Raw genomic sequence first — 71621 nt, 5'->3', positions numbered from 1 at the left:
GAGTGAGAGAGAGAGTGAGTGAGAGAGGGAGTGTGTGAGAGAGAGTGTGTGTGAGAGAGGGAGAGTGAGTGAGAGAGGGAGTGTGTGAGAGAGAGTGTGTGTGAGAGAGGGAGAGTGAGTGAGAGAGGGAGTGTGTGAGAGAGAGTGTGTGAGAGAGAGTGTGTGTGAGAGAGAGTTTGTGAGAGAGGGAGAGTGTGTGAGAGTCTGTGTGTGAGAGAGAGTGTGAGAGAGACAGAGAGAGTGTCTGAGAGAGGGAGAGTGTCTGAGAGAGGGAGAGTGTGTGAGAGAGAGTGTGAGAGAGAGAGTGTGAGAGAGAGTGTGTGTGAGAGAGAGTTTGTGAGAGAGGGAGAGTGTGTGAGAGTCTGTGTGTGAGAGAGAGAGTGTGAGAGGGACAAAGAGAGCGTGAGAGAGGGAGAGTGTGTGAGAGAGGGAGAGTGTGTGAGAGAGAGTGTGAGTGTGTGAGAGTGTCTGAGAGAGAGGGAGTGTGTGAGAGAATGTGTGAGAGAGGGAGAGTGTGTGAGAGAGGGAGAGAGCGTGTGTGTGAGAGAGTGTGAGAGAGAGGGAGAGTGTGTGAGAGAGGGAGTGTGAGAGAGGGAGAGTGTGAGAGAGAGTGTGAGAGAGGAACAGTGTGTGAGAGAGAGAGGGTGTGAGAGAGAGAGGGTGTGAGAGAGAGAGCATGAGAGAGAGCGTGAGAGTGTGTGAGAGTGTGTGTGAGAGTCTGTGTGTGAGAGAGTGTGTGTGTGAGAGTGTGTGTGTGAGAGTGTGTGTGTGAGAGTCTGTGTGTGAGAGAAAGTGTGAGAGAGACAAAGAGACTGTGAGAGAGAGAGACTGTGAGAGAGAGACTGTGAGAGAGAGAGAGTGTGAGAGAGGGAGAGTGTGAGAGAGGGAGAGAGTGTGTGAGAGTGTGTGAGAGAGAGTGTGAGAGAGAGAGTGTGAGTGTGTGAGAGTGTGAGTGTGTGAGAGTGTGAGTGTGTGAGAGAGAGAGTGTGTGAGAGAGGGAGAGTGTGTGTGAGAGTGTGAGTGTGTGAGTGTGTGAGAGAGAGAGTGTCTGAGAGAGAGGGAGTGTGTGAGAGAGGTAGTGTGAGAGAGTGTGTGTGAGAGTTTGTGAGAAAGGGAGAGTGTGTGAGAGTCTGTGTGTGAGAGAGAGTGTGAGAGAGACAGAGAGTGTGTGAGAGAGGGAGAGTGTGTGAGAGAGGGAGAGTGTGAGAGAGAGTGTGTGAGAGAGAGTGTGTGTGAGAGAGAGTTTGTGAGAGAGGGAGAGTATGTGAGAGTCTGTGTGTGAGAGAGAGAGTGTGAGAGGGACAGAGAGAGTGTGAGAGAGGGAGAGTGTGTTAGAGAGGAAGAGTGTGTGAGAGAGGGAGAGTGTGTGAGAGAGGGAGAGAGCGTGTGTGTGAGAGAGTGTGAGAGAGAGGGAGAGTGTGTTAGAGAGGGAAAGTGTGTGAGAGAGGGAGCGTGAGAGAGGGAGAGTGTGAGAGAGAGTGTGAGAGAGGAACAGTGTGTGTGAGAGAGGGTGTGAGAGAGGGTGTGAGAGAGGGTGTGAGTGTGTGAGAGAGGGAGAGTGTGTGAGAGAGAGTGTGAGAGAGGGAGAGTGTGTGAGAGAGGGAGAGTGTGTGAGAGAGGAAGAGTGTGAGAGAGTGAGAGAGGAAGAGTGTGTGAGAGAGGGTGTGAGAGAGGGTGTGAGAGAGGGTGTGCGAGAGGGTGTGAGAGAGGGTGTGAGAGAGTGTGTGTGTGAGAGAGAGGGAGAGTGTGTGAGAGAGGGAGAGTGTGTGAGAGAGGGAGAGTGTGTTAGAGAGGGAGAGTGTGTGAGAAAGGGAGTGTGAGAGAGGGAGTGTGTGTGAGAGAGGAAGAGTGTGTGAGAGGTAAAGTGTGTGACAGGGAGTGCGAGAGAAAGAGAGAATGTGTTTGAGGGAGAGGGAGATAGAGAGAAAGTGTGAGAGTGGGTGAGGGAGAGTGTGAGAGTGTGTGAACAAGAGAGTGTGCGCGAGGGAGGGGGGAGTGTATGAGATAGAGGGAGAGTGTGAGGGAGAGGGAAAGTGTGAGTGTGTGGGAGAGAGTGAGAGAGTGAGTGAGAGAGGGAGAGGGTGGGAGAGAGTGTAATAGAGAGGGAGAGAGAGGGAGAATTTGAGAGAGGGAGAGAGAGAGTGTGTGAGAGGGAGTGTGTGTGAGAGAGGGAGAATGTGTGAGAGAGGGAGTGTGAGAGAGAGGGAGAGTTTGAGAGAGGGAGAGATAGGATATGTGTGAGTGTTTGAGAGAGGGAGAGTGTGAGAGAAAGAGTGTGATAGAGTGTGTGTGTGTGTGTGTGAGAGAGAGAGGGAGAGTGTGATAGAAAGAGAGGGAGAGTGTGATAGAAAGAGAGGGAGAGGGAGAGAAAGTGAGTGTGTGAGGGAGAGAGTGAGAGAGAGAGAGAGTGAAAGTGTGTTGTGTATGCAATAACTGTTAGACTGAGTACTATTTAACTCCAAGAAGTATGACCTTGGCTCTGCTTTATTAGGGCCCAAAGTGACTAATACACAAAATGGCTGGCCTTTTATACTTTGGCTGCACACACGTGCGTACAGCCCAATGGTCTCCAACAGTGACGCCATCTAGTGGCTAGTGATCCCATACATGACAATATCCCCCTCTGAGATATTAACACAGTCTTTTACAAATTGAGACGGTCCGATGTTTTACGCTCCCAGGTTGACTGTCTCAGTTCAACTCTAGCCTTGGGTGAGTGTTCAGAGTCTGTTGGGACTGGTGGCTGACCTGGTGGGAGTGGCAGTGGCCATGTCAGGGATTGAAAGTCCATTTTCATTGAATGTCAGTGATTGGAAGTCCCGATTCACTGATGACCACTGAGTCCTCTGATGACTGGGGGGTAGGAGGGTTGGTCGTCGATTGTCTCTTTATCCGACTGTTTCGGTTTGTCTGTGTACCGTAGCTTTGTCTGATCCATATGTTTCCTGCATGTTTGCCCATTTCTGAGCTCGACAATAGATACTCTGTTGCCCGCCTTGGCCATGACAGTACCAGAGATCCACTTGGGACCCTGACCATAATTCAGAACATATACAGGATCACTTACAGAAATATCGCGTGACACAGCTGCGCGATCGTGATACCCTTGCTGACTTTGTCTTCTATATTCAACATGATTGTTCAAAGTCAAGGTGTACAAGAGATAGCTTGGTCTTAAGACCTCTCTTCATCATTAGTTCAGCAGGCGAGACCCAGGTAAGCGCGTGTGGTCTTGTCCTGTAACTAAGCAGTATGCATGACAGGCGGGTCTGCAGTGACCCTTGGGTTACTCGCTTCATACTCTGCTTTATGACTTGGACAGCACGTTCTGCTTGCTCATTGGATGCAGGTTTGAACGGTGCTGACCTTACATCTTTGATACCATTGAGTTTCATGAACCCTTGAAACTCCTGACTGGTGAAGCACGGTCCGTTGTCGCTAACAACGATGTCAGGCAGACCATGCGTCGTGAACATGACACTGAGATTCTCAATGGTAGCTGTAGATGTACTGGATGACATGATTATACACTTGGAATATGCATCCACCATGACTAGAAACATCTTCCCCAGGAAGGGACCTGCAAAGTCCATGTGGATCCTGGACCATGGTTTGGACGGCCACGACCACAGACTCAGCGGCGATTCCGCTGGTGCTTTGCTGAGCTGCATGCAAGTGTTGCACTGATGCTCGCATGCTTCCAACTCAGAGTCAATTCCCGGCCACCATACATGAGAGCTGGCGATGGCTTTCATTATTACAATGCCGGGATGTCTGCGATGTAGCTCACGCACAAATTTCTCTCTCCCTTTCTTGGGCATAACAACACGATTGCCCCACAGTATACAATCGGACTGAAAAGACTGAAAAGGTTTGGTCTCCTCGCACATTTTCTTGGATGTGGCAGACCAATCACCTTTGAGGATGCAACTCTTCACCACCGACAAAATCGGGTCCTGGCTGGTCCAGGTCTTAACTTGTTGAGCCGTGACAGGGGTTCCTTCACTCTCAAAAGCATCAATAACTAACACCAGGTCCGCCGGTTGTGGCGTTTCCACCTCCGGTGTGGGCAACCGCAGACGGCTCAAAGCATCGGCACAATTCTCGGTGCCAGGTCTGTGGCGGACGACATAATCATAAGCGGATAATGTCAGCGCCCACCTCTGGATGCGGGATGATACATTGGTGTTGATATCAGAGAACAGTGAAATGAGCGGCTTGTGATCTGTCTCCAGTTCAAACCGAAGACCAAACAGGTACTGATGCATCTTTTTAACCCCATACACACAGGCTAGTGCCTCTTTCTCTACCATGCTGTAGGCTCCTTCCGCTTTCGACAAACTTTTTGAAGCATATGTGACTGGTTGAAGTTTCCCCGACTCATTAGCTTGTGGAGTGCACAACCAATTCCATATGACGATGCGTCACAGGCCAAAACTAAATGTTTACATGGGTCATAATGTAGCAGCAGCTTGTTCGAGCAAAGCAGATTAGTAGTTTTCTCAAAAGCTCACTTTTGAGATGCGCCCCACACCCAGTTGTCACCTTTTCTTATCAGCATGTGCAGTGGTTCTAATAAGGTGCTCAATTTAGGTAGGAAGTTATCGAAGTAGTTGAGTAGACCCAGGAACGAACGCAGCTCCATCACATTCTGAGGCTTGGGTGCATTCTTGATGGCCTTGGTTTTTGTGTCCGTGGGCCTGATGCCGTCAGCAGCAATTTCCCTCCCCAGGATTTCGACCTCTGGTGCCATGAAGACGCACTTCGAGCGTTTCAGTCTGAGTCCCACTTTGTCCAGACGATGTAGAACCTCTTCCAGGTTGTTCAGATGTTCTTCGGAGTCACGACCTGTGGTCAGGATGTCATCTTGGAACACGACGGTTCTGGGAACGGACTTCAGTCGACTCTCCGTGTTCCTCTGGAATATTGCTGCAGCCGAGCGAATTCCAAAAGGGCACCTGTGATAAATAAACAGTCCTTTATGTGTGTTAATGCACGCAAGTCTCTTCGACGTCTCGACCAGCTCCCGTGTCATGTAGGCCGACGTCAAGTCCAGTTTGGTGAACGACTTCCCTCGGGCTAGCGTTGCAAACAAGTCATCAGCCTTTGGTAATGGGTACTGATCCTGTTTCGAAACCCTGTTGATCGTAGCCTTGTAGTCTCCACAGATTCTGTCTGTGCCATCACTTTTTAGCACAGGAACAATGGGGCTGGCCCATTCATTAAATTCAACCGGTGATATGATCCCTTCACGCTGGGGTCTGTCCAGTTCGATTGCGACCTTCTCCCTCATCATATACGGAACTGCCCGAGCTTTATGATGGATGGGTCTTGCATCCAAGTCCACGTGGATCTGCACCTTGGCTCCCGTGAAGTTGCCGATGCCTGGTTCGAACAGCGAGGGGAACTTGCTCAGTACTTGAGCACATGTATCTTCCTCCAACGACAACGCCTTGATGTCGTTTCAATCGCATCTGATTTTTTCAAGCCAGTTCCTGCCAAACAGCATTGGGCCATTACCTGGGACAATCCATAGCAGTAACTCGTGAACCGCACGGTCATAGGACACTTTAATTGTGGCACTGCCAATCACCGTTATGAGCTCTTTGGTGTACGTGCGCAACTTGGCATTGACAGGACTCAGCCTGGGCCTCACAGCCTTAGTATCCCACAGCTTGTCGAATGCCCTCTGGCTCATTATCGATTGACTTGCCCCCGTGTCCAGTTCCATCGATGCCGGCACCCCATTAAATGTCACGTTGATCATTATCGGTTTGCTCTTAGTTAGGAACGAGTACAATTCCTCCTCTGGTATCTCGGATTGCGTTTCCGGATCCGCGCTAGTCTGACCATCATCCTCCACGTGGTGTGTCGCAGCACGCTTGCTCATCTGCAGATACTTGCGCTGGAGATGCCCCCACTCTCAGACAGCCTTTGCAACTATATTGCTTAAATCAGCACTGCTGGTGCCGGTGGTTTCCCCCACAACGCCAACACGGAGAAATCGGCTGCATTCCTGCTGGCGGACTTTGGGCAGCCACAGGTTTTGCATACACAGTCGGGTAGGCCCTGCCATGTGTCGCTCTGCCGAGCGCCGAATGGATCACATTTACAGTACTTGCCGAGTTTCGAGCTTTCACTGATATCTGCTTTAAACTTCTATCCGTCGTCATGCATGACTGAGCGATCGTGAGGGCCCTGTTCAAGTCCAACGTCTCCACCGCCAGTAGTTTACGCAGGATCACCTCGTGGTTGGTGCCGATTACAAAGAAGTCCCGCAGCATGTCTGCCGACACGGCCCCGAACTTACACGGTGCCCGCTCGACGTCTCAGGTCGGCAACGAATTCCGCCGCATTCTGGCCCGCTGAGCGAACGTGCGCGTAAAATCTGTATCTCGAGATGGTGATGCCTTCGTCTGGCTCAAGGTGGTCCTGTACCAGTGTACACAATGCTTCATACGTCTTCTCTGTTGGACTCACAGGTAGGGGTAGCTTCTTTATCAGACCATACATTTTTGGACCGCAAACCGTGAGGAACAGCGCCCGGCGCCGATCTGTGTCGCCGACCTCCATTTTCTTAGCCATGAAGAACTGGCTCAAACGGCTCACAGACTCTGCCCAATCTTCTCCTTCCACAAATCGCTCCAACAATCCAATTGTGCTCATTTTTGCATGCAAAGGTTCTTGTTGCCTTGTTGCCAAATGTTGTGCATGCAATAACTTTTAGACTGAGTACTGTTTAATTCCAAGAGGTATGACCTTGGCTCTGCTTTATTAAGGCCCAAAGTGACTAATATACAAAATGGCTGGCCTTTTATACACGCGTGCAGCCCAATGGCCTCCAACAGTGACGCCATCTAGTGGCTAGTGATCCCGAAAGTACAGACATGACAGTATGAGAGAGAGCGAGAGTGTGTGAGAGAGGGAGAGTGTGAGAGAGAGGGAGAGTGTGTGAGAGAGGGAAAGTGTCAGTGTGTGAGAGAGGGAGCATGATGGTGAGAAAGTGAGAGGGAGAGTGATAATGAGAGAGAAAATGAGCGAGGGAGAGTAGGAGGAAGGAGATGAGATCTGGTGCTCAGCACCAGTACAGACAGGCCTCTCCCTGGCTTGGAGCTGTCCCAGGAGTCTTACATTAAAGGAGTGAATGATTAAAGGATATTTTAAGAGCTGCAATAAAACAAAGAGACAGACATCAAAAAGAGATCAGCCCAGTGCCTGCGAGGGCCCCTGTGGGAACGAGGAACACTTCTAAACCCAAACTCACTTTGAACAAATCTCTTTCAACTTTCACAAGAGCGTGCTGAGTTAGCGGACCGCACCCGGTGTGGGATTGAGCTCCACACGCAGAGCAGGAAAGGCCCAGGCTGCATCCACGGCCTAGTGATGTTAGCCGATCTCACAGCCGGTGTGGTACTGAGCCCCCGGCCTACACCCCCACCCCCCACCCCCCCAACCCCCCGCCTCCCACACACACACAGAGCAGGAAAGGGCCAGGCTCCATCCCCGGCTTAGTGCTGAGTTAGCCTGATCTCACACCCGGTGTGGGACTGAGCCCCACACACACACACACACACACACACATACACAGAGCAGGAAAGGGCCAGGCTCCATCCCCGGCCTAGTGCTGAGTTAGCCTGATCTCACACCCGGTGTGGGACTGAGCCCCCTACATATACACACACAGAGCAGGAAAGGGCCAGGCTCCATCCTCGGCCTAGTGCTGCGTTAGCCTGATCTCACACCCGGTGTGGGACTGAGCTCCCCCCCACACACACACACACACACACACAGAGCAGGAAAGGGCCAGGCTCCATCCTCGGCCTAGTGCTGAGTTAGCCTGATCTCACACCCGGTGTGGGACTGAGCCCCCTACATACACACACAGAGCAGGAAAGGGCCAGGCTCCATCCCCGGCCTAGTGCTGAGTTAGCCTGATCTCACACCCGGTGTGGGACTGAGCCCCCCCCCCACCACACACACACACACACACACACACACAGAGCAGGAAAGGGCCAGGCTCCATCCTTGGCCTAGTGCTGAGTTAGCCTGATCTCACACCCAGTGTGGGACTGAGCCCCACACACACACAACACACACACACACACACACAGAGCAGGGAAGGTAGGCCAGAGGGCAGGAATCAACTCACTCACCGGACTTGTCAAGCACTTACAATAGTTGAGAGACAGCATCCCAGCGTTGAAAGCTTATCTCTCTCCCTTGCTCGGACCCCGAGGGTGCCTCTTTGAATAGAGACAACAAGGAAAGGTGAGCTGCTTTGACTACCTCCGCTGTTAGGGAGCTCCAGGTCCAAGGTTCCCTCTCTCCTGCTTGTGCGACAGGCCTTTCAGGCTAGGAGTTCGGCGGTGTCTTGGGAGAACACACTCTCAGCTGGTCAAGGTTGAGGAAGCATACGTCGGGCACATCCCCCTCCCTACTCTCTCATTCCTCAGATCCCTATTCGCACTGGTCATCGGGCAAGGGGCAAAATCACAGTCTCTCTCAAACGTGCGTACACAGAGACACACGCACACACAAAAGGACACACACACGCACAGATGCGCACACACAGACACACGCAAACACATGTGCATGCACACACATACAAACACAAGGCACGCATGCAGAGATACACACATACACATGCATACATACACACACAGACACACACACATATACACACTCACACATTACATGGAATTGCATAGAATCTGTAATCCAGAAACAGACCATTTGGCCCAACAGGTCCATGATGCTGTTTATGCTCCACACGAGCCTCCTCCCACCATTACTTCATCTCATCCTATCAGCATAACCTTCTATTCCTTTCTCCTCGTCGCCTCCCCTTAAATGCTATCCACCTCAACCACTCCCTGTGATCGTGAGTTCCACACTCTTACCACTCTCTAGGTAAAGAAGTTTCTCCTGAATTCACTATTGGATTTATTAATGACTATCTGATATTTATGGGCCCTAGTTTTGGACTTCCCCACAAATGGAAACATCTTCTCTACATCTATCCCATTGAACACTTTCATAATCTTGAAGACGTCTATCAGGTCATCCCTCAACCTTCTCTTTTCGAGAGAAAAGACTCCCCAGCCTCTTCAATCTTTCCTGATAGTTATAAACTCTTAGTTCTAGCATCATTCTTTTAAATCTTTTTTGCAAATTCCCCAGTGTCTCCATATACTTTTTATAACATGGAGACCAGAACTGTGCACAGTGCTCCAAGTGTGTTCTAACCAAGGTATATGGAGACCAGAACTGTGCACAGTGCTCCAAGTGTGTTCTAACCAAGATATATGGAGACCAGAACTGTGCACTGTGCTCCAAGTGTGGTCTAACCCAGGTATATTGAAACCAGAACTGTGCACGGTGCTCCAAGTGTGTTCTAACCAAGGTATATGGAGACCAGAACTGTGTACAGTGCCCCAAGTGAGATCTAACCAAGGTATATGGAGACCAGAACTGTGTACAGTGCTCCAAGTGTGGTCTAACCAAGGTATATGGAGACCATAACTGTGCAGTGCTCCAAGTGTAATCTAACCAAGGTATATGGAGACCTGAACTGTACACAGTGTTCCAAGTGTGGTCTAACCAAGGTATATGGAGACCTGAATTGTAAACAGTACTCAGAGTCTGTCTAACCAAGGTTCTATACAAGTTTAACGTAACTTCTCTGCTTTTCAATTCTATTCGTACACATACATACAACACACAAGACACACACAGACAAAAATATATACAAAAACACACACATACACATAGGGTAGAGTGTATATAGGCTGTGGGAGGATTAAATAGGCGGGGAGAGTCAGTGATAGGGGAGTGTGTACATGGGCTGTGGGAGGATTAAATGGGTGGGGAGAGTCAGTGATAGGGGAGTGTGTACATGGGCTGTGGGATGGGGATTAAATGGGTGGGGAGAGTCAGTGATAGGGGAGTGTGTACGTGGGCTGTGGGAGGATTAAATGGGTGGGGAGAGTCAGTGATAGGGGAGTGTGTACATGGGCTGTGTGAGGATTAAATGGGTGGGGAGAGTCAGTGATAGGGGAGTGTGTACATGGGCTGTGGGAGGATTAAATGGGTGGGGAGAGTCAGTGATAGGGGAGTGTGTACATGGGCTGTGTGAGGATTAAATGGGTGGGGAGAGTCAGTGATAGGGGAGTGTGTACAAGGGCTGTGGGAGGATGGGTAGGGAGAGTCAGTGATAGGGTAGTGTGTACATGGGCTGTGGGAGGATTAAATGGGTGGGGAGAGACAGTGATAGGGGAGTGTGTACATGGGCTGTGGGAGGATGGGTGGGGAGAGTCAGTGATAGGGTAGTGTGTACATGGGCTGTGGGAGGATGGGTGGGGAGAGTCAGTGATAGGGGAGTGTGTACATGGGCTGTGGGAGGATTAAATGGGTGGGGAGAGTCAGTGATAGGGGAGTGTGTACATGGGCTGTGTGAGGATTAAATGGGTGGGTAGAGTCAGTGATAGGGGAGTGTGTACATGGGCTGTGGGAGGATTAAATGGGTGGGGAGAGTCAGTGATAGGGGAGTGTGTACATGGGCTGTGGGAGGATTAAATGGGTGGGGAGAGACAGTGATAAGGGAGTGTGTACATGGGCTGTGGGAGGATGGGTGGGGAAGAGTCAGTGATAGGGTAGTGTGTACATGGGCTGTGGGAGGATGGGTGGGGAGAGTCAGTTGATAGGGGAGTGTGTACATGGGCTGTGGGAGGATTAAATGGGTGGGGAGAGACAGTGATAGGGGAGTGTGTACATGGGCTGTGGGAGGATGGGTGGGGAGAGTCAGTGATAGGGTAGTGTGTACATGGGCTGTGGGAGGATGGGTGGGGAGAGTCAGTGATAGGGGAGTGTGTACATGGGCTGTGGGAGGATTAAATGGGTGGGGAGAGTCAGTGATAGGGGAGTGTGTACATGTGCTGTGTGAGGATTAAATGGGTGGGGAGAGTCAGTGATAGGGGAGTGTGTACATGGGCTGTGGGAGGATTAAATGGGTGGGGAGAGTCAGTGATAGGGGAGTGTGTACATGGGCTGTGGGAGGATTAAATGGGCGGGGAGAGTCAGTGATAGGGGAGTGTGTACGTGGGTTGTGGGAGGATTAAATGGGTGGGGAGAGTCAGTGATAGGGGAGTGTACATGGGCTGTGGGAGGATTAAATGGGTGGGGAGAGTCAGTGATAGGGGAGTGTGTACATGGGCTGTGGGAGGATTAAATGGGTGGGGAGAGTCAGTGATACGGGAGTGTGTACATGGGCTGTGGGAGGATTAAATGGGTGGGGAGAGTCAGTGATAGGGGAGTGTGTACATGGGCTGTGTGAGGATTAAATGGGTGGGGAGAGACAGTGATAGGGGAGTGTGTACATGGGCTGTGGGAGGATGGGTAGGGAGAGTCAGTGATAGGGGAGAGTGTACATGGGCTGTGGGAGGATTAAATGGGTGGGGAGAGACAGTGATAGGGGAGTGTGTACATGGGCTGTGGGAGGATGGGTGGGGAGAGTCAGTGATAGGGGAGTGTGTACATGGGCTGTGGGAGGATTAAATGGGTGGGGAGAGTCAGTGATAGGGGAGTGTGTACATGGGCTGTGGGAGGATGAAATGGGTGGGGAGAGTCAGTGATAGGGGAGTGTGTACATGGGCTGTGGGAGGATTAAATGGGTGGGGAGAGTCAGTGATAGGGGAGTGTGTACATGGGCTGTGGGAGGATTAAATGGGTGGGTTGTCTATGAGGTTGGTATTGGTTATGGCCGTTTGTGAGGCGGTCAGACCTCCTGAGTGCTGATTTTAGTGCCGGGCGCTAGGTGCAGGCTCAAACTGCCAACTTGGGTTTTTACGGCCAAAGATGAGCGAGCAGCGCTAAAAGTGGGCATTGCAAACTCCTCCTCGGCCGCCAACGGGGCAGGAGCTCAGGAGGCCGACTCAATTTGGTGCCAGCAGGCTGCCAGCTGGAAAAAACGGGGAGAAGGAAAGCAGCAAGAAAACATGTCCGACCCTCACACACATACTTCCCCACTGGTTCAATTCATAAATAAATGCTGAAATAAATAGATTTGTAAACCTACTTTGCTCGCTGGGCGATGCCGCCCGAGATCCCCGACATCCCCGCCACTTCCCGCAGGCTGTATGGACGCCTGGCCGTTCGCAGAAAGCAAACAACACGGCGGCTGTGCCAAGGGGGCATTGCCCGCTGGATGATGTCACTGCGTGGGCGGGGTCAGAGGCTGCAGCGTTACCTCGTGGCGCCTCCACCAATGGCCAATCAAGTTCCACGCAGGCGCGGACGCCGCGTACCCCCAAACAGTAGGCCTGTGCCGCCGGTTAGAGTCACAGAAGTTTACGGCGCGGAAGGGGGCCACTTCAGCCCATCGTGTCCGCGCCGGCCGACAAAGAGCTACCCGGCCTAATCCCACTTTCCGGCTCTCGGTCCGTAGCCCTGCAGGTTACGGCACTTCAAGCGCACATCCAGGTACTTTTTAAATGTGGTGAGGGTTTCTGCCTCTACCGCCCTTTCAGGCCGTGAGTTCCAGACCCCCACCACCCTCTGGGTGAAGACATTTCCCCTCAAATCCCCTCTAAACCTTCGACCAATTACTTTAAATTCATGGCCCCTCTGCCCAGGGAAACAGGTCCTTCTATCTAGGCCCCTAATAATTTTATACACCTCAGTCAGGTCTCCCCTCAGCCTCCTCTGTACGAAGGAAAACAACCCCAGCCTATCCAATCTGTCCTCATAGCTTCGATTCTCCAGTCCCGGCAACATCCTCGTAAATCTCCTCTGTACCCTCTCCAGTGCAATTCCTGTAACGCGGTGACCAGAACTGCATGCGGTCTCAGGCGATCCCTCGTATCGAGGATTGACTTGCTTCCACCAAAAAGGGATGAGTTCACAGGTGTATCAATGAAGGGCCTGATATTCCAGGTCCCGAACGACATGTTAAAGGGTGGAAGATGCCTGTGCGCGGATTTTTTTAACGTGAGGTGGCCATTGCACACCAGCCACCACACGGGCTTGACAGAGCTCGGTCTTGGTCCAGTGGCAAGGGTTAGAACATAAGAAATAGGAGCAGGAGTCGGCCATTCGGCCCCTCGAGCCTGCTCCGCCATTCAATACGATCATGGCTGATCTGATCATGGACTCAGCTCCACTTCCCCGCCCGCTCCCCATAACCCTTCACTCCCTTATCGCTCAAAAATCTGTCTATCTCCACCTTAAATATATTCAATGACCCAGCCTCCACAGCTCTCTGGGGCAGAGAATTCCACAGATTTACAACCCTCTGAGAGAAGAAATTCCTCCTCATCTCAGTTTTAAATGGGCGGCCCTTTATTCTGAGATTATGTCCCTTAGTTTTAGTTTCCCCTATCAGTGGAAATATCCTCTCTGCATCCACCTTGTCGAGCCCCCTCATTATCTTATATGTTTCGCTAAGATCACCTCTCATTCTTCTGATCTCCAATGTGTATAGGCCCAACCTACTCAACCTATCCTCCCTCATAAGTCAACCGCCTCATCTCTGGAATCAACCGAGTGAACCTTCTCTGAACAGCCTCCAATGTAAGTATATCCTTCCTTAAATACGGAGACCAGAACTGTACGCAGTACTCCAGGTGTGGCCTCACCAATACCCTGTACAGTTGTAGCAGGACTTCTCTGCTTTTACACTCTATCCCCCTTGCAACAACCAAGGCGACTGGAGACCTAGTGCGCACACATATTGCAGCATACTCCAGCTGTGGCCTAACCAGTGTTTTATGCAGTTCAAGCATAACCCCCCCTGCTCTTGTATTCTATGCCTCGGCTAATAAAGGCAAGTATTCCGTATGCCGAACGGGTGGCGTTATCAAGGGAATTTCAGCCTCTTGAAGATATTGAAGATAATCGTTTTATCGCTATGAACCCTCGTGTTACATGGCGTGGAGATGAGCGCTGAATCCACTGACTTTGCTCCTTTGTTCTTTCTAGAAATTTCCGAGTGTTTCCGGGTGAACGGCGCCGATTACCGTGGCAACCAGAGCCAGACCTCTCTGGTTAATGGAAAGCCGTGCCTGTACTGGAACTTGACGCACCAACACACCTACAACACGCTCAAATATCCCAATGGACAGTGGGGCCTTGGCAACCACAATTACTGTCGGTTAGTGACCTTTCGAGGGGGGGGGGGGTGGGAGGGTCACTCCGTGGGGTAATTAAAGGGGCTAATGGTGTCGCAGGGGCTGGGCTACAAAGGGGTAGGAGTTATGCTGCAGCTGTACAGAGCTCTGGCCAGACCCCCCTCGGGAGTCACTGCATTCCGTCTGTGCACCGCCCCTTCGAGAGGCTGCAACGCAGATTCACCTCAGTGACTGCTGGGCTAAAAGGGTTAAATTATGAGGACAGGTTTGAATAGGCTAGGCTTGTATTCCCTCGAGTAGAGAGGATTAAGAGGTGATCTGATTGAGGCGTTTAATATGGTTAAAGGAGTTGATCGGGTAGATAAGAGAGAAAAATAAGAATTAGAATTAGGAGCAGGAGTCGGCCCTACGGCCCCTCGAGACTGCTCCGCCATTCAATGAAATCATGGCTGATCTTTGACCTCAACTCCACTTTCCCGCCCAATTCCCATTGTTCTATATGCGGACTATAGATATACTCTCTGTGCAGTCACTGTACAGTTGCATAAGATGGAGACTTGTTACCTGATGTACTATCAATTAGGTTTACACGGTGTATATACTATGCCGGCACCACTAGAGGGTGCAACTGGTGGAGACCGGAGTTTCCTGCCCCTGTGGCAGAGGCTGTCCACCAGAGGGCACTGCGGTGGGAGACCTTAGGGCCACCTGTATGGGTGTGCAGGGCCCAGTATAAAAGGCTGCCCACCGTGCTTGTGCCTCACTCTGGAGTTACGAATAAAGGACCAAGGTCACGACAGTTTGAGTACAACACGTTGCCTCGTGGAGTCATCCATAAAGTGCATTACAGACGTAACGCCCATATTCCTTGATTCCTCTAGAGTCCAAAAATCTAGCGATCACAGTCTTGACTACGGGTAGACAGAGAGAAAAATAAGAACAATTAGAAATAGGAGCAGGAGTAGGCCATACGTCTCCCTCGAGCCTGCTCCGCCATAAGTTCATGGTTGATTTTCGACCTCAACTCCACTTTCCTGCATAATCCCCACATCCCTCGATTCCCCCAGAGTCCAAAAATCTATCGAGCTCAGTCTTGAATGCACTCAACGACTGAGTACCTACAGCTCTTTGGGGGAGAGAATTCCAAAGATTCACAACCCTCAGAGTGAAGAAATTTCTCCTCATCTCAGTCTTAAATGGCCGACCTCTTAACCCGAGACTGTGACCTCGGGAGATCAAGGGGTATGGTGAGAAAGCAGGAAGGGGGTACTGAAGTTGCATGTTCAGCCATGAACTCATTGAATGGCGGTGCAGGCTAGAAGGGCTGAATAGAAACATAGAAACATAGAAAATAGGTGCAGGAGTAGGCCATTCAGCCCTTCTAGCCTGCACCGCCATTCAATGCGTTCATGGCTGAACATGAAACTTCAGTACCCCATTCCTGCTTTCTCGCCATAACCCTTGATCCCCCGAGTAGTAAAGACTTCATCTACCTCCCTTTTGAATATATTTAGTGAATTGGCCTCAACTACTTTCTGTGGTAGAGAATTCCACAGGTTCACCACTCTCTGGGTGAAGAAGTTTCTCCTCATCTCGGTCCTAAATGGCTTACCCCTTATCCTCAGACTGTGACCCCTGGTTCTGGACTTCCCCAACATCGGGAACATTCTTCCTGCATCTAACCTGTCTAAACCCGTCAGAATTTTAAACATTTCTGTGAGGTCCCCTCTCATTCTTCTGAACTCCAGTGAATACAAGCCCAGTTGATCCAGTCTTTCTTGATAGGTCAGTCCCGCCATCCCGGGAATCAGTCTGGTGAACCTTCGCTGCACTCCCTCAATAGCAAGAATGTCCTTCCTCAGGTTAGGAGACCAAAACTGTACACAATACTCCAGGTGTGACCTCACCAAGGCCCTGTACAACTGTACACTCTGGAGTTCGAATGGCCTACTCCTGCACCTATTTTCTATGTTTCTTTGTTTCTATGTTCTGGACTCTCTAACCATGGGAAATAATCTCAGTGTCTATCCTGTCAAACCCCCTCAGAATCTTATGGGCAGGATTTTAGGCTTTTCGGGGCTGAAAACGGAGGTGGGAAAGTTACCGGCCAGGAATAGTTTGGGCTTTGATAAGGAAGTTTCGGCCTCTGGGCCCTGCGTCAGGGGGTGCAGCGTGAAGGGAAGCGTTGTAGACTTTTCGTGGCACAAGGATGGGAAACTCGCGAACTATGTGCTCCGAGAGAGGCTTGGGGGTGTGTTGTTATGTATGCATGTTAATGAACTGCAACACTAGTTCTTATAGAAACATTTAAAATAATGAAAGGGATAGACAAGATAGAGGCGGAGAGGTTGTTTCCACTGGTCGGGGAGACTAGAACTAGGGGGCACAGCCTCAAAATACGGAGGAGCCAATTTAAAACCGAGTTGAGAAGGAATTTCTTCTCCCAGAGGGTTGCGAATCTGTGGAATTCTCTGCCCAAGGAAGCAGTTGAGGCTAGCTCATTGAATGTATTCAAGTCAAAGATAGATAGATTTTTAACCAATAAGGGAATTAAGGGTTACGGGGAGAGGGCGGGTAATTGGAGCTGAATCCACGGCCAGATCAGCCATGATCTTGTTGAATGGCGGAGCAGGCTCGAGGGGCTAGATGGCCTGCTCCTGTTCCTAATTCTTATGTTCTTATGAATGTACCATCGCCCTGTATATACCATACCTGTACACCAGAGGGTGCTGCTGCTGGAGACCTAAGGGTCCCCTGCACATTGCAGGTAACCCAGTATAAAAGAGAGCTCACCTCTTGGTGTTCTCAGTCTAGGAGCTGAAATAAAGGACTCGTCTGTACAGTTCAAGTGCCATACCTCTGCCTTATAGAGTCATTAAGAAAGTGCTTGCACACACAATAGAGGGGATGTTAAAAAAACCCACAAAATATTCCCAAAACCATTGCCCACAAATCAGTAAAAAAAAAATGAAACGAACACTCGCACTTACCTTCGGAGTTCTTTATCTTGCTCTGCGCTGCCGGGCCGCACTGATTTCCCAGGTGGTCAATGCAGGCGTACTTCCGGGCGGACGGATCAGGCAAAAGTCCAAACTCCTGACGGTGTTGCAACCAGAGGCGTCACACACCCGACGCAGCTCTTCCCGGCGGTGCGGCTCATGATCCAATTGAATGGGGGAACAGGCTGGGGGGGCTGAATGGCCTCCTCCGGTTTGTATATTCTGATGCCCTCCTATGTGTTATGTTCGTAATAAAGTAATGGAACTGGGTACTGTAGAAGTGAGTAAGTGTGACCTTAGCTCCTTTATTCGAACTCCAGAGTGTTGGTACAGCGTGGGCGGCCTGCTTATATACAGTGCTCCCAAGGGATGCTGGGATCCCTTGGGACTCCAACAGGCACGCCCTCTGGTGGTGGTATGATACCGGTTACATAGCGTTGTATACATAACATCACTCCCTCCCAAAGTCAATAGTACACTTATTTACAAGGTGAGACGATGTGGGGCTTTTCGCTCCCTTGTCGATCTTCTCGGTACAAATGCAGGTGTAGGTGAGTTGGCTGGTTCTTCGCCGGGCTGCTGGGGATGGTGAGTTCGGCTTTGTGGTCAACTTTAATGTCGGTTGACACTTGTATGTGTGTGTGTGTGTGTTTTGGAGTGTCCTCTTTGGGTTGCTCGTGGCTGTCTGTGAATCGCAGTTTGGTTTGGTCCAAATGCTTTCTGCAAGTTAGTCCATTGGCAAGTTTGACCTGAAACACTCTACTCCCTTCTTTGGCTATGACAGTGCCGGCAAATCGGCAGTTGTTACGTTCGTAATAAAGTAATGGAACTGGGTACTGTCGACGTGAGTAAGTGTGACCTTAGCTCCTTAATTCTAACTCCAGAGTGTTGGTACAGCATGGGAGGCCTGCTTATATACAGTGCTCCCAAGGGATGCTGGGATCCCTTGGGACTCCAACAGGTACGCCCTCTGGTGGTGGTATGATACTGGTTACATAGGGTTGCATAGATAACACTATGTACCTACCTTCCCATGGAGCTCCTCTGCCTGGAGGCTAGTCATGGACTAGCTACCCACCTGCCAGTGTTGGGGAGGGCGATGACCAATCCACAGTCCTTTGCTGTCCTCTGAAGACCCCCGTGTCTTGAAACGACCCTTGACTGTATCAGCGTCTTGGTTTGTCTCATAGCTTCAGGCAACCATTTAAAAATGGATGCAGGCATTGCTACATGACAGTTTTGAGTGTTGGCCTGGAGAACCGGAAGCAGGAACGCCCAGGCTCAAGTGTACGAACTCTCTGTGCCTCTGTGCAGTGATTACCCCCTTGGAACCCCACAGTTATGAATGTAACATATCTAAATCCAAAATTATCCCAACTGTATCTACCCACATCAAGGCACAATCCCTAAATATCCCTCCTGTATCCCCACAATCCCAGGATATCCCTCCTGTATCCCCACAATCCATGGATATCCCTCCTGTATCCCCACAATCCATGGATATCCCTCCTGTATCCCCACAATCCCTGGATATCCCTCCTGTATCCCCACAATCCATGGATATCCCACCTGTATCTCCACAATCCCAGGATATTCCACCTGTATCCCCACAATCTCGGGATATCCCTCCTGTATCCCCACAACCCCGGGATAGCCCTCCTGTATCCCCACAATCTCGAGGTATCCCATCTGTATCCCCACAATCCCTGGATATTCCTCCTGTATCCCCACAATCCCAGGATATCCCTCCTGTATCTCCACAATCCCAGGATATCCCTCCTGTATCTCCCCAATCCTTTGATATCCTTCCTGTATCCCCACAATCCCAGGATATCCCTCCTGTATCCCCACAATCCCAGGATATCCCACCCGTATCCCCACAATCCCAGGATATCCCTCCTGTATCTCCCCAATCCTTTGATATCCTTCCTGTATCCCCACAATCCCTGGATATCCTTCCTGTATCCCCACAACCCTGGGATATCCTTCCTGTATCCCCACAATCCCAGGATATCCCTCCTGTATCCCCCCAATCCTTTGATATCCCTGTTGTATCAATCCCTGGATATATATGAAGAAAGATTGGATAGGCTGGGTTTGTTTTCTTTGGAACAGAGGAGGCTGAGGGGAGACCTTATTGAGGTGTATAAAATTATGAGGGACCGGGATAGAGTGGATAGGAAGGACAGGGGGAATAGATTTGATGTAATTGGTAGGCGGTATGGAGATTTGAGGGGAAATGTCTTCACCCAGAGGGGGGTGGGGGTCTGGAACTCACTGCCTGAAAGGGTGGTAGAGGCAGAAACCCTCACCACATTTAAAAAGTACCTGGATGTGCACTTGAAGTGCTGTAACCTGCAGGGCTACGGACCGAGAGCTGGGAAGTGGGATTAGGCTGGATAGCTCTTTGTCAGCCGGTGCGGACACGATGGGCCGAAATGGCCTCTTTCCGTGCCGTAAACTTCTGTGATTCTAGATCCCTCCTGTATCGTTCCAATTCCCGGGAATCCCATGCCCACCAGATCTCCTATATTGATGCTTTTCATTGCTCGGCAGGAATCCGGATGGAGATGTCCAGCCCTGGTGTTACGTCTCGGAGAATGAAGAAGGGATTTACTGGAAGTATTGCAACATCCCAAGCTGCAGCAGTGAGTATTCCTTCTGCCAGAGCCATCTCAGAAAGACAAGAACTTGCAAATCCATACTACCTTTCACCACCTCAGGACACTCAAAGCGCTTCACCACCAATGAAGTGGTTTGAAGCCCCTCCGACAGTGCAGCACTCCCTCAGTACTGCTCCTCCAACAGTGCAGCACTCCCTCAGTACTGCTCCTCCAACAGTGCAGCACTCCCTCAGTACTGCCCCTCCGACAGTGCAGCACTCCCTCAGTACTGCTCCTCCGACAGTGCAGCACTCCCTCAGTACTGCGCCTCCCACAGTGCAGCACTCCCTCAGTACTGCCCCTCCCACAGTGCAGCACTCCCTCAGTACTGCGCCTCCCACAGTGCAGCACTCCCTCAGTACTGCCCCTCCGACAGTCCAGTGCTCCCTCAGTACTGCCCCTCCGACAGTCCAGTGCTCCCTCAGTACTACCCCTCCGACATTGCAGCACTCCCTCAGTACTACCCCTCCGACATTGCAGCACTCCCTCAGTACTGCGCCTCCCACAGTGCAGCACTCCCTCAGTACTGCCCCTCCGACAGTCCAGTGCTCCCTCAGTACTGCCCCTCCGACAGTCCAGTGCTCCCTCAGTACTACCCCTCCGACATTGCAGCACTCCCTCAGTACTGCCCCTCCGACGGTGCAGCACTCCCTCAGTACTGCCCCTCCGACAGTGCAGCACTCCCTCAGTACTGCTCCTCCAACAGTGCAGCGCTCCCACAGTACTGCCCCTCCGACAGTGCAGCGCTCCCTCAGTACTGCCCCTCCGACAGTGCTGCACTCCCTCAGTACTGCCCCTCCGACAGTGCAGCACTCCCTCAGTACTGCCCCTCCGACAGTGCAGCGCTCCCTCAGTACTGCCCCTCCGACAGTGCAGCGCTCCCTCAGTACTGCCCCTCCGACAGTGCAGCACTCCCTCAGTACTGCCCCTCCGACAGTGCAGCACTCCCTCAGTACTGCCCCTCCGACAGTGCAGCACTCCCTCAGTACTGCCCCGCCGACAGTGCAGCACTCCCTCAGTACTGCCCCTCCGACAGTGCAACCACCCTTCAGTACCTCTACCAGGAGTATCGGCCCAGATTTTGTGCTCAAGGCTCTGGAGTCGGACTTGAATTCAAGCTTGTTTGAAGCCCCGACTGCAAGATTCATTTTGTCTGTCCATCCCCATATCTGGCTGGACCACTTCAAGCACTGCCGGGTCTAGTTCACCTCTGCCCAAACTGCCCACTACTCCCGGATCACCTTGGTGAGCAGTGACCACCTCGGAATGCTTTTAGTTGCCCCTCCCAAAAGCTGCTTCCAGCTTTATCTCCCTTCCTCCTCTTTGAAGCACTTTGGAATGGCTTTATTTCCACGTTAACGGCGCCACGTGAATACGAGTTGTTGTGACTGTTCGCTCACACACACCCACTCACACTTCAACACACACTCGTGCATGTGCACACTCACTCACAAACACACTGAAAAAGCTGCATATTCACTCGCTCACACTCCCTCACAAATGCACTCGCTCACAAATGCACACACTCGCAGACACACTCCTGCGGACTCACAAGCACACTTGCTCACACACTCGCATTCACACTTGTGTGTTCACACTTCAACACATACTCGTGCACACGCACACTCACTCGCAAACACACTGACAAAAATGCAGACACACTCGCTCACTCTTGCACACCCATGCATCATCATCATCATAGGCAGTCCCTCGGAATCGAGGAAGACCTGCATCCACTCTTAGTATGAGTTCTTAGGTGGCTGTACAGTCCATTAGGAGAACCACAGTCTCTGTCACAGGTGGGACAGACAATGGTTGAAGGAAAGGGTGAGCGGGGAGTCTGGTTTGCCGCACGCTCCTTCCGCTGCCTGCGCTTGGTTTCTGCACGCTCTCGAGGTGCTCAGTGCCTCGTTCAAACTATGTCACACCCATGTACACTCACTCACAAACACGCTCCTCTTGTGCATGCACACGCACTCTTGCTCACACACTCACGTTCACACTTGAGCGCTCACACTCAGGCACACACACACTCACTCGCAAACACACTGACGGGGTGCACATGCATATTCACTCGCTCACACTCTCGCACTCACCCTTGTGCACTTGCTCACTTTCACACACTCCCGTCCAATCCCGCGTGTGCACACACGGGTGCTCTTACACGTGCTCACATGCATACCCAGTCCTGCTTGCACTCACTCCCACGTTAACACACTCACATTTGCTCGCACACTCAGTCACATCCTTGCACACTCACTCACAAATGCACTCGCTCACAAATGCACTCACACTCACAAATGTACGCTCGCTCACAATTGTACACTCGCTCACAATTGCACACTCGCTCAAAAATGCAATCGCTCACCCTTGCACACTCGCCCACCCTTGCACAGTCGCTCACAAATGCACTCACTCACAAATGCACTCGCTCACAAATGCACACTCGCTCACAAATGCACTTGCTCACCCTTGCACACTCGTTCACCCTTACATACTCTCCCACAAATGCACTCGCTCACCCTTGCACACTCGTTCACCCTTGCATACTCTCCCACAAATGCAGTCGCTCACCCTTGCACACTCGTTCACCCTTGCATACTCTCCCACAAATACAGTCGCTCACCCTTGCACACTCACTCACCCTTGCATACTCACTCACAAATGCACTCGCTCACCCTTGCACACTCACTCACAAATGCACCCGCTCACCCTTGCACACTCACTCACCCTTGGAAAGTCACTCACAAATGCACTCGCTCACCCTTGCACACTCACTCACCCTTGCATAGTCACTCACAAATGCACTCGCTCACCCTTGCACACTCACTCACAAATGCACCCGCTCACCCTTGCACACTCACTCACCCTTGCATACTTACTCACAAATGCACTCTCTCACCCTTGCACACTCACTCACCCTTGCATACTCACTCACAAATGCACTCGTTCACCCTTGCACACACTCACAAATGCACCCGCTCACCCGTGCACACTCACTCACCCTTGCATAGTCACTCACCCTTGCACACTCACTCACAAATGCACCCGCTCACCCTTGCACATTCCTCACACTTGCACACTCGCAAGTTCACTCGCCCTTGCACACTCACTCACCCTTGCACACTCACTCACAAATGCACTCGCTCACACTTGCTCGCCCTTGCACTCGCTCACAAATGCATTCGCTCACACTTGCACATCGCTCACCCTTGCACACATGCTCACAAATGCACTCGCTCGCACTTGCACACTCGCTCACCCTTGCACGCACTCAAAACTGCACCCGTTCACACTTGCACACTCCCTCGCAAATGCACTCGCTCACCATTGCACACTCACAAATGCACTCGCTCACCTTTGCACACTCGCTCACAAATGCATTTGCTCGCCCTTGCACACTTGCTCACAAATGCACCCATTCGCCCTTGCACACTCACTCACAAATGCATTCGTTCACCCTTGCACACTCGCTCACAAGTGCATTTGCTCACCCTTGCACACTCGCTCACAAATGCACTCGCTCACCCTTGCACACTCGCTCACACTTGCACTCACTGACACTTGCTGACAGTCACCGCCCCCAGGAATATGTTGCCAGTGTTGCTGCCTCTTGTGTACACCAGACCTTGCCTCACTGTCCTCTCTCTGTGCTCTGATCCTCGGCAGTGCCCGGCTACGTGGGCTGTTTCTTGGACTCGGGGAACCCGCCCGCGCTGAGTGGCAGCAGTGGCACCTCCACCAAGCTCACGGTCCAGGTCTGCATCCGCTTCTGTCGCAAGAAAGGCTACAAGGTAAGAGCTACCGGAGCGGCAGGGGGAAAGCGCATGTGCATTTAATGCAAATAGGGCTGTGTGCGCATGAGTGTGTGCCTGTGCGCATTTATGTGCAAGCGTGTATATACTCGTGTACGCGCATGTGAGTGTGTGCGGATGCATGCATATGAGTGTGAATTGTGACTGAGCGGGAGTGTATGTGTGCACGTGTGCATATGTTAGTGTGGGTGCGTGTGTGGGCGTGCGAGTGTGTGCAAGTGAGAGTGTGTGTGTACGTGTGTGTCCGTGTGCGAATGTAAGTAATGTAAGTGTGGGTGCTTGTGTGTGTGCGAGTGTGTGCAAGTGAGAGTGTGTGTGTACGTGTGTGTCCGTGTGCGAATGTAAGTAATGTAAGTGTGGGTGCTTGTGTGTGTGCGAGTGTGTGCAAGTGAGAGTGTATGTGTACGTGTGTGTCCGTGTGCGAATGTAAGTAATGTAAGTGTGGGTGCTTGTGTGTGTGCGAGTGTGTGCATGCATGTAAGTGTGGGTGCTTGTGTATGTGTGTGTGTGTGTGTGTGTGTGTGCAAGTGAGTGTAGTTTGCCAAACTCCCAAAAAGTTAGTTTGCAGGTGCAGCAGGTAACCAGGAAGGCGAATGGAATGTTGGCCTTCATTGCGAGAGAGATGGAGTACAAAAGCAGGGAGGTCCTGCTGCAACTGTACAGGGTATTGGTGAGGCCGCACCTGGAGTACTGCATGCAGTTTTGGTCACCTTACTTAAGGAAGGATATACTGGCTTTGGAGGGGGTACAGAGACGATTCACTAGGCTGATTCCGGAGATGAGGGGCTTACCTTATGATGATAGATTGAGTAGACTGGGTCTTTACTCGTTGAAGTTCAGAAGGATGAGGGGTGATCTTATAGAAACATCTAAAATAATGAAAGGGATAGACAAGATAGAGGCAGAGAGGTTGTTTCCACTGGTCGGGGAGACTAGAACTAGGGGGCACAGCCTCAGAATACGGGGGAGCCAATTTAAAACCGAGTTGAGAAGGAATTTCTTCTCCCAGAGGGTTGTGAATCTGTGGAATTCTCTGCCCAAGGAAGCAGTTGAGGCTGGCTCATTGAATGTATTCAAGTCACAGATAGATAGATTTTTAACCAATAAGGGAATTAAGGGTTACGGGGAGCGGGCGGGTAAGTGGAGCTGAGTCCACGGCCAGATCAGCCATGATCTTGTTGAATGGCGGAGCAGGCTCGAGGGGCGAGATGGCCTGCTCCTGTTCCTAATTCTTATGTTCTGATGTTCTTATGTAAGTAGGTGCGTGCGCGAGTGTGAATGTGGGCTGTGAGCATGCAAGTGCAAATGTGATTTTGTGTGTGTGTGTGTGCATGCGTGCAAGTGTTAATGCATACGTGTCTGCGCGCAAGAGTGTGTGTGTGTGCGCGCGTGAAAGTCTGTGCGAGTGTGTGCATGGGAGTTTGAGTGTGAGTGCATGCATGGGAGCGTGAACGTGACTGTATGAGTGTGCGTGTGTGACCATGTGCGCGTGTGACCATGTGCGTGTGTGACCATGTGCGTGTGAGACCATGTGCGTGTGTGACCATGTGCACGTGTGTGACCATGTGCACGTGTGACCATGTGCGTGTGTGACCATGTGCGTGTGAGACCATGTGCGTGTGTGACCATGTGTGCGTGTGTGACCATGTGCGTGTGTGACCATGTGCGTGTGTGACCATGTGTGCGTGTGTGACCATGTGCGTGTGTGACCATGTGCGTGTGTGACCATGTGCGTGTGTGACCATGTGCATGTGTGACCATGTGCGTGTGTGACCATGTGCATGTGTGACCATGTGCGTGTGTGACCATGTGTGCGTGTGTGACCATGTGCGTGTGTGACCATGTGCGCGCATGTGCGCGCGAGTCTGTGCCCGCATGTGCCCGAGTGCATGTGAGTGTATGAGCGTGACTGTAAGTGTGAGTGTGCATGGATGAGTCTCGGCTGCCATTTGCTGCACCGTCACCGTGGAAGCTCGCACACCGGAGAGGTGCTGGAGGGCGGCCTGTATGGGGCTGGGTCACGTTGAAGTGACGGCGCGTCTGATTGGCTGTCCCCTGTTGTTAGTACGCAGGTGTCGAGGCCGGGTACGCCTGTTTCTGCGGAAACGCGGTCGACCTGAGCAGGAAGGAGCGGGTGAGCGCGGTGGAGTGCGACCAGGTCTGCTTCGGCAAGTCCAGCGAGCTGTGTGGTGGAGACGGCCGCATTGGAATATACGATGGTGAGGAGGCCCCTCCAACAGGGCAGTGAGTGACCCTCACACGCAGGGAAGGCACAGCCTTGGCTCCTGATTATTGCTCAGTCAGTCCTGTTGGAAAGTGCGAGTGAGTGAGTGAGGCAGTGAGTGGGTGAGTGAGTGAGTGAGGCAGTGAGTGGGTGAGTGAGTGAGTGTGGCAGTGAGTGGGTGAGTGAGTGAGTGAGGCAGTGAGTGGGTGAGTGAGTGAGTGAGACGGTGAGTGAGTGAGTGAGGCAGTGAGTGGGTGAGTGAGTGAGTGAGGCAGTGAGTGGGTGAGTGAGTGAGTGAGGCGGTGAGTGAGTGAGTGAGTGATTGTGTCTGGGTGGCTGTGTGTCTGGGTGTCAGTGTGTCTGTCTGGGTGCACAAGTGTGTCTGTGTGTGTGTGAGTGTGTGTGTGTGAGTGTGTCTGTGTGTGAGTGTGTGTGTGTATGTGCGTGTGTGCGAGTATGCCTGTGTGTGTGAGTGTGTCTGTGTGTGAGTGTGTCTGTGTGAGTGTGTCTGTGTGTGAGTGTGTCTGTGTGAGTGTGTCTGTGTGTGAGTGTGTCTGTGTGTGAGTGTGTGTGTGTGAGTGTGTCTGTGTGTGAGTGTGTCTGTGTGTGTGTGTCTGTGTGTGAGTGTGTCTGTGTGTGAGTGTGTGTGTGTGTGTCTGTGTGTGAGTGTGTCTGTGTGTGAGTGTGTGTGTGTGAGTGTGTGTGTGTCTGTGTGTGAGTGTGTGTGTGTCTGTGTGTGTGTGTCTGTGTGTGAGTGTGTCTGTGTGTGAGTGTGTGTGTGTGAGTGTGTCTGTGTGAGTGTGTCTGTGTGTGAGTGTGTCTGTGTGTGAGTGTGTGTGTGTGAGTGTGTCTGTGTGTGTGTGTCTGTGTGTGAGTGTGTGAGTATGTCTGTGTGTGAGTATGTCTGTGTGTGTGTGTGTGTGCGTGTGACTGTGTGTGAATGAGTGTGTGAGTGTGTCTGTGTGTGAGTGAGTGTGTGAGTGTGTCTGTGTGTGTGTGTGAGTGTGTCTGTGTGTGAGTGAGTGTGTGAGTATGTCTGTGTGTGTGTGTGTGTGTGTGTGTGTGTGTGTGTGTGTGTGTGCGAGTATGTCTGTGTGTGTGAGGGTGTCTGTGTGTGAGTATGTCTGTCTGGGTGTGTGAGTGTGTCTGTGTGTGAGTGTTTGTCCGAGTGTGAGTGAGTGAGTGTGTCTGTGTGTATGCCTGTGTGTGTGAGTGTATCTGTGTGTGAGTGTGTCTGTGTGAGTGTGTCTGTGTGTGAGTGTGTCTGTGTGAGTGTGTCTGTGTGAGTGTGTCTGTGTGTGAGTGTGTCTGTGTGTGAGTGTGTCTGTGTGTGAGTGTCTGTGTGTGAGTGTGTGTGTGTGAGTGTGTCTGTGTGAGTGTGTCTGTGTGTGAGTGTGTCTGTGTGTGAGTGTGTCTGTGTGTGAGTGTGTGTGTGTGAGTGTGTGTGTGTGAGTGTGTCTGTGTGTGTGTGTCTGTGTGTGAGTGTGTCTGTGTGTGAGTGTGTGTGTGTGAGTGTGTCTGTGTGAGTGTGTCTGTGTGTGAGTGTGTCTGTGTGTGTGTGTCTGTGTGTGAGTGTGTGAGTATGTCTGTGTGTGTGTGTGTGCGTGTGACTGTGTGTGAATGAGTGTGTGAGTGTGTCTGTGTGTGAGTGAGTGTGTGAGTGTGTCTGTGTGAGTGTGTCTGTGTGTGAGTGAGTGTGTGAGTATGTCTGTGTGTGTGTGTGTGTGTGTGCGAGTATGTCTGTGTGTGTGAGGGTGTCTGTGTGTGAGTATGTCTGTCTGGGTGTGTGAGTGTTTCTGTGTGAGTGTTTGTCCGAGTGTGAGTGAGTGAGTGTGTCTGTGTGTATGTCTGTGTGGGTGTGTGAGTGTGCCTGTGTGTGAGTGTGTGTGTCTGTGTGTGAGTGTGTCTGTGTGTGAGTGTGTGAGTATGTCTGTGTGTGTGTGTGTGTGTGCGAATATGTCTGTGTGTGTGAGGGTGTCTGTGAGTGAGTATGTCTGTCTGGGTGTGTGAGTGTGTCTGTGTGTGAGTGTTTATCCGAGTGTGAGTGAGTGAGTGAGTGTGTCTGTGTGTGAGTGTGTCTGTCTGGGTGTGCACATGTGTCTGTGTATGTGTGTCTGGGTGCGTGAGTGTTTGTCTGGGTGTGAGTGAGTGATTGTGTCAGTGTGTGTGAATATAACATAAGACCATAAGAAATAGGAGCAGGAGTAGTTCCTTCGGCCCCTTGAGCCTGCTCCACCATTCCACAAGATCAAGGCTGATCTTCCACCTCAACCCCACTTTCCTGCACTCTCCCCATTTCCATCGATTCCCTTAATATCCAAAAATCTATCGACCTCTGACTTGAATATACTCAAAGACTAAGCCTCCACAGCTCTCTGGGGGAGAGAATTCCAAAGATTCACCACCCTCTGAGCGAAGAAATTTCTCCTCATCTCAGTCCTAAATGGCCGACCCCTTATCCTGAGACTGTGACCCCTGGTTCTAGACTCCCCAGCCCGGGGGGGGGAAACACCCTCCCTGCATCTACCCTGTCAAGCCCTGTAAAAATGTTGTACGTTTCAATGAGATCACCTCTCATTCTTCTAAACTCTAGAGAATATAGGCCTAGTCTGCTCAATCTCTCCTCATAGGACAATCCCCCCATCCCAGGAATCAATCTGGGGGACTTTCGTTGCACTCCCTCTATGGCAAGTATATCCTTCCTTAGGTAAGGAGAACAGAACTGTACACAGTACTCCAGGTGTGGTCTCACCAGGGCCCGATATAATTGCAGGAAGACGTCTTTACTCTTATACTCAAATCCTCCTGTAATAAAGGCCAACATACCATTTGCTTTCTTAATTGCTTGCTGTCCCTGCGTGTTAACTTTCAGAGATTGGTGGAGAAGGACACCCAGGTCCCTCTGAACACCAACATTTCCCAATCTCTCACCACTTAAAAAATACTCTGCTTTTCTGTTTTTCCGACCAAAGTGAATAACTTCACCTTTCTCCACATTGTATTCCATTTGCCATGTTCTTGCCCACTCACTCAGCCTGTCTATATCCGCTTGAAGCCTCTACGCATCCTCCTCACAGCTTACATTCCCACCTGGCTTTGTACCATCAGCAGACGTGGTTACATTACACTCGGTCCCCTCGTCCAAATCACTGATATAGATTGTGAATAGCTGGGGCCCCAGCACTGATCCCTGCGGCACCCCACTAGTCACAGCCTGCCAACCCGAAAATGACCCGTTTATTCCTACTCTCTGTTTTCTGTCCGTTAACCAATCCTCAATCCAGGCTAGTATATTACTCCTAATCCCCATGAGCCCTATTTTTGTTTAATAACCTCTTAAGTGGCATTTTAGCGACTGCCTTCTGAAAATTCAAATGCACCACATCCACTGGTTCCCCCTTATCTATTCTGCTAATTACTACCTCAAAAAACTCTCAGATTTGTCCAACATGATTTCCCTTTCATAAATCCATGTTGAATCCTATTATTATTTTCGAAGTGCCCTGTTACTACGTCCTTAATAATAGATTCGAGCATTTTCCCTGCTACTGATGTCAGGCTAACTGGTCTGTAGTTCCCCGTTTTCGCTCTCACTCCTTTCTTAAATAGCGGGATTACATTAGCTACCTTCCAATCTGCGGGAACCGTTCTAGAATCTATGAAATTTTGGCAGATTACAACCAATGCATCCAGTATCTTTATAGCCACCTCTTTCAAAACCCCAGGATGTAGGCCATCAGGTCCAGGGGATTTATTGGCTTTCAGTCTCATTAATTTCTCCAGTATTTTTTTTTACTAATACTAAATTCATTCAGGTCCTCATTCTGGTTAGACCCTTGGTACTCCACTATTTCCGAGAGGTTTTTCGTGTCTTCTTCCGTGAAGACAGACACAAAGTATTGGTTTCATTTCTCTGCCATTTCCATATTCCCCATTATAATTTCTCCTGTCTCTGCCTGTAGGGGACCCACATTTATTTTTGCTAATCTTTTCCTTTTTACATACCTATAGATGCTTTTACAGTCTGTTTTTATGTCTCTCGCTAGTTTACTCTCATATTCGGTTTCCCCTTGATCAATTTCTTGGTCCTCTTTTGCTGAATTCTAAAATCCTCCCAATCCTCAGGCTTACTGCTCTTTTTGGCAACATTATAAGCCTCTTCTTTTGATCTAATACTATCTTTAACTTCTTGTTAGCCACAGTTGGATCACTTTTCCTCTGGGGTTTTTGTGCCTTAAAAGGAATGTTGTAAATTATGTATTAATTCTTTAAATGCTCGCCATTGCTTGTCAACCATTATACTTTTTAATGTAGTTTCCCAATCTACCTTAGCCAACTCGCCCTCTCATATCTACGTAGTTTCCTTTGTTTAGATTTAAGACCTTAGTTTCAGATTTAACTAAATCAATTTCAAACTCAATGTAAAATTCTATTATATTATGGTCACTCTTCCCTAAGGGCCCCTTTACTACAATGTTATTAATTAACCCTTTCTCGTTGCACAATACTAGATCTAAAATAGCCTGCTTGCGAGTTGTTTCCTCTACATACCGATCTAAAAAACCATCTTGTACACATTCCGTGAATTTGTCCTCCACACTATTACTGCAAATTTGGTTTGCCCGGTCTATATATAAATTAAAGTCCCCCATGAGTACTATATTACCCTTGTTACATGTGCCTTTAATTTCCTGATTTGTACTGTGCCCGACATTACCGCGACTATTTGGGGGCCTATAAACAACTCCCACCAATGATTTCTGCCCCTTGCTCCACCCAAACTTGACTCTACTTCTTGATTTTCCGAGCTAAGATCCTACCTAGTAGAGTGGACAAGGGAGAACCAGTAGATGTGGTGTATTTGGACTTTCAAAAGGTTTTTGACAAGGTCCCACACAAGAGATTGGTGTGCAAAATTAAAGCACATGGTATTGGGGGTAATGTACTGACGTGGATAGCGAACTGGTTGGCAGACAGAAAGCAGAGAGTCGGGATAAACGGGTCCTTTTCAGAATGGCAGGCAGTGACTAGTGGGGTGCCGCAGGGCTCAGTGCTGGGACCACAGCTATTTACAATATACATTAATGATTTAGACGAAGGAATTGACTGTAATATCTCCAAGTATGCAGATGACACTAAGCTGGGTGGCAGTGTGAGCTGTGAGGAGGATGCTAAGAGGCTGCAGGGTGACTTGGACAGGTTAGGTGAGTGGGCAAATACATGGCAGATGCAGTATAATGTAGATAAATGTGAGGTTATCCACTTTGGTGGCAAAAACAGGAAGGCAGAATATTATCTGAATGGTGACAGATTAGGAAAAGGGGAGGTGCAACGAGACCTGGGTGTCATGGTTCATCAGTCATTGAAAGTTGGCATGCAGGTATAGCAGGCGGTGAAGAAGGCAAATGGTATGTTGGTCTTCATAGCGAGAGGATTTGAGTATAGAAGCAGGGAGGTCTTACTGCAGTTGTACAGGGCCTTGGTGAGGCCTCACCTTGAATATTGTGTGCAGTTTTGGTCTCCTAATCTGAGGAAGGACATTCTTGCTGTTGAGGGAGTGCAGCGAAGGTTCACCAGACTGATTCCTGGGATGGCAGGACTGACATATGAAGAAAGACTGGATCGACTAGACTTATATTCACTGGAATTTAGAAGAATGAGAGGGGATCTCGTATAAACTTCTGACGGGACGGGACAGGTTAGATGCGGGAAGAATGTTTCCGATGTTGCGGAAGTCCAGAACCAGGGGTCACAATCTAAGGATAAGGGTTAAGCCATTTAGGACCGAGATGAGGAGAAACTTCTTCACTTAGAGAATTGTGAACCTGTGGAATTCTCTACCATGAAAGTTGTTGATATATTCAAAAAGGGAGTTAGATGTGGCCGGGTACTGAAGTTGCATGATCAGCCATGATCATATTGAATGGCGGTGCAGGCTCGAAGGGCCGAATGGCCTGCTCCTGCACCTACTTTCTATGTTTCTCTCTACTGTCTTTATCATATCCTTTATTATCAGGGTGACTGCTCCTCTTTTTCCATTTTGCCTATCTCTTCTAAAAGTAAAGTATCCTGGAATATTTAGTTCCCAACCTTGGTCACCTTGCAACCGCGTCTCCGTAATGGCTATTAGATCAAACCGATTAATTTCTATCTGCGCGATTAATTCATCTATTTTGTTGCGAAAGCTTCACTCATTCAGATATAGTGCCCTTAGCTCTGACCTTTGTCACCTTAGTCAGTGATGCCCTATGACCTTTGTTACTTGCTTTGTCCCTTCCTGACCCACTTTGCTTACAATTTATCCAAAACTCTGCTCTGGAGCCTTGACATTTCTGTTGCTGATTTTAAATTTACCCTTTCCTAACTCCCTCCCCTTCATTAGTTTAAAGCCCTGTCTACAGCCCGAGTTATTCAATTCACCAGGACACTGGTCCCAGCCCGGTTCAAGTGGAGCCCGTCCCAACGGAGCAGCTCCCTCGTTCCCCAGCACTGGTGCCAGTGCCCTGTGAAGCAAAACACCCCAACCTCCCACACTTTTGAGCCAGCTGAGTGTGTCTGGGTGTGTTTCTGATTGTGTGAGTGTGTGTCTGAATGTGAGTGAGTGAGTGATTGTGTCTGGGTGTGACTGTGTCTGAGTGTGAGTGTATGTGTCTGGGTATGTGGGATTTTGACCCAGCGACGATGAAGGAACGGCCGATATATTTCCACGTCGGGGCGGTGTGTGACTCGGAGGGGAACGTGGAGGTGGTGGTGTTCCCATGCGCCTGCTGCCCTTGCCCTTCTAGGTGGTAGAGGCCGCGGGTTTGGGAGGTGCTGCCGAAGAAGCCTTGGCGAGTTGCTGCAGTGCGTCTTGTAGATGGTGCACACTGCAGCCACGGTGCGCCGGTGGTGGAGGGAGTGAGTGTTGAAGGTGGTGGATGGGGGGCCAATCAAGCAAATATGTCGAGCTTCTTGAGTGTTGTTGGAGCTGCACACAGCCAGGCAAGTGGAGAGTGTTCCATCACACTCCTGACTTGTGCCTTGTAGATGGTGGAAAGGCTTTGGGGAGTCAGGTGGTGAGACATTTATCACAGAATACCCAGCCTCTGACCTGTTCTTACAGCCACGGTATTTATGTAGAAACATAGAAAATAGGTGCAGGAGTAGGCCATTCGGCCCTTCGAGCCTGCACCACCATTCAATGAGTTCATGGCTGATCATTCCCTCAGTAGCCCTTTCCTGCTTTCTCTCCATATAACTTGATCCCCTTAACCGTAAGGGCCATATCTAACTCCCTCTTGAATATATCCAATGAACTGACATCAACAACTCTCTGCGGCAGGGAATTCCACAGGTTCACAACTCTCTGAGTGAAGAAGTTTCTCCTCATCTCAGTTCTAAATGGCTTACCCCTTATCCTAAGACTGTGACCCCTGGTTCTGGACTTCCCCAACATCGGGAACATTCTACCCGCATCCAACCTGTCCCGTCCCGTCAGAATCTTATATGTTTCTATGAGATCCCCTCTCATTCTTCTAAATTCCAGTGTATAAAGGCCCAGTCGATCCAGTCTCTCTTCATATGTCAGTCCTGCCATCCCGGGAATCAGTCTGGTGAACCTTCGCTGCACTCCCTCAGTAGCAAGAATGTCCTTCCTCAGATTAGGAGACCAAAACTGAACACAATATTCCAGGTGAGGCCTCACCAAGGCCCTGTACAACTGCAGTAAGACCTCCCTGCTCCTATACTGAAATCCCCTCGCTATGAAGGCCAACATACCATTTGCCTTCTTCACCGCCTGCTGTACCTGTATGCCAACTTTCAATGATTGATGTACCATGACACCCAGGTCTCGTTGCACCTCCCCTTTTCCTAATCTGTCACCATCCAGATAATATTCTGCCTTGGCGTTTTTGCCCCCAAAGTGGATAACCTCAGATTTAACCACATTATACTGCATCTGCCATGCATTTGCCCACTCACCTAACCTGTCCAAGTCACCCTGTAGCCTCTTAGCGTCCCCCTCACAGCTCACACCGCCACCCAGCTTAGTGTCATCTGCAAACTTGGAGATATTACACTCAATTCCTTCATCTAAATCATTAATGTATATTGTAAAGAGCTGGGGTCCCAGCACTGAGCCCTGCGGCACCCCACTAGTCACTGCCTGCCATTCTGAAAAGGACCCGTGTATCCCGACTCTCTGCTTCCTGTCTGCCAACCAGTTCTCTATCCACGTCAGTACATTACCCCCGATACCATGTGGCTGGTCCAGTTAAGTTTCTGGTCAATGGTGACCCTCCTAGGATGTTGATGGTGGGGGATTCGGCGATGGTAATGCCATTGAAGGAGCTGGTTGGAGACAGTCATTGCCTGGCACTTGTGTGGCACGGATATTACGTGCCACTTATCAGCACAAGCCTGAATGATGTCCAGGCCTTGCTGTATGCGGGCACGGACTGCTCCATTACCTGAGGAGTTTGCGAATGGAACTGAACACTATGCAATCATCAGCGAACATCCCCACTTCTGACCTTAGGATGGAGGGAAGGGCATTGATGAAGTGTCTAAGTGCGAGTGTATCTGGGTACGTGAGTGTCAGTGTGTGAATGTGCGTGCATTTCCACATCAGATGAAGGCCTGATTGGTGTGGGTTGGTGATGCCCTGTCTGCAAACCAACGGGTAAGGTTCCCAGCACCCGTCCCCACCCCCCAGCAATGAGAATCAGTGCCCTTTGGAAACGAGGGTGTGAGAAGGACGAGCAGGAGGGGGAGGGAGGATAGGGAGGGGTGAGGGTGAGGAGGAGGAGCTTGAGGCTGCAGGGAGCGCAAGGGCAGAAGGTTGAGAAGGAGGAGGGCAGGAGGGGCGGGTGAAGAAAAGTAGTGAGGAAGGTCGAGTAGAGGGTCAAGGAGGGGCAGGGGACCGAAGAGGGGGGTAGCAGGAGCCGGAGGGAGTCGAGGAGGAGGGTGTCAAAGAGGACGAGGGAGTTTGAAGAGGAGGCGGGTTGGAGAGGAGGGGGATCAGAGGAGTGGGGAAGAGGAGGGTTTGAGCAAGAGGAAGGATAAGTGGAGGAGGGGGTAGGAAGGGTGTCAGCTGGAGGAGGTTGAGATGGGGGGCATGAGGAGGAGGGGGAAGAGGAGAGAGGGGGAAGAGGAGGAGGGGGAAGAGGAGAGAGGGGGAAGAGGAGAGAGGGGGACGAGGAGAGAGGCGGAAGAGGAGGAGGGGGATGAGGAGGAGGGAGAAGAGGAGGGGAAGAGGAGGAGGGGGACGAGGAGAGAGGGGGAAGAGGAGGAGGGGGAAGAGGAAGAGGGGGATGAGGAGGAGGGGGACGAGGAGGAGGGAGAAGAGGAGGAGGGGGACGAGGAGGGAGGGGGAAGAGGAGGGAAGGGGAAGAGGAGGAGGGGAAAGAGGAGGAGGGGAAAGAGGAGGAGGGGGAAGAGAAGGAGGGGGACGAGGAGGAGGGGGAAGAAGAGGGAGGGGGACGAGGAGGAGGGGGAAGAGGAGGGAGGGGGACGAGGGGGAGGGGGAAGAGGAGGGAGGGGGACGAGGGGGAGGGGGACGAGGAGAGAGGGGGACGAGGAGAGAGGGGGATGAGGAGGAGGGGGACGAGGAGGGGGATGAGGAGGAGGGGGACGAGGAGGACGGGGGACGAGGAGGACGGGGGACGATGAGGAGGGAGACGAGGAGAGAGGGGGACGAGGAGGAGGGGAAGAGAAGGGGGGAAGAGGAGGGATGGGACGAGGAGGGGGGGGATGAGGAGGAGGGGGACGAGGAGAGAGGGGGACGAGGAGGAGGGGGAAGAGAAGGGGGGGAAGAGGAGGGGGGTACGAGGAGGGGGGGATGAGGAGGAGGGGGATGAGGAGAGAGGGGGACGAGGAGGAGGGAACGAGGAGAGAGGGGGACGAGGAGGAGGGAGACGAGGAGAGAGGGGTACGAGGAGGAGGGGGAAGAGGAGGAGGGGGATGAGGCAGTAGGAGGACCGGAGGAGAGGGGGACTTGAGGATCAGCAGAGGGGGGGGGAGTCGAGGGATAAAACCCCTCGCGTGGAGCCCGCGGATTCCTGACTGCCTCTTTTCCCGTCTCTAGTGTCAGTGGGAGCCTGCGAGGGGAATGCCACAGCAATGAGCGGGGTCATCTACTCCCCCAATTTCCCGGATGACTACGGGGCCGACAGTAACTGCACCTGGAGCCTGCGGCCCCCCGAAGCGGAGCGTGTGGAGCTGGTCTTCCGACTGTTCGAGGTGCGAGATGGCAACGACCGCTTGGAGATCAGAGACGGCAACAGCAACCGGCTGCTGGCCACGTTCAACGGGCGGCAGCGGCCAGCCAAGAGCCTGGTCTTCCACACCAACTCCCTCACCATCCAATTCCACTCCGACCAGATACTGCACGCTCAGGGATTCGCCCTGCTCTTCAAAGGTGAGATACAGCATGGGTTAGATACAGAGTGCAGCTCCCTCTACACTGTCCCATCACACACTCCCAGGGCAGGTACAGGGGGTTAGATACAGAGTAAAGCTCCCTCTACACTGTCCCATCAAACACTCCCAGGGCAGGTACAGGGGGTTAGATACAGAGTAAAGCTCCCTCTACACTGTCCCATCACACACTCCCAGGGCAGGTACAGGGGGTTAGATACAGAGTAAAGCTCCCTCTACACTGTCCCATCAAACACTCCCAGGGCAGGTATAGCACGGGTTAGATACAGAGTAAAGCTCCCTCTACACTGTCCCATCACACACTCCCAGGGCAGGTATAGCACGGGTTAGATACAGAGTAAAGCTCTCTCTACACTGTCCCATCACACACTCCCAGGGCAGGTATAGCACGGGTTAGATACAGAGTAAAGCTCTCTCTACACTGTCCCATCACACACTCCCAGGGCAGGTATAGCACGGGTTAGATACAGAGTGCAGCTCCCTCTACACTGTCCCATCACACACTCCCAGGGCAGGTACAGGGGGTTAGATACAGAGTGCAGCTCCCTCTACACTGTCCCATCACACACTCCCAGGGCAGGTACAGGGGGTTAGATACAGAGTAAAGCTCTCTCTACACTGTCCCATCACACACTCCCAGGGCAGGTATAGCACGGGTTAGATACAGAGTGCAGCTCCCTCTACACTGTCCCATCACACACTCCCAGGGCAGGTACAGGGGGTTAGATACAGAGTGCAGCTCCCTCTACACTGTCCCATCACACACTCCCAGGGCAGGTACAGGGGGTTAGATACAGAGTAAAGCTCCCTCTACACTGTCCCATCAAACACTCCCAGGGCAGATACAGGGGGTTAGATACAGAGTGCAGCTCCCTCTACACTGTCCCATCACACACTCCCAGGGCAGGTATAGCACGGGTTAGATACAGAGTAAAGCTCTCTCTACACTGTCCCATCAAACACTCCCAGGGCAGGTACAGCACAGGTTAGATACAGAGTAAAGCTCCCTCTACACTGTCCCATCAAACACTCCCAGGGTAGGTACAGGGGGTTAGATACAGAGTAAAGCTCGCTCTACACTGTCCCATCAAACACTCCCAGGACAGGTACAGCACGGGTTAGATACAGAGTAAAACTCGCTCTACACTGTCCCATCAAACACTCCCAGGGCAGGTACAGCACGGGTTAGATACAGAGTAAAGCTCCCTCTACACTGTCCCATCACACACTCCCAGGGCAGGTACAGGGGGTTAGATACAGAGTAAAGCTCGCTCTACACTGTCCCATCACACACTCCCAGGGCAGTACAAGGGGTTAGATACAGAGTAAAGCTCGCTCTACACTGTCCCATCAAACACTCCCAGGGCAGGTACAGGGGGTGAGATACAGAGTAAAGCTCACTCTACACTGTCCCATCACACACTCCCAGGGCAGGTACAGCACGGGGTTAGATACAGAGTAAAGCTCTCTCTACACTGTCCCATCAAACACTCCCAGGGCAGGTACAGGGGGTTAGATACAGAGTAAAGCTCCCTCTACACTGTCCCATCAAACACTCCCAGGACAGGTACAGGAGGTTAGATACAGAGTAAAGCTCCCTCTACACTGTCCCATCAAACACTCCCAGGGCAGGTACAACACGGGTTAGATACAGAGTGCAGTCCAAACTAAACTAGCCCGAACCAATTGACAGTGTACCTAACACACTGTGACACCCGGTCCCAGAAGGGGAAAGGACAGTGTCTCAAACGCATTGTGACACCAGTTCCCAGAGGGGGAAAGGACAGTGTATCTAACACACTGTGACACCCGGTCCCAGAGGGGGAAAGGACACTGTATCTAATGCACTGTGACACCCGGTCCCAGAGGGGGAAAGGACAGTGTACCTAATGCGCTGTGACACCCGGTCCCAGAGGGGGAAAGGATAGTGTATCTAACGCACTGTGACACTTGGTCCCAGAGGGGGAAAGGACAGTGTATCTAATGCACTGTGACACCCGGTCCCAGAGAGGGAAAGGACAGTGTATCTAATGCACTGTGACACCCGGTCCCAGAGGGGGTAAAAACAGTGTATCTAACGCACTGTGACACCCGGTCCCAGAGGGGGAAAGGACAGTGTATCTAACGCACTGTGACACCCGGTCCCAGAGGGGGAAAGGACAGTGTATCTAACGCACTGTGACACTTGGTCCCAGAGGGGGAAAGGACAGTGTATCTAATGTACTGTGACATCCGGCCCCAGAGCGGGAAAGGAGTGTTGAGCGAGGTGGAACAAGCTCGACTATCTTGGTTCTCGTGTCTGTTGTCAATATGTGATGCTTGCAAACTTGGCAGTGCCTCCTAAATGAAAGCAGATGGCTCTCTGGAGCCTGCTCGAGGCCAGGGGCCAAAATAAAAATGTCTCTGTTGTGGATTTGGCTGCAGTTGAAGACTTCACTGGGGTAGTGTCACTCCCTGTGTTTTCCATTCTGAATGTTAGAATCATTAACAACAAAAGCCACTTGTATTTATACAGCGCTGTTAATATCGTAAAACGCCCTAAGGCGCTTCACAGGAGCGTTATCAAACATTTGACAGCAAGGCACATTCGGAGATATTGGGGCAGGTGACTAAGAGCTTGGCCAAAGAGGTGGGTCTTAAAGGGGAGCGAGAGAGTGAAGCAGAGAGGGTAAGAGAGAGAAATCCAGAGCTTGGGGCCTCGGCAACAGAAGGCAGTACCATCAATGGTGGTGCAATTAGAATCAGGGATGCTCAAGAGTGTTACATCTGTAATGCACTTATGAATGACTCCATGTGTTGTACTCAAACTGTAGTGACCTTTGTCCTTCATTCATAACTCCAGAGTGAGGCACAAGCATAGTGGGCAGCCTTTTATACCGGGCCCTGCACACCGATGCAGGTGAGCCTCAGGTCTCCCACCGCAGTGCCCTCTGGTGGACAGCCTCTGTCACAGGGGCAGGAAACCCCAGTCTCCACCAGTTGCACCCTCTAGTGGTGTCAGCATAGTATATACACAGTGTAAACCTCATTGACAGTACATCAGGTAACAAGTCTCCATCTTATACAACTATACAGTGACTGCACAGAGAGTATATCTAAAGTCCGCATATATAACAAAGAGGGCAGAATTGGTGGAGCGCAGATATCTCTGGGGGTTGTGGGGCTGGAGGAGATTGCAGAGATAGGGAGGGGCGAGGGTCATGGAAGGATCTGTAAACAAGGATGAGAATTTGATAATCGAGTCGTTGCCAGACCGGGAGTCAATGTAGGTCAGCGAGCGCAGGGGTGATGTGTGAGCGGGACTTGGTGCGAGTTAGGACACGGGGCAGCAGAATTTTGGGTGAGCTCAAGTTTACGGAGGGTGGAAAACGGGAGGGCAGCCAAGAGAACATTGGAATAGTCGAGTATAGAGGTAACAAAGGCATGGATGAGGGTTTCAGCAGGAGAAGAGCGGAGGCTGAGGTGGAAATGGGCGATGTTACGGAGGCGGAAGTGGGTGATCTTGGTGATGGAGAGGACATGGAGTTGGAAGTTCAACTCAGGGTCGAGTAGGCCGCCGAGGGTCAGGCCCAGCCTCAGACAGTGAGCAGTAACAAGCTGGCGATTGGCTGCTTTTCCTCTAACCCGCCTTGCTTTGCCCTTTGACCCAGGGCTCCGGGACAATTCGTCGCAGGATGATGATGGCAGAGGCTCCGCGGGATTCTCCCAGTTGCCCCCCACCGCGGCAGAGAGGCTGAACTCCAGCATCTCCACTGGGAAGGTGACCACCATCGCAGGTAGGGATCCTTCGCACCCCTTCCGGAGACGGGATGCAGGCTGAAGGGGGGGAGCAGGGGCTGGGACGGGAGCGAGCGAACGGAGTCAGCCACCAACTCGACAAAACATCAGAGCTGCTGAAACAGGCGAGCAGACTAAAAAGAACGCAAGCAAGAAAGCAGGAAAAGAAAGGAGGGAGGGAAAGAAAGGAAGGATATACTTGCATTGGAGGCAGTTCAGAGAAGGTTCACTCGGTTGATTCCGGGGATGAGGGGGTTGACTTATGAGGAAAGGTTGAGTAGGTTGGGCCTCTACTCATTGGAATTCAGAAGAATGAGAGGTGATCTTACCGAAACGTAAAAGATTATGAGGGGGCTTGACAAGGTGGATGCAGAGAGGATGTTTCCACTGATGGGGGAGACTAGAACTAGGGGCCATGGTCTTAGAATAAGGGGCCGCCCATTTAAAACTGAGATGAGGAGGAATTTCTTCTCTCAGAGGGTTGTAAATCTGTGGAATTCGCTGCCTCAGAGAGCTGTGGAAGCTGGGACATTGAATAAATTTAAGACAGAAATAGACAGTTTCTTAAACGATGCAGGGATAAGGGGGCGGGCAGGGAAGTGGAGCTGAGTCCCTGATCGTATTAAACGGCAGAGCAGGCTCGAGGGGCCAAATGGCCGACTCCTGTTCCTATTTCTTATGTTCTTGTGAAAGAAAGGAGGGAAAGTGAGTGCAATGTCTATATAGCTCCACCCAGTGGACTGCTGCGGCATTGCAAGAGTAAACAGGTCAGGTCATCTGACAGGGTTCCTGAAGTTATCAGCCATCTTGGAGCCTGTGTGTTTGTGAGGTCGTACCGAAAACATAACGGCGAGAACGATAGAAATGAGGACAAGAACGAGAAGAGGAAAAGAAAGAGAGCAGGGAAAGAAAGGAAGGAGGAAAAAAAGAAAGGAGGAAAAGAAATAAAGGATGAAAGAAAAGCCCATGGGATTAAAGGGGCAATGAAAGCGTGGAGACAAAATTGGCCAAAGGTTAGAAAGCAGAGAGTAGAGGTGAACGGTTGTTTCTCAGACAGGAGCGAAGTATACAGTGGTGTTCGGTATTAGGACAGCTGCTCTTTTGTGATATATATTAATGACCTGGACTTGGGTACACAGACCATAATTTCAACAGTTGCAGTTGACACGAAACTCGAGAATGTGGTGAATAATGAGGACAGTAACAGGCTTCAGGAGGACATAGACAGATTGGTGAAGTGGGCAGACAAATGGCAGATACAATTTATCGCAGAGAAGTGTGAAACGACAAATATTGGTAGAAAGAATGAGGAGAGGTCATATAAATGAAATGGTACAATTTTAAAGGGTTACAGGAACAGAGGGGTGTACGTACACAAATCTTTGAAGGTGGCAAGACAATTTGAGAAAGCTTTTTTAAAAAGCCTATGGCATCCTTGGCTTTATTAATAGGGTCATGGAGCACAAAAGCAAGGAAATGATGATAAATCTTTATGAATCACTGGTTTGGCCACAACTGTAGAAGTGAAACTTAGAAAATAGGTGCAGGTGCAGGCCATTCGGCCCTTCGAGCCTGCACCACCATTCAATAAGATCATGGCTGATCATTCACCTCAGTACCCCTTTCCTGCTTTCTCTCCATACCCCGATCCCTTTAGCCGTAAGGGCCACATCTAACTCCCTCTTGAATATATCTAATGAACTGGTCTCAACAACGTTCTGTGGTAGAGAATTCCACAGGTTCACAACTCTCTGAGTGAAGAAGTTTCTCCTCATCTCGGTCCTAAATGGCTTACCCCTTATCCTTAGACTCTGACCCCTGGTTCTGGACTTCCCCAACATTGGGAACATTCTATCCGCATCCAACCTGTCCAGTCCTGTCAGAATTTTATATGTTTCTATGAGATCCCCCGCTCATTCTTCTAAATTCCAGTGAATAAAGGCCCAGTCGTTCCAGGCTCTCCTCATATGTCAGTCCCGCCATCCCGGGAATCAGTCTAGTGAACCTTCGCTGCACTCCCTCAATAGCAAGAATGTCCTTCCTCAGATTAGGAGACCAAAACTGTACACAATATTCCAGGTGAGGCCTCACCAAGGCCCTGTACAACTGTAGCAACACCTCCCTGCCCCTGTACTCAAATCCTCTCGCTATGAAGGCCAACATACCATTTGCCTTCTTCACCGCCTGCTGTACCTGCATGCCAACTTTCAATGACTGATGTACCAGGTCTCGCTGCACCTCCCTTTCTCCTAATCTGTCACCATTCAGATAATATTCTGCCTCCCTGTTTTTGCCACCAAAGTGTGTTCAATTCTGGGTACCACACGTTAGGAAGGATGTCAAGGCCTCAGAAAAGGTGCAGTAGAGGAACAGAGGGACCTTGGAGAGCAGGTCCACAGATCCCTGAAGGTAGCAGGCCAGGTGGATAAGGTGGTTAAGAAGGCATACGGAATACTTGGCTTCATTAGCCGAGGCATAGAATACAAGAGCAGGGAGGTTATGCTTGAACTGTATAAACCACTGGTTAGGCCACAGCTGGAGTACTGCGTGCAGTTCTGGTCACCACATTACAGGAAGGACGTGATTGTACGGGAGAGGGTTTTTATGTTTTTTTGGGGGGGTTTAATTTGTTTTTTTGCCACTCGCAGGAGATCGCATGGCTTAGGGTGGCGTGGAGTATAAAATGTTGCGATACATGGGGTGTCGCAGTTGTGTGGGGCGGACTGGTTGGGCCGGGTGCTCTTTACCTGTCCGCCATGGTTCATTGTTCATAGGTTTATATGTAACCTTCAGGGCTGATGACCGAGGGCCGTGTGGCTCTTTGTCGGCCGGCGCGGGACACGATGGGCCCAAATGGCCTCCTTCTGCGCTGTAAATTTCTATGTTTCTCGAAGAGATTTACGAGGGTGTTGCCGGGAGTGGAGAATTTCAGCTATGAGTAAAGTTTGGATAGGCTGGGGTTGTTTTCTTTGGAACAGAGGAGGCTGAGGGGACACCTCATTGAGGTGTATAAAATTATGAGGGGCCTGGATAGAGTGAATAGGAAGGACCTATTTCCCTTAGCAGAGGGGTCAACAACCAGGGGACATAGATTTAAAGTAATTGTTCGAAGGTTTAGAGGGGATTTGAGGGGAAATGTCTTCACCCAGAGGGTGGTGGGGGTCTGGAACTCACGGCCTGAAAGGGTGGTAGAGGCAGAAACCCTCACCACATTTAAAAAGTACTTGAAAAAGTGTCGTAACCTGCAGGGCTATGGACCAAGAGCTGGAAAGTGGAATTAGGCTGGATAGCTCTTTGTCGGCCGGCACGGACACGATGGGCCGAAATGGCCTCCTTCTGTGCTGTAAACTTCTATGATTCGAAGAGATTTACGAGAATGGTGCAAGGGAAGACTTGCATTGGAGGCTGTTCAGAGAAGGTTCACTCGGTTGATTCCGGAGATGAGGGGGTTGACTTATGAAGATAGGTTGAGCAGGTTGGGCCTATACACATTGGCGTTGAGAAGAATGAGAGGTGATCTCATTGAAACTTATAAAGATAATGAGGGGGCTCGACAAGGTGGATGCAGAGAGAATGTTTCCCCTCGTGGGGGAATCTAGAACTAGGGGCACAGTTTCGGTATAAGGGGCCACCCATTTAAAACTGAGATGAGGAGGAATTTCTTCTCAGAGAGGGTTGTAAATCTGTGGAATTCTCTGCTCCAGAGAGCTGTGGAGGCTGGGTCATTGAATATATTTAAGGCGGAAATAGACAGATTTTTGAGCGATAAGGGAGTAAAGGGTTGTGGGGAGCAGGCGGGGAAGTGGAGCTGAGTCCATGATCGGATCAGCCGTGATCTTATTAAATGGCGGAGCAGGCTCGAGGGGTCGTATGGCCGACTCCTGTTCCTATTTCTTATGTTCTTAAGAAGGATTTCAGTTACATGAAGAGACAGGAGAAGCTGGGGTTGTTCTCCTCAGAGCAGAGAAGGTTAAGGGGAGAGTGACCAGAATGGTACCGGGGATGGGGAACTTCAGTTACATGGGGAGACTGGAGAAGCTGGGATTGTTCTCCTTAGAGCAGAGAAGGTTAAGGGGAGAGTGACCAGAATGGTACCGGGGATGGGCAACTTCAGTTACATGGGGAGACTGGAGAAGCTGGGGTTGTTCTCCTTAGAGCAGAGAAGGTTACGGGGAGAGTGACCAGAATGGTACCAGGGATGGGGAACTTCAGTTACATGGGGAGACTGGAGAAGCTGGGATTGTTCTCCTTAGAGCAGAGAAGGTTAAGGGGAGAGTGACCAGAATGGTACCAGGGATGGGGAACTTCAGTTACATGGGGAGACTGGAGAAGCTGGGGTTGTTCCCCTTAGAGCAGAGAAGGTTAAGGGGAGAGTGACCAGAATGGTACCAGGGATAGGGAACTTCAGTTACATGGGGAGACTGGAGAAGCTGGGGTTGTTCCCCTTAGAGCAGAGAAGGTTAAGGGGAGAGTGACCAGAATGGTACCAGGGATGGGGAACTTCAGTTACATGGGGAGACTGGAGAAGCTGGGGTTGTTCTCCTTAGAGCAGAGAAGGTTAAGAGAGTTAATAGAGGTGTCAAAATCATGAAGGGTTTTGATAGAGTAAACAGGGAGAAACAGTTTCCATTGGCCGAATGGTCGGTAGCCAGAGGACACAGATTTAAGGTGGTTGGCAAAAGAACCAGAGGCGACATGAGAAAATATTTATATTTTTTTTTACGCGAGTATGGGATGTACTGCCTGAAAGGGCGGTGGAAGTAGATTCAATAGTATCTTTCAAAAGAGATTTGGATAAAGTTGCAAGGCTATGGGGAAAGATCAGGGGAGTGGGTTGGAATGGGATTCCAAACAACACGGTGGGCCTAACTGTCTTATTCTGTATCATTCTAATTCTATGATTCTAAGAAAGGAAGGAGGAAGCTCCCACAAACAGAAATGTGATAAATGATCAGATAATCGGCTTTTTATTGATGGTGGTTGAGGGATAAATATTGGCCCCAGGACACAGCGGAGAAATCCCCCTGCTCTTCTTTGATATAACATTGTGGGATTATACATCCACCAGAGAGTGCAGACGGGGCCCTCGAGTTTAAAGTCTCATCCCGAAAGACGTGCCTCTGACAGTGCGCCGCTCCCTCAGTACTGCCCCTCCGACAGTGCAGCGCTCCCTCAGTACTGCCCCTCCGACAGTGCAGCACTCCCTCAGTACTGCCCCTCCGAAGTGCAGCGCTCCCTCAGTACTGGCAACGAGGGGAGTGCGGGGATGTTCTGTATTTGACTATGGATCCAAAGTTAAAAGAACATTGATTCAGGAAGAGCTCCCCACTAACTGGTCACATAGCTCTGGCTCAGTGGGTCTCTCTCTCTGTCGTCTCTGAGTCAGAAGGTCATAGGTTTGAGTCCCACACACTCCAGAGACTCAAGTCACATTATCCAGGCCGACACTCCCCAATTGCCAGTAGTGAGGGAGTGCTGCACTGTAGGAGGTGCCATCTTTCGGATGAGACGATAAAACCGAGGGACCCGACCGCCCTCTGGGGTGGATGTAAAAGATGCTACGCTCATTACTGGATGAGGAGCAAGTGGGTTTCCCCCAGTATCCTGGGGCCAATATTTATCCCTTAGCCAACGCCACTGTTAAAAAATTAACTTCATTTACCTCATTGATGCTTGTGGGATCTTGCCATGCAATTGGCTGCTAGGTTTCCCTGCAGTTAAAAGAGTAATTCACTGGCTATGAAGGGCTTCGGGAGATGATCGATCAATGCAAGTTCGGTCGGTAAGGCTAGTCTGAGGCCTGAAGTGATGTGGTGCCATCGCAGCTTGGGGCCTGGTCTGTCAAGGATGTGGTTCAGTCCGGGGCCTGTTATAGCAGGCTTGTTACAGCCTGGGGCCAGGTGTGTCAGGGCCCGTCAAAGCCTGGGGCCTGGTGTGTCAGGGCCTGTCACAGCCTGGGGCCTGGTGTGTCAGGGCCTGTCACAGCCTGGGGCCTGGTGTGTCAGGGCCTGTCACAGCCTGAGGACTGGTGTGTCAGGGCCCGTCACAGCCTGGGGCCTGGTGTGTCAGGGCCTGTCACAGCCTGGGGCCTGATGCAGCCTGTGCTGGGACCTGGCAAGCTCCATCATGTTGGGAGTTATGCTCTTCCATTCCCTGCTCCTGATTGATCCTCACTCTTTGTTTCCTCACGTTGTTTTGCAGCCTGGGTGATGTACACTGCCATGGCCATCTTTGTTACCATTGCCATCATCATTCTTTATCATCTACGGAAGAGGTACGGAACTGTGGGCCAGGCAAAGGATGAGGGGGATCGGGGACTGATTAACCAGGCATTAAATACACTGTCCTTTCCCCCTCTGGGACCGGGTGTCACAGTGCATTAAATACACTGTCCTTTCCCCCTCTGGGACCGGGTGTCACAGTGCATTAGATACACTGTCCTTTCCCCCTCTGGGACCGGGTGTCACAGTGCGTTAGATACACTGTCCTTTCCCCCTCCGGGACCGGGTGTCACAGTGCGTTAGATACACTGTCCTTTCCCCCTCTGGGACCGGGTGTCACAGTGTGTTAGATACACTGTCCTTTCCCCCTCTGGGACCGGGTGTCACAGTGCGTTAGATACACTGTCCTTTCCACCTCTGGGACCAGGTGTCACAGTGCGTTAGATACACTGTCCTTTCCACCTCTGGGACCGGGTGTCACAGTGCGTTAGATACACTGTCCTTTCCCCCTCTGGGACCGGGTGTCACAGTGTGTTAGATACACTGTCCTTTCCCCCTCTGGGACCGGGTGTCACAGTGCGTTAGATACACTGTCCTTTCCCCCTCTGGGACCGGGTGTCACAGTGCGTTAGATAAACTGTCCTTTCCCCCTCTGGGACCGGGTGTCACAGTGTGTTAGATACACTGTCCTTTCCCCCTCTGGGACCGGGTGCCACAGTGCATTAGATACACTGTCCTTTTTTCCCTCTGAGGGCGTGTTACCGTCTGGGGCCTGGGTTAGGGATACTGCTCGCGCTGAGGAACTGCGTTGGGTGAGTGGCGGGTGGGCTTAGTCCCACAATCGGGTGAGATTGCCTAACTCAGTACTAGGCCAGTGATTAAACCTTGGCCTTTCCTACTCTGTTGTAGCCCGATTTTGGTGCTTTTATTTTGCTAATCGTTGGCCCTCCGCCCCTTTCAGAACCTGCCTCTTTGTGCAGAAGAAAACCACAGCTGGGGTCGTCGTGATCCGGAGGCAGAAGGGCCGGTGCCACTGTCCGGCAGGTGAGGCCTGGTCGGTGGCCTACAAGCACACCAGGGTGGTGATCTGCAGCGACGGCAGAGGAGAGGATGACCGGAGTGAGTACGTCTGCTTCTGCGAGGGTTACAACAATCTATCAGCCACCAACCAGTCCTCCCTCAAGTCTCTCATCTCCACCAGCTAACCGAGATGACCTTTCTTGCGTGACCGAGATGATGGCGCAATGACTACTGCTTGCAGACACTTGGGGCAACTCCAGCCATTTTGAGGGGAGGCCCTCTCAAGTTGCTGGTTACCCCCCACCCCCACCACCAGCCTGTGTCCCCCTCCCCACTCCACAAGGACACGGATCCAACATCCCAACGGCATCCAAAGTGGAGGGGGACAATCCTTCGATTGTCCAAGGATTGGCCCAGCCATCGCTCTCCTGGTCCAAAATCTTCTTCAACTCTCTTCGCCGGCTCCCAGTTGGGAGTTCCAGGGCCACGAGGTCTCCCGGTCTGCCTTCCCTTCCCCGAGGGCCCGGTGTTGGGTTTTCAACAGTGGGTGGGAAAGACAGTGCAGTCCTCCCGACTGGGAAGAACGCCCACTTCCGAGGTCCCAAGGCGACTGAGCTCCTCGGCACCTGACTGGGGTTCTCGAGAGCTCCCTGCAGCTCCTGTGTTTCTTCCTCTGGCTCTTCTCCGAAGACTTTGACCACAACTTTCTGCAAGAAACGACGGTGGACATTTTGACGTCTCTCTCTCTCTCTCTGAACCGTTTATATTGACCCTTTTTACAGCAAAGGAACCCGTCGTCTTGGGAACCGTGGATTTCCGATGGTCCTCTTTCTCGCTCTTCGGGAATGGATAGGAATGCTCAGGACTTTGCATTCGAAAAGCAATTGTCGGTGGGGGAGGCGCTGAGCTCACGGACTCTAGCACACTCTGGAACAGACTGGGCATGCGGGAATCTCCCGGACCTACGATTTGCATCCTTATCCAGCCAACCGTATTATTCTGATGTGAAGTTGCCCTGCCTCACATTGGCGAGGGTGAGACCCATCCATCTCGGTTGGCCATGTGCCAGAATGCGTGATGGTCCTCCTTTGGAGTGTCAACTGGGGTGAGGGGTCAAACCAACCTGCCCTGGTTTTCGGGAGGTTGGTGGGGTGGGGCGGAAAGGGGTGGATGCCACTTCAGCAGTCAGCATGGGCTGGGGTAATGAGGTCCAGCCTACGGTTGATGGTTGCTCCCCTAGCCCCAATCAAGAGAGGGCCTGCTGTGAAGCAGAGCGAACGTTTCCCAGATGCCCAGCTGGGTTGGGGTGGTCGAGATGGGCGAGCTTGTGTTGGCGGACCCAGGACATTGGAGGGCGAGTTGATTCAATGCGAGACCCCACCCCAATCTTGTACGCCAACGTCGGAAAGGGGGGCCTGGAGGTGAGGTGCGAGGCAGCGAGCCATCCCACTCTCCTCCAACTCAGAGGATGAGCAAGAGTGAGATACCAACTTCCAGTCCCAGTCTGGCACAGGAGGGGGATGACACATGTCCTAGACAAGGGAGTTTGGGTAACAGAGGGAGCCGGATGTCCCTCTTCCTGGTGCTAATCTCAGACCCATGTCGGGGGCGGGAGGTGGGGTGGGGAGTTACCCACTCCCTAAACCACAAGCTCAACCAAATGGCCAAATTGGGGAATCGGATACGGGCGGGTCCTCTCTTTCTCTCAGGCATGGACTGCTATGTTGGACTGGGACAGGAACCCAGGAAATTACCTGGGGAAAGGTAGAGATTGGCGTGACATCCGGGCACTGTCTGAATCTGGGGACAGTATCACAGCTGTGAACCCTCTCAGCTATCTGAGGGGATTTACATAGCGAGTGGTGGATACGGGAGGTTCATTGACACATCATCCACCTGAACCCCTCGATTAGATTCCAGTCTGTAACTCACTCCCGGGTATCTGTTATTCTATATATAAACCCACCCGAACCCCTCGATTAGATTCCAGCCTGTAACTCACTCCCGGGTATCTGTTATTCTATATATAAACCCCCCAGACCCCTCGATTAGATTCCAGTCTGTAACTCACTCCCGGGTATCTGTTATTCTATATATAAACCCCCCCGAATACCTCGATTAGATTCCAGCCTGTAACTCACTCCCGGGTATCTGTTATTCTATATATAAACCTACCCGAACCCCTCGATTAGATTCCAGCCTGTAACTCACTCCCGGGTATCTGTTAATCTATATATAAACCCACCCGAACGCCTCGATTAGATTCCAGCCTGTAACTCACTCCCGGGTATCTGTTATTCTATATATAAACCCACCCGAACCCCTCGATTAGATTCCAGCCTGTAACTCACTCCCGGGTATCTGTTATTCTATATATAAACCCACCCGAACCTCTCGATTAGATTCCAGCCTGTAACTCACTCCCGGGTATCTGTTAATCTATATATAAACCCACCCGAACCCCTCGATTAGATTCCAGCCTGTAACTCACTCCCGGGTATCTATTATTCTATATATCAACCCCCAAACCCCTCGATTAGATTCCAGCCTGTAACTCACTCCCAGGTATCTATTATTCTATATATAAACCCCCCGAACCCATCGATTAGATTCCAGCCTGTAACTCACTCCCGGGTATCTGTTATTCAATATATAAACCCCTGAACCCCTCGATTAGATTACAGCCTGTAACTCACTGCTGGGTATCTGTTATTCTATATATAAACCCCCCCGAACCCCTCGATTAGATTACAGCCTGTAACTCACTCCCAGGTATCTATTATTCTATATATAAACCCCCCGAACCCATCGATTAGATTCCAGCCTGTAACTCACTCCCGGGTATCTGTTAATCTATATATAAACCCACCCGAACGCCTCGATTAGATTCCAGCCTGTAACTCACTCCCGGGTATCTGTTATTCTATATATAAACCCACCCGAACCCCTCGATTAGATTCCAGCCTGTAACTCACTCCCGGGTATCTGTTATTCTATATATAAACCCACCCGAACCTCTCGATTAGATTCCAGCCTGTAACTCACTCCCGGGTATCTGTTAATCTATATATAAACCCACCCGAACCCCTCGATTAGATTCCAGCCTGTAACTCACTCCCGGGTATCTATTATTCTATATATCAACCCCCAAACCCCTCGATTAGATTCCAGCCTGTAACTCACTCCCAGGTATCTATTATTCTATATATAAACCCCCCGAACCCATCGATTAGATTCCAGCCTGTAACTCACTCCCGGGTATCTGTTATTCAATATATAAACCCCTGAACCCCTCGATTAGATTACAGCCTGTAACTCACTGCTGGGTATCTGTTATTCTATATATAAACCCCCCCGAACCCCTCGATTAGATTACAGCCTGTAACTCACTCCCAGGTATCTGTTATTCTATATATAAACCCCCCGAACCCATCGATTAGATTCCAGCCTGTAACTCACTCCCGGGTATCTGTTAATCTATATATAAACCCACCCGAACGCCTCGATTAGATTCCAGCCTGTAACTCACTCCCGGGTATCTGTTATTCTATATATAAACCCACCCGAACCCCTCGATTAGATTCCAGCCTGTAACTCACTCCCGGGTATCTGTTATTCTATATATAAACCCACCCGAACCTCTCGATTAGATTCCAGCCTGTAACTCACTCCCGGGTATCTGTTAATCTATATATAAACCCACCCGAACCCCTCGATTAGATTCCAGCCTGTAACTCACTCCCGGGTATCTATTATTCTATATATCAACCCCCAAACCCCTCGATTAGATTCCAGCCTGTAACTCACTCCCAGGTATCTATTATTCTATATATAAACCCCCCGAACCCATCGATTAGATTCCAGCCTGTAACTCACTCCCGGGTATCTGTTATTCAATATATAAACCCCTGAACCCCTCGATTAGATTACAGCCTGTAACTCACTGCTGGGTATCTGTTATTCTATATATAAACCCCCCCGAACCCCTCGATTAGATTACAGCCTGTAACTCACTGCTGGGTATCTGTTATTCTATATATAAACGCCCCGAATCCCTCGATTAGATTCCAGCCTGTAACTCACTCCCGGGTATCTGTTATTCTATATATAAACCCCCCAGACCCCTCGATTAGATTCCAGTCTGTAACTCACTCCCGGGTATCTGTTATTCTATATATAAACCCCCCGAATACCTCGATTAGATTCCAGCCTGTAACTCACTCCCGGGTATCTGTTATTCTATATATAAACCTACCCGAACCCCTCGATTAGATTCCAGCCTGTAACTCACTCCCGGGTATCTGTTAATCTATATATAAACCCACCCGAACGCCTCGATTAGATTCCAGCCTGTAACTCACTCCCGGGTATCTGTTATTCTATATATAAACCCACCCGAACCCCTCGATTAGATTCCAGCCTGTAACTCACTCCCGGGTATCTGTTATTCTATATATAAACCCACCCGAACCTCTCGATTAGATTCCAGCCTGTAACTCACTCCCGGGTATCTGTTAATCTATATATAAACCCACCCGAACCCCTCGATTAGATTCCAGCCTGTAACTCACTCCCGGGTATCTATTATTCTATATATCAACCCCCAAACCCCTCGATTAGATTCCAGCCTGTAACTCACTCCCAGGTATCTATTATTCTATATATAAACCCCCCGAACCCATCGATTAGATTCCAGCCTGTAACTCACTCCCGGGTATCTGTTATTCAATATATAAACCCCTGAACCCCTCGATTAGATTACAGCCTGTAACTCACTGCTGGGTATCTGTTATTCTATATATAAACCCCCCCGAACCCCTCGATTAGATTACAGCCTGTAACTCACTGCTGGGTATCTGTTATTCTATATATAAACGCCCCGAATCCCTCGATTAGATTCCAGCCTGTAACTCACTCCTGCATATTTGTTATTCTATATATAAATCCCCCTCACCCCTCGATTAGATTCCAGCCTATAACTCATTCCTGGGTATCCGTTATTCTGTATATAAACCCCTCGATTAGATTCCAGCCTGTAACTCACTCCCTGGTAACTGTTAATTCTGTATGTACCTTCCCCCCCCCCCCATTAGATTCCAGTCCGTAACTGGCTCCTGTGGTTCATTCCCTCACTGAAATCACTCTGTTATCTGGGCTCCTCCACTTAATCCAATTATGCGGTGATTCAGAATTTGAGTGACTGATTCTGACTCAATACTTCTGATCCGTCTCAGATCAGCCGTGGTCTTATTGAATGGTGGAGCAGGCTCAAGGGGCCAACTGGCCGACTCCTGCTCCTATTTCTTATGTTCTCCCATTCCCTCACAGCCTGCATCTATCTCAGACAATAACATATGGATCAGTTGGGGAAATCTCTCTGCCACACCCTCGGTGATGTTTGATCATGGGCGAGTGCAGCAAGGCGGATTGAACGGCTCTATTAGTTACTCTTGCACGAACTGAATGTACTCAGGGTGCTTTGCTACAAGTTATTTATTAAAGATTCACTTGCAATCGATCTGTCCGGGTGTCTTACATCTCCTTGTGCCGAAATGCTTGTTTACTAAAAGGTTTCAATCATTTACAGGGACTACGGGCAAAGAGCAGGGGAGTGGAATTAATTGGCCAGCTCTTTGATGGGCTGAATGGCTGGCCTCCTTCTGTGCTGTCTCGTTCTATGATTCTATCGATGTGGCATCGAAGGGTTGCCAACTTTGGTTGCGTGTATTCCTGGAGGTCTCATCACATAACACGGGGAAGTCACATGTTTGACAAATTTGCTGGAGTTCTTTGAGGATGTAACGAACAGGGTGGATAAAGGGGAACCAGTGGATGTGGTGTATTTGGACTTCCAGAAGGTATTTGACAAAGTGCCACATAAAAGGTTACTGCACAAGATAAAAATTCACGGGGGTGGGGGTAATATATTAGCATGGATAGAGGATTGGCTAACTTACAGAAAACAGAGAGTCGGGATAAATGGGTCATTCTCTGGTTGGCAACCAGTAACTAGTGGGGTGCTGCAGGGATCAGTGCTGGGACCCCAATTATTTACAATCTATATTAACGACTTGGAAGATGGGACTGAGTGTAACGTAGCCAAGTTTGCTGACGATACAAATATGGGAGGAAAAGCAATGTGTGAGGAGGACACAACAAATCTGCAAAAGGACATAGGCAGGCTAAGTGAGTGGACAAAAATTTGGCAGATGGAGTATAATGTTGGAAAGTGTGAGGTCATGTACTTTAGCAGAAAAAAAATCAAAGAGCAAGTTATTATTTAAATGGAGAAAGATTGCAAAGTGCCGCAGTACAGCTGGACCTGGGAGTACTTGAGCATGAAACACAAAAAGATAATATGCAGGTACAGCAAGTGATCAGGAAGGCCAATGGTATCTTGGCCTTTATTGCAAAGGGGATGGAATATAAAAGCGGGGAAGTCTTGCTACAGCTATATAGAGTATTGGTGAGACCACACCTGGAATACCGCGTTCAGTTTTGGTCTCCATATTTACGAAAGAATATACTTGCTTTGGAGGCAGTTCAGGGAAGGTTCACTAGGTTGATTCCGGAGATGAGGGGATCGACTTATGAGGAAAGGTTGAGTAGGTTGGGCCTCTACTCACTGGAATTCAGAAGAATGAGAGGTGATCTTATTGAAACATGTAAGATTATGAGGGGGCTTGACAAGGTGGATGCAGAGAGGATGTTTCCACTGATGGGGGAGACTAGAACTAGAGGGCATGATCTTAGAATAAGGGGCCGCCCATTTAACACTGAGATGGGGAGAAATTTCTTCTCTCAGAGGGTTGTAAATCTGTGACATTCGCTGCCTCAGAGAGCTGTGGAGGCTGGGTCATTGAATAAATTTAACACAGAAATAGACAGCTTCTTAAATGATAAGGGGATAAGGGGTTATGGGGAGCGGGCGGGGAAGTGGACCTGAATCCATGATCTTATTAAATGATGGAGCAGGCTCAAGGGGCCACATGGCCTACTCCTGTTCCTATTTCTTATGTTCTTGTGACCTCCTGCTGACACCCGCCCCCACACTGCCACCATTGGTCGCACGATGAGGGGCTTCAGTTATGGGAGATGTTGGAAAAGTTAGGACTGTTCTCCTTGGAACGGAGAAGGTTAAGAGGTGACCTAATAGATGTGCTAACGATGGAGAGGGGTAGATGGAGAAGAACGATTCCCTCTGGCGGGTGGGGCAATAATGGATGTAAAATCACTGGCAATAGATCCAGAGGGGAGATGAGGAGAAATGTTTCACTGGGAGAGTTGCGGGGATCTGGAACGCTCGACCTGGGAAGATGCTGGAAGCTGGGTCCATGAATCACTTTTTGGGATTGGGACGGGTTCACGAGGATGGGGAACTGACAGGGTTTACGGACACAAAGCGGGATGTGGGACTAACCACCACTGCTCTTTCACAGAGCCGGCACAGGCAGGGTGAGCCGAGTGGCCTCCTTCTGTGCAGTACGTTTCGAGGACACCTCCATCCACACACTGCCCCGCCTTCCCAGGCCCATTTGAAAGCTTATTGGACCATTCTTGGCTATCAGGCAAAGCAACCTTGTTTCCCCCATAGAATCCTACAGTATAGAAGGGGGCCATTCGGCCCATCGTGCTTGTGCCGGCTCTTTGAAACAGCGATCCGATTAGGCCCACTCCTGCCTGCTCTTTCCCTGGAGCTCTCTAAATTTTCTCCATTTCAAGTATTTAACCAATTCCCTTTTGAAAGTTACTATTGAATCTGCTTCCTTTCAGGCAACGCATTCCTGATCAGAACAACTCGTTGTGTCAAAAAGCGATTTATCTCACCTCTGGTTCTTTTGTCAATTACCTTAAATCTGTGTCCGCTGGTTACCAACCCTTCTGCCAGTGGAAACAATTTCTCCTCATTTACTCCATTAAAACTGTTGTATTTTTGGACACCACGATTTAACCTCCCCTTAACCTTCTCTGCTCTAAGGAGAACAACCCCAGCTTCTCCAGTCTCCCAATGTAACTGAAGTTCCCCATCCCCGGTACCATTCTGGTCACTCTCCCCTTAACCTTCTCTGCTCTAAGGAGAACAACCCCAGCTTCTCCAGTCTCCCCATATAACTGAAGTTCCCCATCCCTGGTACCATTCTGGTCAATCTCCCCTTAACCTTCTCTGCTCCAAGGAGAACAATCCCAGCTTCTCCAGTCTCCCCATGTAACTGAAGTTCCCCATCCCTGGTACCATTCTGGTCACTCTCCCCTTAACCTTCTCTGCTCTAAGGAGAACAACCCCAGCTTCTCCAGTCTCCCCATATAACTGAAGTTCCCCATCCCTGGTACCATTCTGGTCAATCTCCCCTTAACCTTCTCTGCTCCAAGGAGAACAATCCCAGCTTCTCCAGTCTCCCCATGTAACTGAAGTTCCCCATCCCTGGTACCATTCTGGTCACTCTCCCCTTAACCTTCTCTGCTCTAAGGAGAACAACCCCAGCTTCTCCAGTCTCCCCATGTAACTGAAGCTCCCCATCCCTGGTACCATTCTGGTCACTCTCCCCTTAACCTTCTCTGCTCCAAGGAGAACAATCCCAGCTTCTCCAGTCTCCCCATGTAACTGAAGTTCCCCATCCCTGGTCCATTCTGGTCACTCTCCCCTTAACCTTCTCCGCTCTTTCAGCTACTCACCTCGGAGTCAGAAGGTTGTGGGCTCAAGTTCCACTCCAGGGACTTGAGCACAAAAAAAAAATCTCGGCTAACCCCCCAGTGCAGTGCTGAAGGAGTGCTGCACTGTCGGAGGAGCTGACCTTCGGATGAGACGTTAAACTGAGATCCCATCTTCTCTCTCAAATGGACGTAAAAGATTCAAAGAAGAGCAGGGAGTTCTCCCCGGTGTCCTGAGGCCAATATTTATCCCTCAATCAACATCACAAAAACAGATTATCTGGTCATTATCACAGTGCTGTGTGTGGGAGCTTGCTGTGCGCAAATTAGCTGCCGCGTTTCCCACATTACAACAGTGACTACACTCCAAAAGTACTTCATTGGCTGCAAAGCACTTTGGGACGTCCGGTGGTCGTGAAAGGCACTACAGAAATGCAAGTCTTTCTTCTCGAAGGAGAACAGCCCCAGCTTCAATATTTTTGCAACTAATAAACAGAAGTATCAGAAGAAATGTAAAAAAAAACAACATTAATGGCTTATCTCCTGTGTGTTGCTCGTTGCAATGACCTGGATATTAATCCTCAATTCAAGACAATCTTGGCCACCCTGCACCTCACGGGAACGCTCATTCAGCCCGAACACACAGCGTCAGCACACCCTGATGCTGCCCATGCAGAACTCATGTACCTGGACAGCGATCGGGAGCACGAACTCTGGCTGAATATCCGCTCCCATCATCATCATCACAGGCAGTCCCTTGAGTCGAGGATGACTTGCTTCCACGCCAAAAAGTTCACAGGTGTTTCAATGATGGACCTAAAATTTCAGGTTCGAACTAAATCCTGAAGGGCGGAAGATGCCTGTGGGTGGATTTTTTTAACGTGGGGTGACCGTTGCACACCAGCCACCACACGGCTTTGACAGAGCTCGGTCTTGGTCCAGTGGCAAGGATTACCCAAGACGGCTGGAGACCAGCTCGGCTGCACGGACCCAGTGCGCACACATATATCGCACAGTGTGGGCTGGGCCCGTGCTGCCCCCTGGGCCCTCGCCTCTTCTGGGTCCCCGAACTCGCGCCTCTCCTGGGCCCCGATCACGCCCCTCTACAATCTCTCGCCGCTCCTTCGGCCCGATCTTGCCGCGAGTGCAGTACCTGCCCCACGCTCCAATCACCGACTATGAGACTGATTGTAATCTGTATGCCTGATGGCGTTCGGGTCAGCTAACACATCATGAGGGCGAGAATACAGACTGGGCCTTTCCTGCTCTCTGTGTGTGTGTGTGTGTGTGTGTCGGGAGCGGGGGCTCAGACCCTCCCCGGGAGGCAGGACAACTGGATCTGAGCAACATGCGAGCCCTGTCGATTCAACAGCTGTGTGCGGTTGCCGGTGGGAAGGCCAGATGTTCCTGGTCCCTCTGCGGGAACGCCTGCTTCCGTGTGCGCATCTCATTTCCTCCAACATGTTTGAGAACATAATCATTGGCACCTGGAGGAGGAGTGGAAGGAGAGAGTAAAGGGGAAACCCATTATTTAACCACAGCACATTAGAGGCGCAGGTGGAAGAGGGGAGCCCGAGGGAAAGTTCGGTTCCCGAAAGGAGCTGCAGCCACCACATTAAAAGAGCAATTCCTGGCGAGAGGCAGCTGGGAATTTCTTCACCTTCAGGCAAAGGCACCACTCCCAGTCTACAGATTAAAGCACACTTCATCAATCATACAGCTGTCAATCCCTTCACTAAACAAACCTGGGTGTTAGATACACTGTCCTTTCCCCCTCTGGGACTGGGTGTCACAGTGTGTTCGATACACTGTCCTTTCCCCCTCTGGGACCGGGTGTCACAGTGTGTTAGATACACTGTCCTTTCCCCCTCTGGGACCGGGTGTCACAGTGTGTTAGATACACTGTCCTTTCCCCCTCTGGGACCGGGTGTCACAGTGTGTTAGATACACTGTCCTTTCCCCCTCTGGGACCAGGTGTCACAGTGTGTTAGATACACTGTCCTTTCCCCCTCTGGGACCGGGTGTCACAGTGTGTTAGATACACTGTCCTTTCCCCCTCTGGGACCGGGTGTCACAGTGTGTTAGATACACTGTCCTTTCCACCTCTGGGACCGGGTGTCACAGTGTGTTAGATACACTGTCCTTTCCCCCTCTGGGACCGGGTGTCACAGTGTGTTAGATACACTGTCCTTTCCCCCTCTGGGACCGTGTGTCACAGTGTGTTAGATACAGTGTCCTTTCCCCCTCTGGGACCGGGTGTCACAGTGTGTTAGATACACTGTCCTTTCCCCCTCTGGGACCGGGTGTCACACTGTGTTAGATACACTGTCCTTTTCCCCTCTGGGACTGGGTGTCACAGTGCGTTAGATACACTGTCCTTTCCCCCTCTGGGACCGGGTGTCACACTGTGTTAGATACACTGTCCTTTCCCCCTCTGGGACCGGGTGTCACAGTGTGTTAGATACACTGTCCTTTCCCCCTCTGGGACCGGGTGTCACAGTGTGTTAGATACACTGTCCTTTCCCCCTCTGGGACCGGGTGTCACAGTGTGTTAGATACACTGTCCTTTCCCCCTCTGGAACCGGGTGTCACAGTGCGTTAGATACACTGTCCTTTCCCCTCTGGGACCAGGTGTCACAGTGTGTTAGATACACTGTCCTTTCCCCCTCTGGGACCGGGTGTCACAGTGTGTTAGATACACTGTCCTTTCCCCCTCTGGGACCGGGTGTCAGTGCGTTAGATACACTGTCCTTTCCCCCTCTGGGACCGGGTGTTACAGTGTGTTAGATACACTGTCCTTTCTCCCTCTGGGACCGGGTGTCACAGTGTGTTAGATACACTGTCCTTTCCCCCTCTGGGACCGGGTGTCAGTGTGTTAGATACACTGTCCTTTCCTCCTCTGGGACCGGGTGTCAGTGTGTTAGATACACTGTCCTTTCCTCCTCTGGGACCGGGTGTCAGTGTGTTAGATACACTGTCCTTTCCTCCTCTGGGACCGGGTGTCAGTGCGTTAGATACACTGTCCTTTCCCCCTCTGGGACCGGGTGTCACAGTGCATTAGATACACTGTCCTTTCCCCCTCTGGGACCGGGTGTCACAGTGCGTTAGATACACTGTCCTTTCCCCCTCTGGGACCGGGTGTCAGTGCGCTAGATACACGGTCTTTTCCCCCTCTGGGACCGGGTGTCACAGTGCGTTGGATACACTGTCCTTTCCCCCTCTGGGACCGGGTGTTACAGTGTGTTAGATACACTGTCCTTTCCCCCTCTGGGACCGGGTGTCAGTCATTTGTTTGCACATACACAGGAACTTGGAGACACACGGGCTTACACACACACACAGGGACTTAAGAGACAGGGGACTATTTACAGACAGACACAGGATATTACTCACTATGAAAGCATAGGTCTTTTGCTGGGTGCAGTATCCTGGAATAAGCAGGAGGTGGAGGCAGGGCACCATGGAAATGGAAAGACCAACAGAAATTGGCAGGAGCTGCTCTGGCCTGGGGAGCAGCTCGGTTTCGGTGCTGTTTCTCAGGGTGGCGTCACCACCATGCACATTCTCCGCCTGTGTTACCGGCGAAGCGACATTCGACCACGTAATCCTGCCCGTCGGTATGGTGAAGTTGAATCGCGCGCTGCCCAGCTATTGGTGGATCAAGGTCGCGAAGGGTGTTGCAGAAAACTCTCCACGTGCCGAATTTTCTGGAAGAACTGGGTTCAGCTTTGGGCACCACACCTCAGGAAGGGTGCATTGACTTTGGAGGGAGGGCACGCAGCTTCACAAGAATGATACCTGGGCTTAGAATCATTGGGAAGGCAGGGGACCATTCAGCCCCTCGAGCCTGTCCCACCATTCAATTAGTATCTTAGCTCCATCTACCCGCCTTGGTTCCGTAATCCTTAATACCCTTACCCAACAAAGATCTATCCCAAAATCTAGGGAAGGCAATTAAAAATGTTAACGCAGAGGGAGAGAGTTCTGGACTCCCACTGCCCTGGGTGTGAAGAAGTGCTTCCTGACATCAGCCCCGAACGGCCTGGCTCTAAGTTATACCCCTTGTCTGGGCTCCCCACGACCAGAGGATATAGTTTCTCTCCGTCTGCCCTATCGAATCTTTCAATCATTGTCAACACCTCGATTAGATCACCCTTAATCCTCGATACTCAAGGGAATATAGGCCCATATGTATCTGTCCTCATAATGTAACTCTTTGAGCCCCGGGTTCATTCTGGTGAATCTGCCCCCCTCTCCCTCCCCCCCCCCCCCAACCAAGGCCAATATCTCCTTCCTGAGGGGCGGGGCCCAGAACTGGACGCAGAGACTCCCCATGGGGTCTGACCAGAGCTTTATACACCCGTAGCATCACTTCCTCCCCTTTGTATTCCAGCCCCCTTAGAAACATGGAAATTTACAGCGCAAGAGGAGGCCATTCCGGTGCATCGTGTCCACGCCAGCCGACAAAGAGCCACACGGCCCTTGGGCAGCAGCCCTGAAGGTTACATATAAACCGATTGTTGTGTTTGGAGAAAGAGTCAGATTGAACACTGTGAGCTCAAAGTAAAGTGTGACATTAGTCTTTTATTGCAGGTCTCCAGCATGCCTCTCCACCCTATGAAGCCTCCTTAAATACCTGTGCTCCCAAGGGAGTATGGGAGCCCTGGGGACTCCAGGGGATGAGCCCTCTGGTGGCTGTAAAGAGTAAATACAAGTATACACATATAACAACACTCCCCCCAATGTCAACAGTGTAACTATTTACAATGTGAGTCGATCTGGGGCCCTGCTTGCCCTGGTTGATCGTCTCGGAATGAAAGCTGGTGTTGTTGAATCATTTGTTGGGCCCTCGCTGGGCTGCTGTGCAGTTGGCCTTGCTGGGCTGCCTGGTGTGTTGGGCCCTGCAGGGCTACTGTGGATGATGGGTTCTGCTTCGTGGTCAACCGTGGTGCCGGTTGCCACTGGTGTGTATGGTGGGGGATCAAAAAAGGTAGGATCCAAGGTGGGTTGCTCAGGGTAGTCCGTGAATCTGAGTTTGATTTGGTCCAAGTGTTTCCGGTGAATGAGTCCATTTGAAAGTTTGACCCGAAACACCCTGCTCCCCTCTTTGGCCACGACAGTGCCGGGAAGCCACTTGGGACCTTGTCCATAAGTTAATACAAATACAGGATCATTGACTTCAATCTCGCGTGACACATTTGCACTATCATGGGATGCACTTTGTTGAAGCCGCCTGCTCTCTACCTGTTCATGTAGATCAGGGTGAACTAACGAGAGTCTTGTATTAAGTGCTCTTTTCATGAGCAGTTCAGCAGGTGGGATCCCAGTGAGTGAGTTGGGTCTCGTGCGGTAGCTAAGCAGGACTCAGGATAGGCGAGTCTGCAGTAAGCCTTTAGGTACCCTCTTCAAGCCTTGCTTGATGGTTTGCACTGCTCTCTCTGCCAGACCATTGGATGCTGGTTTAAACGGGGCAGATGTGACATGTTTGATCGCGTTACGGGTCATGAATTCTTTGAAGTCAGCACTGGTAAAACATGGCCTGTTGTCGCTCACCAGGACATCGGGTAGCCCTTAGGTGGCAAACATGGCCCACAGGCTTTCAGTAGTAGTAGTAGACGTGCTTGCCGACATTATCTCACATTCAATCCACTTGGAATACACGTCTACAACCACAAGGAACATTTTACCCAAGAACAGGCCTGCATAGTCGACGGGTACCCTAGACCAGGGTTTGGAGGGCCAAGACCATAAACTTAACGGCGCCTCCCTGGGTACATTGCTTAACTGCGAGCATGTATTACATCTGTGAACGCAGGACTCTTAAGTCCGCATGGATACCCGACCACCACACCTGGGATCTGGCTATCGCTTTCATCATTACGATGCCTGGGTGGGTACAGTGGAGGCCATTGATGAAGGTGCCTCTGCCCTTTTGGGGCCCACTACTCGATTGCCCCACAGAAGCCAGTCTGCCTGTATAGACATTTCATCTTTGCATGGCTGGAACGGCTTTATCTCTTCCTGCATTTCCACTGGGACACTGGACCAGCTCCCGTGAAGCACACAGCTTTTGACTAGAGATAATAAGGGGTCCTGGCTTGTCCAGGTTTTGATCTGCCGGGCCGTGATGGGTGATTGCTCACTCTCAAATGTATCCATAACCATGGCTAGATCTGTGGGCTGCGCCATTTACACCCCCATGGTGGGCAATGCCAGCCTACTGAGAGCATCGGCGCAGTTTTCTGTGCCTGGCCTGTGGCGGATGGCTTAGTTGTATGCGGACAACGTGAGCGCCCATCTCTGGATGCGGGCCGATGCGTTGGTATTTAGCCCTATACTCTCAGAGGGATATAAGTGGCTTATGGTCAGTTTCCAATTCGAATTTTAGCCCAAACAGGTATTGGTGCATTTTCTTTACCCCTTTACCCCATAGACACACGCTAACGCTTCTATCTCAATCATGCTGTAGGCTCTCTCTCATAGAAACATAGAAACATAGAAAATAGGTGCAGGAGCAGGCCATTCAGCCCTTCTAGCCTGCACCGCCATTCAATGAGTTCATGGCTGAACATGAAACTTCAGTACCCCCTTCCTGCTTTCTCGCCATAACCCTTGATCCCCCGAGTAGTAAGGACTTCATCTAACTCCCTTTTGAATATATTTAGTGAATTGGCCTCAACTACTTTCTGTGGTAGAGAATTCCACAGGTTCACCACTCTCTGGGTGAAGAAGTTTCTCCTCATCTCGGTCCTAAATGGCTTACCCCTTATCCTCAGACTGTGACCCCTGGTTCTGGACTTCCCCAACATTGGGAACATTCTTTCTGCATCTAACCTGTCTAAACCCGTCAGAATTTTAAACGTTTCTATGAGGTCCCCTCTCATTCTTCTGAACTCCAGTGAATACAAGCCCAATTGATCCAATCTTTCTTGATAGGTCAGTCCCGCCATCCCGGGAATCAGTCTGGTGAACCTTCGCTGCACTCCCTCAATAGCAAGAATGTCCTTCCTCAAGTTAGGAGACCAAAACTGTACACAATACTCCAGGTGTGGCCTCACCAAGGCCCTGTACAACTGTAGCAACACCTCCCTGCCCCTGTATTCAAATCCCCTCGCTATGAAGGCCAACATGCCATTTGCTTTCTTAACCGCCTGCTGTACCTGCATGCCAACCTTCAATGACTGATGTACCATGACACCCAGGTCTCGTTGCACCTTCCCTTTTCCTAATCTGTCACCATTCAGATAATAGTCTGTCTCTCTGTTTTTACCACCAAAGTGGATAACCTCACATTTATCCACATTATACTTCATCTGCCATGCATTTGCCCACTCACCTAACCTATCCAAGTCACTCTGCAGCCTAATAGCATCCTCCTCGCAGCTCACACTGCCACCCAACTTAGTATCATCCGCAAATTTGGAGATACTGCATTTAATCCCCTCGTCTAAATCATTAATGTACAATGTAAACAGCTGGGGCCCCAGCACAGAACCTTGCGGCACTCCACTAGTCACTGCCTGCCATTCTGAAAAGTACCCGTTTACTCCTACTCTTTGCTTCCTGTCTGACAACCAGTTCTCAATCCACGTCAGCACACTACCCCCAATCCCATGTGCTTTAACTTTGCACATTAATCTCTTGTGTGGGACCTTGTCGAAAGCCTTCTGAAAGTCCAAATATACCACATCAACTGGTTCTCCTTTGTCCACTTTACTGGAAACATCCTCAAAAAATTCCAGAAGATTTGTCAAGCATGATTTCCCTTTCACAAATCCATGCTGACTTGGACCTATCATGTCACCATTTTCCAGATGCACTGCTATGACATCCTTAATAATTGATTCCATCATTTTACCCACTACTGAGGTCAGGCTGACCGGTCTATAATTCCCTGTTTTCTCTCTCCCTCCTTTTTTAAAAAGTGGGGTTACATTGGCTACCCTCCACTCCATAGGAACTGATCCAGAGTCAATGGAATGTTGGAAAATGACTGTCAATGCATCCGCTATTTCCAAGGCCACCTCCTTAAGTACTCTAGGATGCAGGCCATCAGGCCCTGGGGATTTATCTGCCTTCAATCCCATCAATTTCCCCAACACAATTTCCCGACTAATAAAGATTTCCCTCAGTTCCTCTTCCTTACTAGACCCTCTGACCCCTTTTATATCCGGAAGGTTGTTTGTATCCTCCTTAGTGAATACCGAACCAAAGTACTTGTTCAATTGATCCGCCATTTCTTTGTTCCCCGTTATGACTTCCCCTGATTCTGACTGCAGGGGACCTACGTTTGTCTTCACCAACCTTTTTCTCTTTACATACCTATAGAAACTTTTGCAATCCGCCTTAATGTTCCCTGCAAGCTTCTTCTCGTACTCCATTTTCCCTGTCCTAATCAAACCCTTTGTCCTCCTCTGCTGAGTTCTAAATTTCTCCCAGTCCCCAGGTTCGCTGCTATTTCTGGCCAATTTGTATGCCACTTCCTTGGCTTTAATACTATCCCTGATTTCCCTAGATAGCCACGGTTGAGCCACCTTCCCCTTTTTATTTTTACGCCAGACAGGAATGTACAATTGTTGTACTTCATCCATGCGGTCTCTAAATGTCTGCCATTGCCCATCCACAGTCAACCCCCTAAGTATCATTCGCCAATCTATCCTAGCCAATTCTCGCCTCATACCTTCAAAGTTACCCTTCTTTAAGTTCTGGACCATGGTCTCTGAATTTACTGTTTCATTCTCCATCCTAATGCAGAATTCCACCATATTATGGTCACTCTTCCCCAAGGGGCCTCGCACAATGAGATTGCTAATTAATCCTCTCTCATTACACAACACCCAGTCCAAGATGGCCTCCCCCCTAGTTGGTTCCTCAACATATTGGTCTAGAAAACCATCCCTTATGCACTCCAGGAAATCCTCCTCCACCGTATTGCTTCCAGTTTGGCTAGCCCAATCTATGTGCATATTAAAGTCACCCATTATAACTGCTACACCTTTATTGCATGCACCCCTAATTTCCTGTTTGATGCCCTCCCCAACATCCCTATTACTGTTTGGAGGTCTGTACACAACTCCTACTAACGTTTTTTGCCCTTTGGTGTTCTGCAGCTCTACCCATATAGATTCCACATCATCCAAGCTAATGTCTTTCCTAACTATTGCATTAATCTCCTCTTTAACCAGCAATGCTACCCCACCTCCTTTTCCTTTTATTCTATCCTTCCTGAATGTTGAATACCCCTGAATGTTGAGTTCCCAGCCCTGATCATCCTGGAGCCACGTCTCCGTAATCCCAATCACATCATATTTGTTAACATCTATTTGCACAATTAATTCATCCACCTTATTGCGGATACTCCTTGCATTAAGACACAAAGCCTTCAGGCTTGTTTTATTAACACCCTTTGTCCTTTTAGAATTTTGCTGTACAGTGGCCCTTTTTGTTCTTTGCCTTGGGTTTCTCTGCCCTACACTTTTCCTCATCTCCTTTCTGTCTTTTGCTTTTGGCTCCTTTTTGTTTCCCTCTGTCTCCCTGCATTGGTTCCCATCCCCCTGCCATATTAGTTTAAATCCTCCCCAACAGCACTAGCAAACACTCCCCCGAGGACATTGGTTCCAGTCCTGCCCAGGTGCAGACCGTCCGGTTTGTACTGGTCCCACCTCCCCCAGAACCGGTCCCAATGCCCCAGGAATTTGAATCCCTCCCTGCTGCACCACTGCTCAAGCCACGTATTCATCTGCGCTATCCTGCGATTCCTACTCTGACTATCACGTGGCACTGGTAGCAATCCCGAGATTACTACTTTTGAGGTCCTACTTTTTAATTTAGCTCCTAGCTCCTTAAATTCGTTTCGTAGGACCTCATCCCTTTTTTTGCCTATGTCGTTGGTACCAATGTGCACCACGACAACTGGCTGTTCTCCCTCCCATTTCAGAATGTCCTGCACCCGCTCCGAGACATCCTTGACCCTTGCACCAGGGAGGCAACATACCATCCTGGAGTCTCGGTTGCGGCCGCAGAAACGCCTATCTATTCCCCTCACAATTGAATCCCCTATCACTATCGCTCTCCCACTCTTTTTCTTGCCCTCCTGTGCAGCAGAGCCAGCCACGGTGCCATGAACTTGGCTGCTGCTGCCCTCCCCTGATGAGTCATTCCCCTCAACAGTACCCAAAGCGGTGTATCTGTTTTGCAGGGGGATGACCGCAGGGGACCCCTGCACTACCTTCCTTGCTCTACTCTTCCTGCTGGTCTTCCATTCCCTATCTGGCTGTGGACCCTTTCCCTGCGGTAAGACCAACTCACTACACGTGATACTCACGTCATTCTCAGCATCGTGGATGCTCCAGAGTGAATCCACCTTCAGCTCCAATTCCGTAACGCGGACCGTCAGGAGCTGGAGGCGGATACACTTCCCGCACACATAGTCGTCAGGGACACCGGAAGCGTCCCTGAGTTCCCACATGGTACAGGAGGAGCACAACACCCGACCGAGCTCTCCTGCCATGTCTTAACCCTTAGATACACTTAAACTGGTAATAACAATGTTAAAAGTTACTGACCAATATAAGAAGAAAAAGAAAAACTACTCACCAATCACCAGCCAATCACTTACCCCCTAGGCTGTGACGTCACCTTTGTTTTTTTTGCCTTCTCCCTGTAGCTGCACCGGTACGCCTCTCGCCGACCCCGGACTCGCGCTGCTCCGAGCTCCCGCCTCCTCGACTGACTGCTCCGAGCTCCCGCTGGCCTTTATAGGCCTCTCGCCGACCCCGGACTCGCGCTGCTCCGAGCTCCCGCCTCCTCGACTGACTGCTCCGAGCTCCCGCTGGCCTTTATAGGCCTCTCGCCGACCCCGGACTCGCGCTGCTCCGAGCTCCCACCTCCTCGACTTAGACAGACTCCTGGATGCATAAGCAACCGGTTGCAGTTTCCCGAAATCATTAGCTTGTTGCAATACACACCCGACGCCATATGACAACGCATCACATGCGAGTACCAAACGCTTACATGGATCATACAACACAAGCAATTTGTTTGAGCATAACAATTTTCTCGCTTTTACAAAAGCATTTTCTTGGCTTTTGCCCCAAACCCATTCGCCCCCTTTTTGCAGTAAGACATGTAGTGGTTCTAGCAGTGTGCTGAGACCTGGTAAGAAGTTACCAAAGTATTCAAGAGTCCCAGGAACGACCGCAGCTCCGTCACGTTCTGTGGCCTTTGTGCGTTCTCGATTGCCTCTGTCTTCGCGTTGGTGGGCCTGATGCTGTCCGCCGCAATCTTCCTCCCCAGGAACTTCACTTCAGGTGCCAGGAAAATGCACTTCGAGCTTTTTAACCTGAGCCCCACGCGGTTGCGTCGACTAAGAATCTCCTCCAGGTTCTGCAGATGTTCGACTGTGTTCCTTCCTGTGACCAAGATGTCATCTTGGAAGACCATAGTGTGCAGGACCGACTTCAGTAAACTTTCCATATTTCTCTGGAATATCGCCGCCGCTGATCGGATTCCAAACGGGAATCTGTTATAAACAAAAAGTCCTTTGTGCATGTTGATGCAGGTGAGGGCCTTCGATGATTGCTCCAGTTCCTGCTTAATGTAGGCTGAGGTCAGATCCAGCTACGTGAACGTCTTTCCTCCCGCCAGCATTGCAAAGAGGTCGACGGCCTTTGGTAGTGGGTATTGGTCCTGCAGGGAGAAACGATCGATAATTACTTTGCAGTTGCCACAGATTCTGATGGTGCCATCTCTCGAGGACTAGGACAATAGGACTGGCCCACTCGTTGAACTCAATCGGGGAAATGATGCCCTCTCTTTGCAGCCGGTCTAGCTCAATCTCTACCCTTTCTCTCATGTAAGGTACTGCTCTCGCCTTGTGATAGATGCGTCGCACCCTCGGAATTAGGTGGATCTGTACTTTTGTCCTTGGAATTTCCCGATGCCTGGTTCGAACAGCAAAGGAAATTTGTTTAAGACCTGGGCACACGAAGTGTCGTCAGCAGACGATAGCGCTCGGACATCGTCCCAGTTCCAGCGTATCTTTCCCAGCCAGCTCCTGCCGAGCAGCGTGAGACCATCGCCCAGTACCACCCAGAGTGGTAGCTTGTGCACCGCTCCATCGTAGGAGACCTATACGGTAGCACTGCCGATTACGGGGATCAGTTCTTTTGTGTAAATTCTTAGTTTCGTGCGAACTGCAGTTAAGACTGGCCTTGAGGCCTTGTTGCACCACAACCTTTCGAAAGTCCCCCAGCCCTTGCAAACGTACTCTTTGAGTAGGCATGAATAGAAACGATGATCACCCCCGCAGTGCCAACAAGGTGTTAATGGCCTTGCATTCATCACCCTTGATGGTGGACTTAGACATCTGCAGACGTGTTGCTGCAGGTATGTATGACCTGCCCTGTACGTTACGATTCAAAAACATCATCACTTTGTTCACGGTACTTGTAGCAGCACTTGTGTGCCGAGAGATTTGCTTCGTATTGTCACTGGTGGCAATGAACGCCTGGGCTATCGCTATGGCCTTACTCAAGGTTGGGGTCTCTGCAGTCAAAAGTTTGCGAAGTGTGGTTTTGTGGCCAATGCCAAGTACGAAAAAGTCTCTGAGCATGTGCTCCAAACGTCCTTCAAACTCACAATATCCTGCAAGGCGTCTTAGCTCGGCGACATAACTCGCCACTTCCTGGCCTTCAGACCTTTTGTAGGTGTAGAACTGGTATCTCACCATCAGAACGCTTTCCTTCGGGTTCAAATGCTCTCGGACCAGTGTGCACAAATCATCGTATGATTTCTCCCTGGGTTTCACTGGAGTGAGATTCTTCATGAGGCCATACGTTGGTACCCCACAGACGGTGAGGAGGATCGTTCTACGTTTGGCAGTGCTCTCTTCCCCATCTAGCTCGTTGGCCACGAAGTATTGGTCGAGTCGCTCCACAAAAGTTTCCCAATCATCTCCCTCCCAGAATTACTCCAGGATGCTCACTGTTCTCTGCATCTTTGGGTTCGCTATCTGTATCTCGTCGGCAGTTGTTGTGTATGGAGAAAGAGTCAGATGATTTGTGCACACTGAGCTCAAAGTAAAGTGTGACCGTAGTCTTTTATTGCAGGTCTCCAGAGTGCCTCTCCAACCTGTGAAGCTTCCTTAAATACCTGTGCTCCCAAGGGGTTATGGGATCCATTGGGACTCCAGGGGATGAGCCCTCTGGTGGCTGGACAAAGTAAATATAAGTATACATATATAACACCCATGAACAATGGCAGAAAGGTAAAGAGTGCCCAGCCCAACCAGTTCGCCTCACAACTGCGACATCCCTTACACTAAAACATTCTACACTCCACCCCAACCGGAGCCATGCGATCTCCTGGGAGAGGCAAAAACCAGATAAAAACCCAGGCCAATTGGGGCAAAAAAATCTGGGAAAATTCCTCCCCGACCCATCCAGGCGATCGAAATTAGTCCAGGCGATCACGCTGGCTGTATTCGATTCCGTGCAGTACTTACCTCTTGTTACGCCAGCCAAGAGGTTATCCAGTCTAATCCCAATTACCAGCTCTAGGTCCGTAACCCTGCAGGCTACAAGTGCCCATCCAAGCACCTTTTAAATGTGGTGAGAGTTTCTGCATTCACCATCCCTCTAGGCATGGTGGATATAAAGGACAACATCTCATTTGCCTTGTAAATTATTTATTGTACCTGCCCACAAGTTTTAGTGATTTCTGTATTTGGACCATGAAATCGCAATGCTCCTCCACAGTTCCGAGCTTCCCACCATTAAGTTACTAGAAGGTTATTTACTTCCGAGGGTTAAATTATGAGGATAGGATGCTCAAACTTGTCTTGTATGTCCTTGCATTTAGAAGATTAAGAAGTGATCTAATCGAGGTGTTGAAGACGATAAAAGGATTCGACAGAGTAGATGGAGAGAAACGATATCCTCTGGTCGTGGGGAGTCCAGAACAAGGGGCATAACCTTCAAATCAGAGTCAGACCGTTCAGGGCTGATGTCAGAAAGCACTTCTTCACCCAGAGGGTTAGGGGGAATCTGGAACTCTCTCACCCCAAAGAGCTGTGAGGCTGGGGGTCAATTGGAGCTTTCAAGGCAGAGATCAATAGATTGTTGTTGGGTCAGGGTCTCGAGGGATATGGAGCAAAGGGTAAATGGGGTTAAGATACAGATCAGCCACGATCTGAGTGTATGGGGGAAAACAGGCTCAAGGGGCTGAATGGCCTCCTCCTGTTCCTGTGCAACAGGCTCGAGGGGCTGAATGGGCCTCCTCCTGTTCCTGTGCAACAGGCTCGAGGGGCTGAATGGGCCTCCTCCTGTTCCTGTGCAACAGGCTCGAGGAGCTGAATGGGCCTCTTCCTGTTCCTGTGTAACAGGCTCGAGGGGCTGAATGGGCCTCCTCCTGTTCCTGTGTAACAGGCTCGAGGGGCTGAATGGCCTCCTCCTGTTCCTGTCCAACAGGCTTGAGGGGCTGAATGGGCCTCCTCCTGTTCCTGTGTAACAGGCTCGAAGGGCTGAATGGCCTCCTCCTGTTCCTGTGTAACAGGCTCGAGGGGCTGAATGGCCTCCTCCTGTTCCTGTGTAACAGGCTCGAAGGGCTGAATGGCCTCCTCCTGTTCCTGTGTAACAGGCTCGAGGGGCTGAATGGCCTCCTCCTGTTCCTGCGTACAGGTCAGCCACGATCCAATTGAATGGGGGAACAGGCTCGAGGGGCTGAATAGCCTTCCCTGCTCCTATTTGCACAAAAGCAAAATACTGCAGATGCTGGAAACCTAAAATAAAAACAGAAGACGATGGAAGCACTCAGTCGATCAGAGAGCACTTGTGGAGAGAGTGAGCTAATGTTTCAGGTCGATAATCTTTCCTCAGAATTGGAAGGGGTTATGCTAAACCTGTATAAAACACTGGTTCGGCCCCAGCTGGAGTATTATGTCCAATTCTGGGCACCACACTTTAGGAAGGATGTGAAGGCCTTAGAGAGAGAGAGAGAGGGTGCAGAGGGGACTGACCAGAATGGTACCAGAGAGGCGTGAGTTTAGGGCCAGGGGCAGCACGGGCCAGCCCACACTGCGATGTGTGCGCGGACTGGGTCCGTGCAGCAGAGCTGGTCTCCAGTTGTCTTGGGTAATCCTTGCCACTGGACCCAGACCGAGCTCTGTCAAGCCCGTGTGGTGGCTGGTGTGCAACGGCCACCCCACGTTAAAAAAACCCACGCACAGGCATCTTCCACTCTTGAGGATATAGTTCGGGTTCTTCTTTCGAAACACCTGTGAACTCATCCTTTTTTTTTTTGCCGTGGCAGCAAGTCATCCTCGTTTCGAGGGACCGCCTATGACCGGGGATGGGGAACTTCAGTTACATGGGGAGACTGGAGAAGCTGGGGTTGTTCTCCTTAGAGCAGAGAAGGTTAAGGGGAGAGTGACCAGAATGGTACCAGGGATGGGGAACTTCAGTTACATGGGGAGACTGGAGAAGCTGAGGTTGTTCTCCTTAGAGCAGAGAAGGTTAAGGGGAGAGTGACCAGAATGGTACCAGGGATGGGGAACTTCAGTTACATGGGGTGACTGGAGAAGCTGGGGTTGTTCTCCTTAGAGCAGAGAAGGTTAAGGAGAGATATAATAAAGGTGTTCAGCATTGAGGGGTTTTGATGGGGAAAAACTGGATAGTCAGTAACCAAGGACAGATTTAAGGTGATTGGTAAAAG

The 71621-nt window shown here is 50.6% G+C and overlaps 1 protein-coding gene across 1 annotated transcript; it reads left to right on the top strand.

The window, feature by feature from the left end:
* The first annotated feature begins 12088 nt into the window (after positions 1–12088).
* LOC139248101 (kremen protein 2-like) lies at positions 12089–47446 on the top strand. The gene is made up of 9 exons (XM_070871850.1): positions 12089–12224; positions 13975–14146; positions 19679–19770; positions 23455–23579; positions 25666–25819; positions 35891–36223; positions 39894–40019; positions 46222–46294; positions 47203–47446. Exons 1-9 carry the CDS (start codon positions 12089–12091, stop codon positions 47444–47446), a joined length of 1455 nt encoding a protein of 484 aa, XP_070727951.1.
* The last annotated feature ends 24175 nt before the right edge of the window (positions 47447–71621 follow it).

This window comes from Pristiophorus japonicus, unplaced genomic scaffold, assembly GCF_044704955.1.
Source record: "Pristiophorus japonicus isolate sPriJap1 unplaced genomic scaffold, sPriJap1.hap1 HAP1_SCAFFOLD_29, whole genome shotgun sequence".
Lineage (NCBI taxonomy): Eukaryota > Metazoa > Chordata > Chondrichthyes > Pristiophoridae > Pristiophorus > Pristiophorus japonicus.
Note: the sequence above shows the minus strand (reverse complement) of the source record. Positions and strands in the feature narration are given on the sequence as shown.

What these genes read in the sequence shown, in the direction of transcription:
- LOC139248101 (XM_070871850.1), top strand. Translation starts at nt 12,089, where the DNA reads ATGCCGCCCGAGATCCCCGACATCCCCGCCACTTCCCGCAGGCTGTAT. An exon ending in ATTCGCCCTGCTCTTCAAAG is followed by an intron (nt 36,224 to 39,893) that starts GTGAGATACAGC and finishes CCTTTGACCCAG; the next exon opens with GGCTCCGGGACAATTCGTCG. An exon ending in CTTTATCATCTACGGAAGAG is followed by an intron (nt 46,295 to 47,202) that starts GTACGGAACTGT and finishes CGCCCCTTTCAG; the next exon opens with AACCTGCCTCTTTGTGCAGA.